Source organism: Neodiprion pinetum, chromosome 5, assembly GCF_021155775.2.
Source record: "Neodiprion pinetum isolate iyNeoPine1 chromosome 5, iyNeoPine1.2, whole genome shotgun sequence".
NCBI lineage: Eukaryota > Metazoa > Arthropoda > Insecta > Hymenoptera > Diprionidae > Neodiprion > Neodiprion pinetum.
In genome coordinates, this window is record NC_060236.1 from 10,370,207 (window position 1) to 10,442,295 (window position 72,089).

The 72,089-nt window shown below is 39.2% G+C and overlaps 5 protein-coding genes across 5 annotated transcripts; 3 read left to right on the forward strand and 2 right to left on the reverse strand.

Moving 5' to 3' along the window:
- The first annotated feature begins 875 nt into the window (after positions 1–875).
- Positions 876–2,187, forward strand: LOC124220050 (uncharacterized). Its single transcript, XM_069136135.1, has 2 exons — positions 876–2,018; positions 2,182–2,187. The coding sequence occupies exons 1-2, from the start codon at positions 876–878 to the stop codon at positions 2,185–2,187; spliced, it is 1,149 nt and encodes a 382-aa protein (XP_068992236.1).
- A 10,193-nt stretch (positions 2,188–12,380) lies between these two features.
- On the reverse strand, positions 12,381–14,544 carry LOC124218694 (uncharacterized). The gene is made up of 2 exons (XM_046625382.2): positions 13,966–14,544; positions 12,381–13,840 (listed from the first exon to the last, which is right to left on the reverse strand). The coding sequence occupies exons 1-2, from the start codon at positions 14,447–14,449 to the stop codon at positions 12,513–12,515; spliced, it is 1,812 nt and encodes a 603-aa protein (XP_046481338.1). The 5' UTR covers positions 14,450–14,544; the 3' UTR covers positions 12,381–12,512.
- Positions 14,545–15,857: 1,313 nt separating this feature from the next.
- Positions 15,858–18,056, forward strand: LOC138190978 (zinc finger protein 862-like). The gene has a single exon (XM_069136136.1). It carries the CDS (start codon positions 15,858–15,860, stop codon positions 18,054–18,056), a length of 2,199 nt encoding a protein of 732 aa, XP_068992237.1.
- A 6,236-nt stretch (positions 18,057–24,292) lies between these two features.
- LOC124220074 (zinc finger BED domain-containing protein 4-like) lies at positions 24,293–25,441 on the forward strand. The gene has a single exon (XM_046628484.1). The coding sequence runs from the start codon at positions 24,293–24,295 to the stop codon at positions 25,439–25,441; it is 1,149 nt and encodes a 382-aa protein (XP_046484440.1).
- Positions 25,442–31,315: 5,874 nt separating this feature from the next.
- On the reverse strand, positions 31,316–32,294 carry LOC124218684 (uncharacterized). The gene is made up of 2 exons (XM_046625353.2): positions 31,886–32,294; positions 31,316–31,799 (listed from the first exon to the last, which is right to left on the reverse strand). Exons 1-2 carry the CDS (start codon positions 32,260–32,262, stop codon positions 31,769–31,771), a joined length of 408 nt encoding a protein of 135 aa, XP_046481309.1. The 5' UTR covers positions 32,263–32,294; the 3' UTR covers positions 31,316–31,768.
- Between the last annotated feature and the right edge of the window lie 39,795 nt (positions 32,295–72,089).

Genomic DNA, 72,089 nt, shown 5'->3' on the forward strand with positions numbered 1-72,089 from the left:
ATAAGGTCAACAGTGGAGTAAAAACCAAGACAGTCTCTGATATTAATTCATCCGTGGTACTTGGTAAGTCATAAATATTATATTTCAATCAATATAATTAATTATACACCTAATTATTATCAATCTATTAATATCTATTATATTAATACAGTGTTATAGTTTGATTGAAAAATACATATATAAATGTACTTAGTTTGTTATATAATGTATTAATTGATGATATGTTTCAGGAGCTATCCATTCAGGTGTAGGAAACACCAGTTTAAATAAGATTCTAGCTTGTGCAAATTTACCTCAAATTAGAAATCAACTATATAAAAGATATGAGGTTATAGTTGGCAAAGCTATTGAATCAGAAGCAAAGGATAGTTGTAAGCGAGCTGCATCAGAAGAAAAAGAATTGGTCATTAAAAATGTAAAGAAATTATGCGATACATTGTAAGCATTTATTTCGATTTATTTAAAATATTGAAAGAGCTCATGCTGATAAAATAATGATTATAAATCATTTTTCAAAAATTTTTGTTGCATGTTGTACATTTGATATTGAATTGAATAAATAAATAAAATAAAAATAAAAACATGATTAGAAATTAAATGAAATTTTTTCTTCCAATTTCAGGCCTCCGGAAATCGCCAAAGATATTTTTCCTCAACTTGACATCCTCAACATCTATTCACAGAATAATCATTATTTATTTGATAATGCTTTTGGTGAAATAATAAATATAATAGTATCATTTGATATGGGTTGGACAAAACGTGGTAATGGACGTAGCTATGACAGCTTGAACGGTTATAGTACAATTATTGGATTTTTATCGGGAAAAATTTTGGATTACACGACGAAAAATCGAAAATGCCGGAAATGCGATATGGGTCGTAAAAAAGAAGACCATGACTGTCGATTAAATTTTTACGGTAGTGCTAAAGCGATGGAGGCTGCGGCAGGAGTTGAACTTGTCAATCACAGCAGCATCTTAAAGGAAGCTGGTCTTCAAGTACGAGCCATCATAGGAGACGAAGACAGTTCTATGATTGCTGCTGTACGAGCAGACAATCCAACTCAAGAATTTCATAAATTATGTGATAAAAATCACTTGACCAAGAATTTTGGGACAGCATTGTGGAAAATGCAATCGAGTTATAAAGAATTGGCTAGACAGGGTGTTTCTCCTCACATTAAAAAATGCTTCTCATATGCTGTGTCTCAAAATAAGGGGAAATCTGAACAGTTGGCTTTAAATTTGAAGCAAATACCTGATCACTTATTCAGTAGACACGAAAATTGCGGTAATTGGTGCAATCCTAATAAAAAGCATACACTCAATCTATCAGATGAAACTTTATACGGTGCATTAGTTAACTTATTTGAAGTATATGCCGCTAACTCACATAAATTCTCTGTAGCGGCTTCAAGCCAAGGCAATGAGAGTTTTAATAATGTTGTAGCTCATAAAGCTCATAAAAATAAATGTTTGAGCACAAGTGCTGCTTGTGATATCAGAGTTGCATCTGCTGTTTGTGTTAAAAATGATGGTGATGCGAGTATTTTGAATATTCAAAAAAAGTTAAATCTTCCTAATGGACTTCAAACAGTTAAATACGTTCGTCAAATGGATGTACACCGAGAGAAGATAACGATATTTAACCAGACAAAGGGTAAAAAAATTCGTCGATTAGAATTGAAGAGAAAGAGAGAGCTTTTGAGGAAAAATGATGAAAAAAGTGAGGGTATTATTTATGAAAGTAATTGCGGGATTAATAGATTAAATGATTATGTTCGTGATAGCAAAAAGAGTAACATTATTGATGAACATGAAACAATTGTCGTTTACTTCGACATTGAAACTACTGGATTTGCAGCTAATGCTCATATTCTACAAATAGCTGCTATCTGTGATACAGAAGTTTTTAATGTTTACATTCACACCAAAACTATCATCTCCGCGTCAGCGAGTGCCGTTACTAAACTTCACCATGATCATGGGAAAAATTTATTTCATGATAAGAAGAAGGTACAAACTCTAAAGATTTCTGATGCATTAGAATCTTTCAGGCAATTTTTAAAAAAATTGTCTAAGGGTAGAAAGAAATGTTTGTTAGTAGCGCATAATGCCCGGTTTGATGTTCCTCGCCTTTTACGTGCAATAAGTAATGTAAATGCTTCGACTATTCTAGATTTAATTATAGGTTTTGGGGATACTTTAACAACGTTTCGATCAGTATTAAGTGATAGAAAAGGTCCTGGTAAATTTAAATTAGAGAGTCTTAGTCAAGATTTTTTAACTAATTCAGATGATGAGCCGCAATCATTTCACGATGCTGCTTATGATGTTTTAATTTTACAGAATTTAGTCGAAATACTCGACGTAAAAAAAAAGTTGTTGGCTTCTTACAAGAAATATCAAGTTTACTTGCAAGAATTATCAAATGCAAAGAAAACAAAAGTCAATTTAAAAGTATTATGCGAGTTAAAAGATATTATTTCCTTGAACATGTGTAAAAAATTAGCTATAAATGACATTTCAGTTGATTATTTGAAAGCAATTTTTAAGCAAGAAGGTGATGACGGCGTGGTACGATTGTTTACTGCAAAAATTGATGATAAAGTAAGGATAACCAAAAAAAAAGATATTATAGAAAATGTTTTAAAATTTTTAAGAAATGAAAACGTGCCAAACCTAGTGATTAATGAACCAAAAAAAATATTTGTAAGAAAGAAAGAGTTTCAAAAAAATGTAAAATATTAGTAGCATTTAACATTTTTCTAAAGTTGTAAATAAATGCCTTTGTTACAGACTTTATCGAAAACTGTAATTTTAAGTAAATAAATATTTAATATATTTGTAGTGTAGTTATTTATGATTTATCCACTTAATTATTAAAAATATTAACTATTTTAATTTTTTCTGTACCGTAACCTATATCCGCAAAAGTTCTGACATTTATTTCAATTCGTTGGGCCTTTATGGCATTTTAAACTTCCCGCGTAGGGCAACGTTGCCAAGTCACGATTTCTCACGGGTCAGGTTATGAGAGAAAGTTTGAAAATCATTAAAAGCAACAAACTTTAAGAATTATTTACAAAAAAATGAATACTGCTTGTTTATGTTTTTTTTTGAGAAAAATTACTTGTTATATTCTCAATTAATAATTCTCAGTTTTGAAAAAAAATTCTAAGAAAAGTATGGCTGTTATTAAATAAAATGCTCACTCTAACTACGGTCGGGATAGGGAATACATGTAAATTGTACGACTTTTGATCGCTAATATTGCAAAATTTAGTACCGCAAGGACTATTAAAAAAAATTCCTACGTATAAAGGACACTTCAAATTATGTATATTCAGAAATTGAAAGATATTGTAAGAAAAGTGATTTATCACGGTACTACCTTAATTGGTTACATACGACTGATTCAAAGTATGATGGAATATCAACTGAAAAACAAACGATCCCACAACCATCAGAGGATTGATGGCTTCATGAGTTTGGTAAAAACTTGTAGGCGAAACAAACACCGTGCTTCCGGATGTAGAAAGAATCATTGAGCCATGGCAGGGATTAATTTCGCGGTAAAGGTTTTACCCGAACGCACCCCGTCACCGATTGGCCGACGCATCGATCCGCGTCGGTGATCACGGGTATATAACGAGGAGTGCCGACCCCGGAGAGTCATTCGACGACTTCCAGTCACAGCAGTAACTGCAGCAGTAACATGGAATCGTTCGGCTTTTTGTTGCTCGCCATGGGCGCCAGCGCTCCAGACCTGGACTTTGTCGCCGACCTTCCCCCGGAGGTTTCGCAAAGGATATTCGGATACCTGGACGCCGGTTCCCTGGTCAAGGCCTCGCGCGTCTCTCGGAGATGGGTGGAAGTCTGCCGGGGTGACCCGAACCTACGGAGACGCGCTCGCCGCCACTTTCGCAGGGCGCTACAGGGGGAAATTCGCCCCGCACCTCGACGACTCCCCAAACAACCGGGGAGAATCGGCGATACTCGTCACCCTAGCTTCAAGCTTGTCCAAACTCCCATCATGGCTAATAGTAAGCGTACTGTTGTAAGTAGGGTTAACCGGACTCCAAAAGCGGGCTCGACTACTAGGAATAGATTAAGAATTTAGGTTATAATTGTAAAATTAAATATGACTAAATTTGATAACGTGTAACTTGATTAGAAGAATTATATTAATTTTGATAATACTCTTATGTAAGACTTACGAATATTTTCGAATGATATTAGCAAATAAACCTCATATATATTGGATAAACTTTGACCTTCACTGAATTGCTATTCTAAAACCCTGATCGTCTTTGATTTATACGAACTTTTTCCAGCTCGTATTTAATATCCTCTGCTTAAAAAATGAGAAATCTGTTCTACCAGTCCTTGCTGTTTCTACTTGTCCGAAACTTTTTTATTGTACGGTGGCCATTGAATACTCATCGAGCTAGTTTACCCGAAGCTTAGTGTACCTAGTTAGGTGCCTCGTTTTAGAATTGTGACGCGGATGTTTACCCACTCCCATTCCGATCTTCGTTATTTCAATTTGTCTCAAATACTGTAATTATCAGCAAGGATAGATTATTACCAACATTTGAAATTTGAGTTCTCCATATTTTGATTTTTCATTCAGAAACGAAGCAGTAAAAAAAATCTCTCCAGTAATTTTCACCACCACGAACACACTAATACGTATAAATATACGATAATAAGAGTTTCGTCTGGCAAATCCTTACCAGAGAAGACAAGAAAAATGCTTTCGTTTCATACGTGAATATACCGAGCGATGGAAAGTACTGTAGAAATAAAAATTCCATGTGATTTTCCATTCTCATAATTATACGTTTACTACCGATGATATTATCAGCCGGCGTACTATGACTTTTATATTTGAGCCGCTACCTCCCGGACTATTAGCCCTCGCTGTAATTATTTTAAGTTTATTTCTAAGTTCTTCAGTGTACGTCAAGAAACATCAAGAAGCCACAGATATGTACAAGATTAATTGTAGAACTACTCAGTAGACTTCCCCGCTTTCTTAGTTTCTGTATATATCTACGATTGGATTGTAGCATATTGAGAGCCCGTACTTTTAGTATATAGATTTTAAGGTGATGTTATCAATATCGATCAGGTGTTCAGCATCAAAGGGGGTGATTGTAACGGGTTTTGCTTCTCCTTGAGCCTATGGCGTGGATGTATGCCTGAGTGCGGTGCGCGGTGACGCGAGTTTCTCGATCATCGATGTATGTGTGCCGTTCCTGCGGGTGGCTGACAATTGAACGTCATCCCAGATAACAGAGCTAGGCAAACCGGCCTCAGTGTCGGATCATTAATTCCTAGTCACCTTGTTTTATAATTTTACTTTCGTATACCTGTTGGTTACTGAGCTTTATCATTTTATTTTCGTATACCTGTTGGTTACTGTGTTTATGATTTTATCTCCATATGCCTGTTGGCTGAGGTGTTATAATTTTATCTACGTAGACCTGTCGGTTCCTGTGTTTTATTCTTTTATCTTTATATACCTGTCGTTTACTACAATTTTTATCATTTTATCGTTATATACCTGTTAGTTACTTTATTTTATTTTTATAATTTTATTTTTATATACCTTTTGGTTCCTGTTTGTCTCCAATTTCATTTTTATATACCTGTAGATTACTGTCGTTATACAATTAGTGAATCCTGTTTCTTTTTATATACAATCAGACCGCCTGCCAATGCACATTCGTTAAATGAATATCATAATGCATTTTGGACTCTTATTTATTTATAACGTTTCTCCTTTTGCTATCCCGTACCTGATTATTCCGTGCTCATTCGTTTAATCGTGTTTTTAAGCAAATAAATACCAAAAAGAAACAAAAAGAATTTAAAAAAAAGCATTACAAGTAATATCATCGAGATATGCGAAGGCATATGGATCCATATCTGGTCCGATTAGGCGATCTAACAATCTTTGAAACGTGGCCGGTACTCCGGTTAATCCATACGGTATTCTAGTGAAGTGAAAAAGATAATCTTTTAAATCATAATAGATATACGATATGTTTGCTCTAATCTACAATAGATAATAACTTTCAATATTATTTTATCCATAGAGGGGTTTGATTGAGGGCGCTGCCATATACAGTCGTGTTCTGTGTTACACTGTGAATTCGGTAAATTAACATACACAAAGTCAGCCACTAAATTGATTGTGTTCTTTCAAAGTGTGCTAAAAATTCTTGCGATTTCATCAAGATAATAAGTTCCGCAATAGCTACTCTGTGCGCTTTTTATTCAATCTGCAACTGTGGCCTCGCAGCTTTTAAGGTTAGAGCACATGTCCCTCTACTATTATGTCCAACGGACCCGCCGACACAGAAGAGAGCGAACTCATCCAGCGAGTTTCTGAGGTACCTAAAACCTTCGCCTTCAACCCGCTAGAGGACAGCTCTGACCCGTCGTCCAATGAGAATAACAACCAGCAAGCTGACAAACAGGCTACCAAAAAAACGAGCAGAGGTCATCGCCCTAAAGCACAACTGCTCAAAGTCCAGAGACCCAGCTCCCTGGGAAACATCACAGACTATCTCCAGAAGAGCAGCTTAAAGAGAACCAGAGAAGAAAATACGACGTCTCGCACGCAGAAAGACCTGACATCACCACCAAGTAAAGTGTCTCGATCTGCATCATCACCGCCTCCTATAAACCGCTCTAGACCTTCAGCGACAGCTACTTTGTCTAGTGACTCCTCCAACATGGGCAACAACAATGCCTCACAGGAATCCGCTACATCTCAGCCGTCAACTATCCAGGATCTCTTTGCCCAGATACAGAACTGGAGAATGGATGATCGCACCTACCTAAACAAAATGAAAGAGGAAATCTCAGTTAAAATAGCTGACTCCAGTGAAAAATGTATCGAGGACATCTCCAAGCTGAAAAGAGAACTGCTTGTCGAAAATAATGCCGTAAGAAAAGAGCTAGAAGCTGTTAAAATTAGAGTTGCGGATCTTGAAGCAAACACGATGCCAGCTGACGGGAACAGAACCACCGCGCGAGCGCTGGAAAAACGTATGGCAACCGCTAGTATCAATGCGGTTGAAAAGCACCCGCGCAGAAACAATATTATTATACGCGGTCTTTCATGTAATGATGCCAATGTGAACAGAGTCGTAAATGAATTCCTAAGTAAACACTTCGAAATTAATGGTGGAATAATTGAGGTTTCAATCCCAAACAAAGCTAAAGGCTCAATCAAAGTTACCATGAAAGATCACGAAACCAAACTCAAGATTCTAAAAAGTAAAAAAAATTTTAAAATCCCAGTTTACATTGATTAAGATTTGACCCCAGAAGAGGGTTTCATAGCAAAAAAACTAAGAGACGAGAGCAAAAAACTCAAAGCAGAGGGTGCCAAGGTAAAACATGGCCTCCAAAAATTGTTTGTCAATGGCGCTCCTATGACTTGGAACTCGGACTCCAACTCGCTTGTTCCCTGCCTCAATCTTAACAACTCAGCATCTCTACCAGCACCGTCTCCGGCCGGTCCAAGCCTCACACGGTCAAATGATAGTAACAGTCAAGTCAATATTTCTCATCAGTCACCAACTATATAGCAACGAACCAGCCAATCTCAATACAAGTCTTCCAACGATTCAGCCAAAATCACGTTCTGGAATGCGCACGGTCACCAAAATATCCCCGAGTTTCTTGCCGCCTCTGAGTCATTCTTTACTGCCATCTCCGAAACCTGGGCTGTGCAAAACATTTCTCTTCCATCCTCGCACGCCAGCAATGCTTTCATCACAGTACCTGCCACCAAGCCATTGAAGCAAGGAAGACCAAGCGGAGGATTAATGGTGCTCTCCAGTACAACTCTCTTGCCAATAGTCAAATCTGACCACTGGATTTTCTCTAAGGCAACTCTCCATAATATTTCGATAATTATCGCACTAGTTTACTTCAAGCCTAATCTCACTCTAGATGATATTCTGTTGGATCTCCAACAGACAATGGTGAACATCCAACAAGAACACTACTATGACCTATTTCTAATAGGAGGTGATTTTATCGCACGGGTGGGCCTCTCTGGCCAGATACCCGAGGAAGCTGTCGCACACTCTTTCTTTACCAACGTCAGATCTGCACAGGACATTATTTGCAACGCTCAAGGAAAAATTATCATGAATTTCATGACAGCCAATGGAATTATTCTACTTAACGGTAGATCTTCGAGTGATGCCCGTGGTGCCTTCACTTTTTGCAGTCACTTGGGTCTCAGCACCATTGATCTTATTTGGTCGGATCTTGCCGGCTTACATCTTATAGCTGACTTGGCCGTGGACAGCACAGTTACAAACTCCGATCACTTTCCAGTCACAGTAACTCTTTTGCCCCTTCCTGGCACCCAGGATGCAACTGTTATGCATGATATGTCACAAGTTGCTTGCCTAAAGTGGAGGAAGGATTGTGCTGAGCACTACACCTCGAATATCGCCTGGTTTCCACTGATCGGAATAGATGTGAGCAACTCTTCAGTTGACGACTTCAATACTGGCATTACAATTGCTATATACAACACAGCAAGTGCCGTCAACATGATGCGTACCAAAAAAAACAGACCACGCTTGAAAATTAATAAACCCCGATTTGACACGAACTGTGAATCTCGCAAAACGGCGATGAAATTACTCCGAACTCAATGCAAACAAGCTGGTAATGACAATAAGATATGGGCCTTCTACTGTGATCAAAAGAAGGTATACTACAAATTCTTGAAAGGAAATAACTAGAGTACTACAAACTCATCCAGAACAAATTCGCCAATGCCCGTGACTCCAAAGAGTTCTGGGAGGTTGTAAGATTCGCTCGTCAACGCACTTTCATTCCGCCAAAAGTATCGCTGGCTGTCTGGGAATCCTTCTTTCAAGAGATATACCCGAGGCGTTTCAATGCAAGCTACGACTTCCCTGCTCAAACACATCTACTGCTAGACTCTGAAATCACCCTGGAAGAGCTACAGGGTAGCTTAAAAAGATGCAAAGTTAACAAAGCAGCCGGCTCAGACGGCATAAATAATGAATTTTTTAAACACCTGCCGGAGAATTGGCTTCTCTTTATACTCGCGTTTTTCAATAAGATCATGGCTACGGAATGTATACCGCTGGACTGGTCTTGCATTATCACAACGATGTTGTTCAAGAAAGGCGATCCATGCTTACCGGAGAACTACCGTAGCATTGCTCTCGACAACTGTATTACCAAGATATTTACTCAAATAATGTGTAGCAGAGTTCAGAGATGGGCAGAAGAAGCTAAACTCATCCCGGAGGACCAAGCCGGATTCCAGCCAGGGAAAGGGTGCGACGATAACATCTTTACCTTACTTTCTCTCTTACAAATGCAATTACGATTCGACGGTGCCTTAGTATACATCCTTTTTATCGATTTTAAAAGGGTTTTTGATTCTGTCTCCCACCTTAAGCTGTGGTGCAAGCTGGCTAAGCTAGGTCTCAGCTCGAAGATTATCAAGTTACTAAAAACTCTATATGACAGCGCAAAAATGAGGATCAGAGTTAACGGTCAACTGTCCAGTGCAAACGATGTCTCACAAGGTGTATTACAAGGCGAAGTTTTAAGTCCGTTGCTGTTTGTACTATACCTATCAGATCTCACCGCATTCTTTGAGGACCACCACTTGGAAGGCATCAGCCTGCGATACGCTAGATCAGTACTCTTTCTATTATATGCCGACGACATTGCGATGCTTCTGCGTACTGCTGGTCACTTACAAAAAGGTCTGAGGCTGCTAGAGGAGTACTGTAACTTGAATAACCTCCAAGACTAAAGTGCTGAGAGTCAGTGCAAGTGGTAAATGCCGAAAGAAATGCCCAGAATTCAAATTCAAAGGCGAGCTTATTGAAATGGTAAAAACATTTTCATACCTTGGAGTAGTATTCACTTCAAGTGTTGTGGGCCTTGGTTCCGTTAATCATGCAATCAATCGTAGCAAAATTCCCTCGGGCACTGTTCTTGCCACCCTAGTCAAGATAAAAGCTGATTCCTGGAGTGAAAGAATCAAACTTTATAACAGTCTAATACGTAGCACGCTACTCTATCAAGCCCATCTCTGGTGCATCAGATGCAACTACATTGAGATGCTGGAATCTGCTCATTCGGACTTCTTCAAAAAGCTACTGTCACTCCCTAAATGTACATCAGGCTACGCCATCAAAATCGAGCTGAACATTGAACACTCCGCAGTCACTCTACTACAAGCATCTATAAAGTGGATCAACAAAGTTCTAAAATTAGATGACCATCGTTTTCCTAAAATATGCCTTCTCCAACTCGTCCAAAGACATAAAACAGCATCCAAGACAAAAATGTTCAACTGGATTCACCAACTATATGATACTCTCAATCTCATCGACGAGGAATATCTACTAAACAACCTGGACCCAATCGTGTGGGAGGGCCGCAGAGAAACAATCCTCAAGAAATACCGTCGTCACCTTGCTCTTGCTGATCGTGAACGCTACTTCCGCTCCAAGGCTTGCCAAGTAACTCTGCCTACTCCACTATTTGAAACCATGCCTGAGCTTTTCACGAGGATACCACAGCATCTAATAAAGCCAATTGTTCTGCTTAGACTGGCCTCAATTTACTCCAGCAAAATTTCTATTGGTAACGACACAATCATCTTATCTCCGCTCAAAATTTGCATGTTCTGTGGATCCGGGAGCAATGAGACGATTCTGCATTTCCTGGTCCAATGCCAATTCTACGCAAGCCTGAGAGATGTCTACTGGAAAAATAAATGCGCAAGCTGCTCTGATTATGAAACTCTGGGAAAAATGCTAGGTGTCTCTGATAAACCTGATATCAGAACCCTACATGACTTCCTTCAAAGCTGCCACAATCTCAGGAAATCATTCTTCTGAGCAATACTCGCCTGCATAACTATTTATCGTTGAGTCACCATACGGAGCCTCCCAACCTGCCAGCACACATCCTGCCTCGCATACATTGAGAATGATAACTAAGCTTTGCAACGCGAAACATGAAAATCTCTCTATTACTTAAAATTACTTCAATAATGAATCACCTCAGTAAAGTCAACTATTACCAAATATACACTGAATTACTACTGTCAAATATCTATTTATTTACTTCAGCTTATCTTATTTAATTACTTGGTACCATTTGTAACTACCTAGCTTCGTTCTATATTATGTATTACTAAATATTATGTATTATGTTAATTATTATGTATTACTTTCAATCAACCTCTGTACATAGGATTACATCCTTTTGGTGCAATAAACTGCATTGAATTGAATTGAATTATATCCATAGAAGTTTATGTCTTACTGAGAAAATTTATGTTCTTGACAGTGAAATAAAAAATTGATCGTTCTGAGGAGGGCCCCTATCCGGGCCAAAAGGTTAACGAAAATACACGTTTACTTTCATTGACCGTTCACCAAGATTTACCAATACGAGATAACTTTCATTTCTTCAATGGTATACAAGCCATTCCATTTTAACTTTCCGATTTCTTTCAATGTTTTGGAAAAAATAATAATCAAAGTACTAAATGTTTACAGCATTAGCCATGTTGATTCCAAAATTCTAAGCTCGAAATCGATTCCAGTAACCTCACAAACTAGTAAAATACTGGCCTCCGGAAGATTTCACGATCGTATAAGAAACTATGCCAGAAACCGTTCGGCAATTTGTGGGAGTGGTTTTTGTTACAAATGCTACCGAAATTTATCGGAACGAAGAAGCTCCTAATTTGTTGCTTAGAAAGAGCTTTGTAAAGTTAAATAAGACGAATTGAAGCGAAATAGTGCGACTCTAATGGGAATTCGGCTGCGCGTGTATAAGGGTAGTTCACCTCCTAAATAGCGTTATTTCGAAAAACGCAAAAATACGTATCCCTTACTTTTCTCTGCTGTTTCAAATGCAATTAATTTCATGAAAATCCGAATAACAGTTTTTTAGTTATAAAAATTTATTAACTTCCAGCCCCTGTAATTTTCGACTATTCAACCCCGTCGTAACTGGCCAAAATGCATTTTTTATTATTCGTCATAGGAATTATTCTCCAATTGAGCCTATGGGTCAAATAACGGCTTAAGTCGACTTAAGTTTTGGCATAAAAAAGGCAAGTAAAGATTCAACAGTCGATATTTCAATTTTGACAAGGCATTTTACAAGGAACTTTTATTTTTTTACATAGGTGGGGTACCCAAAAATGATATACAAACGTAATAACAATTATTAAATATTGTCCAATACAGTGCTATCACGGAAATTCGGAGTAAGACTTGAGTCGTTTTTTTGTAGAACGACTTTTAATCTGTACAAACACGTTTTTGGATTAAAATAATATGATGACGATAATAGTCAAACCAGTTTCTACTGTAATGGGTGTTTCATGGTCGCGGTGAACACATATAAAAAAAGCTAAACTAGGAATTGACATTTAAAAAACGGCATGTATCAGGTTCAATCAGAGTCCATTTCGTCTGTTTCAGCCGAATCATTGTCGTTGCAGGTACCCCGCAGCACATTTTTATACCATTCCCTATTAACCGGTTTTACAAAAGGCATTAAAGATAGCACGTCATTTTTTTTAGCTGTCTTAATTCCAACAGGAGCCGGGTTTGCTAATGCTAGTTCGGTATCTTTACTTACAAAAGCGTTTAATTTGAACAGGTTGAAATTTTGCGGAGCGCCATTATAGTCCGCGTAAACGGACATGGTGCCTGTTGGCTTGTATGATAACTTCACATACTTTTGGATCGTGAATTTCTTTCCCTTAGCTTTTGGAACCTTTAGAAAAAATGAATCCAAAGTTTTATCCCATTCTTTTAATAAGTGGGCACTCATCTCTGCTTCGAAAGCTTTTGGTTTGTGCCTTACGGTCCTCATTATTTCGAGATACTCGATAGGATTTTCGACGGTCTCTACTTTTTTTAAAACAGTTCCGTAAACACCGAAATTTCTATCGCATTGGCAGTATGAATGACCTCGCACCGGAAAGATGTGATTTATTTCAACTCCCATTTTGACCGACAACCAAGCACAATATCGTACGAGAGTCTTGTTTTTATTTTGCCCCCCACAGGAGTCAGACAAAAGAACTACTTTTTTTAATTCTGGATTTTCAGTCAATTTTTTTACCAGAAAATCGTTCAAAAAACTACACACAGAGTTACCGTTCTTGCCACCATCACATTCTAAGAAGCAAAAAAATTTGCTGTCACCGTCATTAAAACAGTGTGTGTTGAAAACATACAGCCACAATAATCGCTTGTAAAATTGTGCGCTAACGTTCAGTTTTGGAAGCGGAAGATTTTGTGCGTAGTCGAACTCAACAGTTAGAGTATCATCGTTAATATTCTTTGTGCACTGTTGCCGCAAAACCTTGTATTCCGCAACTTTTACTTCATGTAGACGGAACGATTCCTTACACGGATCTGATGAATTTGCCGATAGTTTGATTTTACATTCGGTGCAAAAATCACAGACGTCTGTTTTACGTTGCCTAAACGAGTAATCACTATTTTCCCGAAAATATCTATGGTACGTTGGGTACTTTAGTGAGAGCTGCTTCCCTGTTTTATCAAAGTAATATTCTTGGAATGCGTGAAACATTTTTTTTACGTTTAAGTCTGGATTCTCGAAGTACTTTCTTTCAGTTTTGGAGCTTCCATAATGCGATTTTTTGTTCGGGAAAGTCGACCAATGCTCCTTCACTAAACTCCATACCACGTTCGAAATTTTGGCAGGGTTGGGTTGCTTACCCCTTTTTTCTGTAGCAACTGTCGTACCTGAAACAATCAGTATTTTCATATTTTAATCCAGACCTGACTTGTTTTGTTATAAGACGCCAATAAACGAGTCAAGCATTCGTAAATATTGATTTATTTAGAAAGAAAATAATATAAACATTTACCTGATTTACAAAATCGGAGCACCGTTTTCATTCTGGATTCAGTTATTTGGAGAAGAGACAGAAAAAATCCTTTACAGACAGTTTTATCCTGGCCATCTACTTTGAAAGAATATTTCCAAGACCAAGATCTGTTCTTCCGTTTTGTTACGGTTTTGACGTATTTGATTTCTTCACGTTGTATACAACTGATTAAAAAAGTGTCCTGACTCGGTTTCTCAGCCATTGCCCAGAAAGTCTTGAAAATTTCACGCTGACGTTTATAATCGAAAGAAGACGAACAGTTTTTCTTGCAGCAGTCGGTAGTGTGCCTGAATTTTTTTCGAGGTATTTTATTCCCACTTTGAGAAGCGTAACTTTTACCACTGTTACGCTTAAGCTTCTTTCTATTTTGTTCCCATCTATCTTGTCGAATTTTTCTCTTTTTCCCCGTAACTGTAGCAGTAGGGCTAGTCGATGCTGTTGTAGTTGTTGTAGATTCGTTCATTATTTCGCGCAGAAAATATTGCAGCTTTACACGAAATCTAACAGACAGGCAGATAAACACGTGCGTCTGTTTAGCGGAGGCGCGTGGATTAGCCTACTTCGCTTCGCTGCTACTGCCGGTTAACTCAATGGCGGTGCGCGCACCGCTTGTTATGGTTACTACAGCATTAAAAGTTGACGAAAACATCCAAGATTCACAGGGTTTATAGCGAAGATTATACAGAACACCGAGATCAGCTTCTTTGAAAAAGTGACTTAAGTCGACTTAAGTCGTTATTTGACCCATAGGCTCAATTGGTTTCATTCAAATATTTCAATTGGAAGTATGCGAAACTATGAAAAAACCACTGAGGATTCCCAACTTTGGGGGCTGATTTCACCCCTTTAAACCGGTTTTCCGCCGATAAAAAAAATACATGTCGCTTAGATTTCGATGAAGAATAATATATCCGCAAATGGTCGGCATAGGGGAGAGGGGGGGGGGGGGCACCTCAGGCAGTTTCCTTGTCAGCCTGCACGCAGCCAATGGCTTGGCAACGCTCGTTGACACGCCGATTTATAATAAAACGTCACCATCACTGCTTAATACCCGCCGCCTGAGTACCGCTGTGCGGAATCACCCAACAGCCCGCATACAGACAGCCAAATCTACGACACTGACATACGCTGGACCAGGGATGTCAGACGTACCAACTTCTTGGTAAACATACTAGTTTTTAGCGTCACGTACCATGTACCAAGACTACTCGGTCCTTGTACGCAAAAATACCAAGACTGGCCGTTAACCGACAAACACACACCGATAATTAACTAAAAATGATGTATTGTCAACTTTTCTTTCTGAACACGAAATTAAATATAATACGGACAGAAAATCGCAGTCAGCAGTTAGCTGTCAGTTTTTTGTCACTGTACGGTTGGTGAAACTGCTTGGCTTGGCTATGGCTAGTCGATTACTGCGCCATCTTTGCATCGTATTTCTTGTTTACCTTTTTATACACTTCGCGACTTCGCTGTCTCGCGCTCGCCCTTGGCTTACGTACGATTTTGAACCACGAAGAAAAAGGGCGACTTCCAGTTTTTTCCTGAGTAAACTTCGAATGTCCGGATTCGTATTGTGTCAATTGTGTGCTTCGCTGTGCGTTTTTATTTAGAAAGAGGTAAGCATGATATTTATCGACGACGACGATCTACAGAACACAATGAAACCTGAAAATTTGCACTTTTATACTGATGAGTGGATTATCTCGTTTCTTTTTCTTTTCCATTCATTGCACGATGAAATATTTATATATTTTTACACATTTTTTTTGCATGCATTGTGACATATTTTTGCGTTTCCACGATTGCAATAACCGTGGTGATGGTGATGGTGGTGGTCAACTTAATAAATTTCGATTCAGGTAACTATGTCATCTGCAAGTGAGACCGAGAATGACGAGAATGACTCTGGATACGGGCCGTCTACGCCAAAAAAACTACGATTGGCTCGTGGAGATGCGAAGCTCAAAAAACAAGGACATCGAACTCAAAAATATCGAGTCGAATGGGAACGAGATCCGCAATGTTCGCCCTGGCTCGGGCCGGATCCAGCTTCAAAGACAAAAGCGAGGTGTAAATGGTGCAACGTTCGTCTCATCGCCGATATAAGCTTGATCAAAACCCACGGAAAAACCAAAAAACACGAAAAAAACGCGACAGCTTACGAGTGCAGCTCGTCAAAACTTTTGAGCAAATTTTTTAAACCTCAAGCTACGTTGAACACTCGGGACAGAAATATAACGAATGCGGAGATCAAGATTTGCGGTTTTTTGGCAGCTCACAACATTCCTTATGCCGTGGTCAATGATCTTATTCCATGCATGAAGTCGGCACTCCCAGACTCGAAAATCTTAGACGGAATATCCATGAAAAGGCAGAAGGCAACAAAAATCGTCACCAACGTCATCGGTGCTTCTCATAAAGAGGAAATCGCCAACCATCTACAGAAACAGAAGTTTTCTATTCTAACCGATGACTCCACGGATTGTTCCAGCGTCAAGACCGCGTGTATCGTCGTTCGGTTCTACAACGAAGACCTTGGACGAATCACCAGCGTGTTTTGGGAGTTGTCTAGTATTTTTCCTGAAGACGACGCTAGGGCAGCTCAGGAAGGAGCTAGTGGTCGACACCTGTATAATTTGATCATTAGGTCGTTTGAAGAAAAATTCATTCCCTTAACGAATGTATTGGGGTTTGGTTGTGACGGCGCAAGCGTCAACATCGGTGCGCGAAACTCGATTGCAAGTCGCCTAAAAGAATCATGCCCTGGTATAATTATCATGAGGTGTATATGCCATTCTCTTCATTTAGCAGCCAGCAAAGCATGTGAACAGAACATCCCTCGGAGCTGTGAAGACCTCGCCAGGAATGTTCACAACTACGTACAGCACAGTGCGAAGCGCATTGCGAGTCTCGCTGTATTTCAAAAATTTTTGAATGTCGCTGTCCACAAAATTCTTCATCCAGCACAAACGCGCTGGCTTTCGCTGCTCTCGGTTGTGGATCGCATGTTGGAGCAATGGGAGCCACTCCGTCTATATTTCATGGAACGACATATGGAAGAACGAACACTGGCGGCAGAATCGATTTTCATGTGGCTGAGAGACCCGTTCGTGAAGCTCTATTATCATTTTCTCGCGTGGGTTTTACCCAAAGTTGTCACGATGAATGCCTACTTTCAATCGGAATCGGTGGTCATCACATCTCTCGCTGAGAAAATGGAGTTTGCGTTTAAAGAACTTCTTACGACGTATATGGCCCAAAAGTACGTAGCAACGACACCACTCAGCAAGGTCAATACGGAGACTAAAGACGAATTTATTCCACTCGAGAACATATACCTGGGTATGCAAGTGCTGGAAGAGTTGAAAAAACCGGAAGTATTGATAAGACCGGACTTGGTAGCAGATTTTCGGGCAAGATGTCGTAATTTTCTGATGAAACTCTGCAAGGAGATTCAAGAGCGATTCGATTTCGATGATCCTCTATTAAGAATGCTCCCTTTGCTGCATCCATCGAAAGCTACGTCGAGAAATGAGCGAAACAAACGTCAGTCGCTCGTCGAGCTTTGGAGCATCGTTCCCAGAGCCAAGCCCGAGAACTTGGAAGCTCTTCAGCGCTTGGATGATGAATGGCGTCGTATTCCGCTCGACGAAATTCCCGAAGACGTAGTCAAGGAAAAAGAACCGGACATTTTTTGGCACAAAATTGCTCAACTGACCGATTCTGAGGGCTGCAAAAGATACGTAGAACTACCATCTTTCGCATTGGCAGTTCTCTGTACTCCTCACGCAAATGCTGACTGTGAAAGAGTTTTTAGCAAATACAATTTGGTGAAAACCAAAAGTAGAAACAGGCTGACGGTACAAAATATTGAAGGCGCTATGCTGGCTTCACAAGCAGTTAAAGTAAACGCCAAGTGTTGTGCCGCGTTTGAGCCGACGAAGAGCATGCATAGTCGAATGACGTCTGCAATTTTGTACGATGCTCCGAACGAATCAACGGCGGATGCAGAAGAGGATCACCGGACTATCAACGATTTGGACGTGATATTAGAAGAGATTTAAATCAGGCGACACTGCGAAGAACACAGCATCGGCAGTAAAGAGTGGAGATATATAATTGTTCGAAACAAAGTCATAGATTTATTCAGTGTTTTTTCAATAATATTTTAATAATCTGTTATAAAATTTGATAAGAAATAAAAATAACATTGTTGAACCCTCTTTTCCGATAAAAAATCATAGTTATGAATTATTTCTTCATTTTTCTCAATATATTTTACATTATATGTCTGGAATGCAAAAAAAAGGTTTAAAGTGGTATTTTTTCAATGCATTCAATAATTACTGCCCTCTATTAACGGTACATGAAATTGAAATATAAAATTTTTTCACTAGGATGCGATTTCCGACATAGTTTATATACCAGTGTTGGCAGCGCCGCAGCGGAGCACAGGCGTACTAGTTTTTCGTTTTCAATACCAGCTTTCAGACAGCTCGGCACAAGGATTTCTGAGTGGCCGTCTAACATCCCTGCGCTGGACCAACGACGGGACTAGTGAAGGTCTTCGCCGACAGATGCTTTAGTATCGCTACGACTCTCATTTACACTTCGGAACACCAAGGGATTTATGTAGCCTGATTCGGCATTGAGGCAGCAGATCTGCGGTACCTACCCGTCCATCTCATTTCAAAGATCTGTGAGCATCACGAGAGATTCCCGGTTACTCTTGTCAAAATCCAAGGCGGGATACAAGTGGGACCTAATCGACTCACACATTAGCGAAGTTATACGAATCGATTGAGACTACAAGAGAAAGAGCAGCCTTCTAAACACGTATTATCAGATTAGATACACCGTAAATTACATTACTTGGTGTTTTTTCTACTTATAATCTTACAATAAGTAGGAGCAGGATCGAAGAATCCTTGCACATTTTTAGTTTCTTGTAGTAGCATAACGTAGAGTAGGAATATAGGTAGAAAAAGATGATATAATAATAAGTTCTAGCTGTAAAAGCCAATATTTGATTAATTACTATTAATAAAAGAATTCATCAACTCATATGCAAATTCAATTTAAGCTTTAATTCAAAAACAACAAACGTCTCCATTTATTCTCACAGTTACGGAAGAGAAATGGAGCAATGGGGAAACCTTAACCGGTGGACACCAGAAATACAGTGAAGGGTGAAACTGGATCCTGATAGCGTAGGATAATAACACTACATAGGAACTCAGGACAACGTGCAAAATCCTAGTCCTATGAGATCAATACGCATTTTTAATAAAAAGATTTAGATAGGAGGTAAAACGCTCATGCGCTGCACCTTAACTCGCTGGAAAGTGTAAAGTCCGGAACTGCGAGAGCTAGGGATTTTATAATCCAGCAATCCCTTTAACAGCGGATATTTGGAGTTTTTTAATTATCACTATTCGACAATTTATCTATTGTAGCGAGGACAGACACTCACCGGTGCATCAGCTGACAGTGCATTCTGCACTGCCATCTTGGCAAACGTTACAGTACGTGAGGTACTCGGCAACTAGTTCGTTTTCGCCTTGTGTACGTTTTCGGATCTCTTCGCATAACGCGAACTGCAAATTTGGATCGCTAAACCTGTAACACCAAACGTGTTTGAATTCTTGAAAGCTACTTCACTGAAATCGTTTACTGCGGAGCCAGTAAAGCGCTACTCCTGAAAGAAAGAACGGAAGGCTATTCAAAATATCGGTATCGCGCAAGTTTTGCCCTCTTCTATTCGAGTAAGGAAAGCTTCAGAATCCTCGTTATGCGTACCTGAAAATTTTAAGTTCCATTTCCGTATGATCTCGTATGCGGCGAGTATATTTGGGGTGTTATTGTTCGAGCGCGCGATTGAGTTGTCGGGAGCGCGTTGAACTGGTGACGCGGCGTGGTACGATGGCTGAATGGTAGGGATGGGCGATATGCATCGATGTTTCAACTATCGATTGTTTTCGGGGGAAACATCGATATTTTTAGTCGATATTTTTTCTAGGTCGAAATATCGATAGTCGATGGAATAATTTGAACTATCGACATCGTCGAGTGATTTACCTGCAGAGGGTATACTCCTTGAGAGTGTGAATTATAATTTCTTTTTTTATTATTATTATAATTTTTATCGATGCGACCAAACTAAAAACGCGGCAAACACATTGTTAAACTATCTTATTAGTATAAATTAAATACTTATTTCTTTTATTATTTTGTGAATTTATATATTATTATTATTGACATGGCTGCTAATAACATTAACGTCGTTCAAGTACCTCGTAAGTACATTTTTTTTTATAATATAAATTATGATATCACTAAATCTAACCTTCATTTTTTTTTACTTTGAAATTGATGTAGTTTAATTAATAACTTATTTGTACTTTGGGTTTGTTTAGATAATGCTGGGGCTAGACGATACAATTTATATATCCAAATCGATCAAGAACCTTTGTTTTTGATTCAAAATTTAGATTTTCACACCTATTTACGAATTAAAAGTACGTATAACCTATAAAAATTAAATTTATAGTAATGTTAATAATTAATTATTAAAATATTTTTTTTTTCTGTAGCTAATGACCAAGAAGCTTACAACTTTATCCAAAACTTAATTGCTACTGGCCAGTATCCAGTTCAAAACCCAGCGTGGACAGTGCTGTACAGAAGTTTGGACGCAATTGATTTCTCTCCAGTTAATTAAAGTTGTGTTCTCTTATAAAAATAATTTATTACTATAAATTAAAAATAATTTAATGATATAATAATAAAAATAATTATCCACTAATTAATACTTGTATTTATTTTTTTTTCTACATAAATTTATCATTTATCATATATCTATTTAAATTTAACCGCGGATTTTTAATTATTCTGCTAAGTTCGTTGGTGTCGCTGCTGAAGCGCATAATAATAATTGAAACATCAACCAATAGGATTGATTGCATGAAAATTTTAAATCTTAACGGTTTTTTCACAAACTCACAGCAAGCTGTGTAATGTAAACACTCGAGTGTTAATTTTAATTTTTAATTAACTCTGATAAGTTTATTAAATACTTGTAGCTCTTATAATTCAACTGAGGCTTTAAATTTAAGACGATGGAGATGGATGACTCTGACGACTGTCAACGTATGTACTTTTGTATAACCTAAAATATCTTGTGTTTATTTTCTTTATTTTTTATACGAATTTTATAAAATTTTTACGTCGTATTATTTTTTTTTCTAGAATCTGAAGATACTAGATCATTTCATATGTGGCTTAAAATTAATGATCAAAATTCAGAATCGTGGTTGATTTCCGATCTCAAGACATCAGAATATGTAAGATTGAAACGTACGTATACAGTGGTTATAATTTATACTAATAATAGATTTTTAATAATATTTTTTACATTTACAGATAATGATAAATATGCGTACGAATTTATCATGGAAATCTTGAATAAAGGCAGACCATTAGTTAAAGATAATTTTCCCGAATACATCTAGAAATCGATTGACCATGTAGATTAGTAAGTGAATTTCAATACTCTTTAAAAACATTTTTCCGTCATTTCATACTCATGTACCTGATGTAACTAATCATTATTTTTCCTATTTTCTTTTTTAAGTACTCTTCTCAATTGTCCTGAATTGAATCCTAATGACAAAGGCGACAAAAGTAATGAAACAGTGTTAATTTCTGACAATTTAAATCAGCCTGTCCATCCCAAACTTAATAACCCATCCAGCAAGCCTCTACTATTGAATAATTCTATACCAGTTTCCCAAAAAACAATTTCTAATGACAGTGGTAAATGTTTTTCTCTATCTTTATGCATTTTAATTCATCATGAAGAGTTAATTAAAAAGTCTTTTTGTTTATTATCCTTTCCTAGTTAATGGTTCGTTGAATTGTAATCCTGATAATACATCCAAGTACGTTATATTTTTATTTATATTTTATCCAACATCAATTTTATTCTTATCTATTATTTTAGAGTAAAAAATATAATTATGTACACACTAATATATTTTTGCTTTTTACAGTGTTAAAAGTAAAAGTAAATTTTGGGAATATTTTACGCCAATAGACTCAACTTCGGCACGATGTAAATTTTGTCAAACTGTTATTAAAACGTCGGGAAATACATCAAATCTTCGAGCTCATCTGAATTCTAAACACAAAATGTTTATACCAGTAGAATTACAAATAAATACGAAAAAACGTCCTTCTGTTGTGATTGAAGAGGATTCTGATGATTCCAGGGGGCTTGAATGTAAAAAACCGAAAATTCCGACAAAAGTTCAGCATGTTTGTATAAAATATTGTACTCTAAATTAATTAATAAGACGAAATAACTTAACATTTATTTAAAAACTTTTTTTCAGAGCAATCCCGTTCTTGATTTATTTAAGGGAGCTTTCTAGTGTGACAGCCCGAAAAATCGCTGTTTTTCGCGATTTTTTTTTTTAAAGAAAAAATAATCTAATCGGTCTGGTTTTTTTTTTGTATAGTAATTGGGCATTGAAGAATACAAAAAAATTTTTTAAAGATCGATTTATTTATTAATTAATGTCTATAAAAATGATGAAACAATTGTTGCAGAAAATGCACTTGGATGTGGTGTCCACGTTGGGGGTCACAATTTTGATCTGAAACAAAAAACACAAAAAGATTATTGATCGGTATATAATTGGCTTTCGTGCTATGGAGGCTTTTTTCTTTTTTTTTTTTTTTTGCAAAAATGGCGCCGGTTTGAAAAAAAAGTATCGATTTTAGCATTTTTTTTGGCAGTTTTTTTTACAAAAAAATAGGAAGATGTCAAAAAAAAAAAAAAAGCTTCCATAGCACGATAAACAATGACGTTAAGTATATTGTGTAAAAAATTCAACTCGATAGCTTTAAAACTCTGCCCTCCAAGTTGGACACCGTTTTGAAAAATGCTGTTTCGAGAAAAACGCGTTCAAAGTTTCAAGTGCGGAAATTTTAGGTAAATCGTTTACTTACGGTCAATCAGCGATGCCAGGTCCATACGATATCCCTTCTGCTTCTTTGAAAAGATCGTGCTCAATGGATTGTTCAGTCCGACGAGCTGTCCTCGCCTCTTTGCTATCCAGGGACGCCCGGCGGTTTGCTTGGGTGATGCGCGCATTCTTGTACTTAGCGGCGAAATCTGCGGCGCTCGGCCCTATCGTGCATCCCATCGTCTCCAAAATTTTTAAAATTGGGTCGTAACCTTCATTGAAGGTGCACACAGCACACTGCGTAGCGATTTCTACTATCTGCTTGCCGCAGAATACGTGCTTTGGGGCTAGTTGCCATACACAGTGATTGAAGCTCTCGTTATTGTTTTGAATGTTCGCGCCCGTACACCGCTTTTTTTTTGAAAATCGAGTGCGACAAAAAAATAAGTCGCGCGACTAATTTACGGCTAATTAACGGCAAATTATGCAATAGTCCGAATTCACATTTTCGACAATTGGCGAACCAAGTTCATGTACGTGCAGGTAGGAACGAGACAATAGAAATGACGGTCGCACGGGCAGACGGCCGACGCGGCAGCTGTAGCGCTCCGTTACCTTCTTCCAAGAAATGCTGTACAGTAACCGAAATAATCTGAATTTCGGCATGAAAATTTCAGGGAATATTCGGAAGAGTGTATACTATTCGATAAAGCAAAAAAAAAAAATCGATTTTTTGAAAATTTCACACTGGAAAGCTCCCTTAAGCGAGCAAATTCTTACGCAGGTTAGATTTATATTTTTGCTATTATTATTACTATTATTATATATACTGCAAGTGTTTATTCATACTGATTGTATAATTTTATTATGCAGAAGGTGGTCTTGAAGCTGAAAAATTAACAAACTCTCTACTATATATGATAGTAGTTGATCACATGCCTCTCCGTAGTGTGGAAAAAAAAGGTCTCAAGCAGTTCATAAAGACAGCTAGACCTCAGTACTCTATACCCAGTCGTAGAACTTTAACAAAGTTAATTAATGATAAATATGACGTTTTGAAACTTAAAATAATTCAGGACTTAAATGAATCTGCGTTTTATTCTATCACTTGTGATATCTGGACGGATGTGTCTCAGAAAAGTTATTTAGGAACAACTGTCCATTATTTACCGTCCGATAACTTAAAAATTTTAAGCACACATCTTTGTGTTAAACCATTAGCTTCTGAGCATAATGCAACTTATATATCAACATGTTTATTAGAAATTTTTAATAATTTTAGTTTACTTAAAGTTAAAATAACAGCTATTATAAGTGATAGCGCTGCGAACATGATAAAAGCTATTGATAATGTGTTTGATTCTGACGTAGATAATTTGAGCAACGGAAACATTGATCAAAGTAAAAAGAACAACAATAAAAGGCTGCCCTGCTTTGCCCATCGAGCATCTCACATAGTTCCGAAAGCTATTGCAAAAATGCCACATATACAACTTGTGATTGATAAAGTTAAAAGAATTGTCATGATGACAAGAAAAAGTGTTCCGGCTGCGGATGAACTAAGAAGACTGCAAGAACGTGACGGAAAATCGGAAGGAACCATACTTAAGTTCATTCAAAGCGTTGACACCCGCTGGACTTCAACCTATGACATGCTGGAAAGGTTTTTATTATTGGAAGATTACGTTTATCCAGTGACTTCGAAGTGTGCGAATCCACCACCGATGTTAAGCCATGAAGTGATTTTGAAAGATATCGTGAATTTAATAAAACCTGTCATGATAATCATAACCGAATTGAGCGGGGATTCCTATTTAACTTGCAGTATTATAATTCCTGCTGTTGCGGTTATGAAAAATGAAATAATGCTCTCGAAACCAAAAACTGAGGATGGAGTTCAATTCAAAAACCATTTACTAAATTCTCTAGATAATCAATTTTATGATATTGAGTCGTATCCAACATTAGCAATTGCAACTATTCTGGATCCTCGCTTCAAGACACTTCATTTTCAAAGAGCTATGCATGCCGCAGATGCGGTTGAGCACATTCGTAAACGAATGAACTCTAGTATTACTCAGACTTCTACATCTATATCAGTTTCATCTACTGTAAATTTTGAAGCCCAATTAAATAAAAATAATATTTGGCGTCATCATGATCAGCTTGTTGCCAAAACAAGTGCAGCAACTTATTCACTGGATGGTGTGGCATTTGAGCTGAAACAATACCTTACGCAGCCTGTCATTCCAAGAAATGAAGACCCTTTGAAATATTGGCAACTTTTGAAACCTTCCTTCCCAAGTCTTTTCCAAATTGCGATGAAGTATTTTTGTGTAGTAGGAACGTCAGTTCCTTGTGAACGACTTTTCTCTGAAGCTGGAAATATAAAAACTGATGACCGAAATCGTCTTACTGGGAAGAATTTAGATAAGTTACTTTTTTTGAGTAGTTTAACTTCAGAAGATTGGGGATATTGATCTACACTAAGGTACTGAATTATTATCATTAATTTATTATTATATATTTGTCTATTATATAATTAATCATCAGTCATTATCTTAAGAATTCTATTGTGATAGTAGATATAAAAAAATTTTAGTCACTAAATAGTTTAATCACTAAAGTGATTACAAATCAAATTATAATTGTTAATTTAATTATAAATTTGTGTTGTTTTATAAATAAAATGTTTTTAACTCCATCTATGATAAAATTACTTATGTTATAGTATAAATGCTTTTAATTATTTGAATAAGAAATAAATTGAAAATTAGAATTATTATTTTTGTATGTTTATTTTAGAGATAATTATAATTTTTTTAAATTTTCGCGCTCATTTTCAATATCGATATCGACAATCGATGTTTCGATGTTTTTCTAAGAATATCGATGGTTCGATAGCGAAAATTGAAAAAATATCGATAGTTCGATGTTGATGTTTTTTACTGATATCGCCCATCCCTAATGAATGGCAGAGATGAGTAGGGAGATCTCCAACGCTCGGCCTTTCGTGATAATCGTGATACCAGCTAGGTTGGAGCGTCGACGTGACACCTAGGCGGCCTCGCACCGAAGGTGGCCCATTTCCGACCTGACACCTAGGCGGCCATGCACCGAAGGTGGCCCACAATCGTGCATATATAGATATACTCGGTCGCTCGAGCAAGTGGTTGCCAATCGCATCCTTGTCCCCGCTCGCACAGATGTTTCCAGGAATGCAAGAATTGGGATTTTTTTGTTTCAATTATGAATTTCAGCGAATAAAAGTATCTCCAGATTTGATAAATTTTGGATTCAATTAGTGGATGCTGTACCAAAATAATTAACCATTCCCAGTCCGAATACTTTTTTTTTTTTTTTAATAAACATTATTTTTTTATTGATATGAAAATATGTGACGCCTGGTGTTCTCGAATATTTGTACACGCAGTCTGTGGAAAAATATACGAAGCCAGCTCGATAACATTTATGCAAAATGTGCAATGGGCAAGTGGTTGGAGGAAATTTTTTTTTTCTCGAACTGAATCTTCCAGAGAACCATCAGCGAATTCCAAGCAAGCTCCATAAACATACCGAGCAAATGCGCGATCACGGACGTAGCTGTGGTGTGGCTGAGTGGATACCGCATGAGGATGAATTTTCAATTACAGGTTTTTGCGCGAAGTTTTCCTGTATTTAAGTTAATTACTGCTGCCTTTGCTATAATACTGCATTCAAGTCTTAAACAAAACACTAAAAAACAAGTTAAGGGGTAACGCCACTGTAACGGTCCAAAAAAAAGGTTTTTTCACGAATTTTTTGCTTCCAAAATTGAAGGTAATTGAAAAAAAACTTTTAAGGGTGTTATCGGGCATACATTAAACTTTATTATCAAATTTTTTTAATGCAAAAAAAAAACAAAATGGCGGTTCCACAGCTATCTTCCCGGGGCATGTTTTGCTTGTAGGGCTCCGCGGCACGCAGCACCACTGGTGCACTTTTGAATCTAGAACAAAAAAAAAAAAAAAACCATCAATCTAGAGGGTTATAGCTAGAGAATGTCGATCGGATTTTAAAAATTATCAATTTTTGTGGATTTGGCGTGCGTTTGAAAAAAAAATTGATTTTTGACGAAAAAACGGCTAGTTTTTTGTTAATAAAAAATCAATAAATAAAGTTATTGAAAATCCCGATCGACATTCTCAAGATAATGTTAATGTTCACATCTGGTCAAAATTTCAAGTAAAAGAAATGAAAATTGTTCGAGTGATGCTGCGTGCCATTTTGAAAAACCGTGTTTCGAGAAAAACGCGTTTAAAGTTTTGCGAATAGTTTTTTATTGGAAAAAATAAAAAAAAGAAGGTAAAAAAAAATTTTACCGTTAGTCTGCAATCCCAGCACCATACATTTGTCCTTCGATGGCCAAATTTTCGTCTCCTTCGTCTTTCGTGGTGGATTTTTGGAGCGCGTGCGCACTTTTTGCCGCGTCGCTCAGAGATGTCTCCGCGTGCGTAATGCGTTTGGCGTCGGCTTCGATGCAGAAATTATATAACTGTACACCAATTTCCACCTCCAACATCTTGAATATTTGCAAGACGTTGGTAAGGCCGCCATTGAATGTGCAAACAGCGATATCCGTCGCGATATCTAGGACAGTTTTTCCGCTTGAAGATGATTTGGGGGCCAAACAAAAATTTTCTCGCACGGGACCTTTTTTTCCTTATTCTAGAGGGTTTAAACTATTTTTGAAGCCAATAAAAAAAAAATCGATTTTTCGAAAAATTTACAGTGGCCATACCCCTTAACCACTTAATGTAAAACAAAATGTTAGATTGAGCTTAAAATTTAAGCCGGAGTTACATAAACTAAGATAATTACAAGTGCAATATTGTAAATATTGAACATTTATTGTTCATCTAAATAAATATGGTTTCCTCCTCAAAAAAAAAAAAAAACATGAGGATGGAGTGATGCGGGACACGGGTTCGATCGCAGTTCACTCGTTTTTTTTTTTTTAATTCAATCCCGGCTTTTTTTTGTATTTTCGGAGAGAAAAAACAAATCAAAGAAAAAAAATTTCGAGAGCCGGTCGATTTTTTCCTTCTTTCCTTTTGCTTTTTCTTTTACTGAACCCACCTTTTTTGTAGTGGGGGTAACCCGGAAGAGAACAAATAATTGAAACAATAAAATTCCGACAGCGAATCGATTTGTTCCCTGTTTTTGGCGCCTCTTTTTTGATATGGAAAAGTTTTGACAGTAATGGAAAATAGAGATTACTAAACGCAAATATATTGTTTTTTAATAACACCGGCCCACAAAAAAAAAAAAGTGGCCTGTACTTTTGACCGGACCTACCTATCTTTATGTATTTTGACGCGCTGAATCCGAATCTGAAGTCAGTTTTGCCCGTACACCCTCAAAATTTTGAGTAAATTGCAAAAAACCATAAAAATCGCCAAAAATTAGCATTTTTGGTAAGAAAAAAATTTATGGAACTATAGACCAAGTATGATTTTTATGCATTTTGGTCCGCTAAACCCAAATCTGAAGTTTATTCAACCATAAGCCTTTTAAAATTTAATTGGGCCGGTGTTATTAAAAAACAATACATTTGTTTTTAGTAATCTCTATTTTCCATTACTGTCAGAACTTTTCCTTATTAAAAAAAAAAACGCCCATCTTATATTAGTCTTGACGAGCATTTCTTAAGAAGTTCGGTGGATTAGCGGGTGATCGTCCGATACAGGGCGATCCTGGGAATTGGGTAGGAGAAAAATATGCTTGTTTTGTTACTAATATTATTAGACATTTTTATGGAATCCAAAGCTTTAATGAAGTTCAAGTGAAGATAACAGTGAAAATGCGGGACGAGGAAGCAACCGTTACAGAATGTTCTTAACCTAAATGTTCACACTCATTCGATTATTCACTTTTCGGTGGTTTCGCTACAACTCCGAACAACGGCTCACACACACAATGGCTTCACACTCACATATGATTAACACTGCACGTCTCTGCGAGTTCGTGGCACAAATTGCAACACTTGATATCTAGCTTCTGAAGACTAATATCACGACGCAAGATGCTTTGGCAAACCGCGTATAGAATTAGAGGAATTAGCTCTATTCGTCGGTGACGCGAAAAGACTGATAAACTCTTCACGCCATAGCTTCTGAAGGAGCCTGGTTCCGTAGATCTTGGGTTTATTCTGTCTCTAACGGGACTGACTTCGCTCGCTCGTACGACATCCCTTGGAGCGTCGGACGGCGAGCAAGGTCTCTGTCAACGTTGCAAATTTGAAACAAAGGCTTGCCTTGCGAAGATCATCCTTGAACCGCGTTGTCTCGCGCTCGCCTCATCCCGGTGTTGATTACACCCGGGATCCAGCGAGCGCGGGAACGCTGACATTGCAATGGTGAACTGGGCCGCTGCGCTTTTCTCGTGCCATGAACAGAAATATAAGGGATTTGTATTATATGTTGTAACGTGGCATTTTTACTGCGCGTTCCACACGGCTCCCCGAACTCTAGACGGACCATAAACTTAGGGAGCACGCGGAGCAGACCGCGGCTCATTTCGAAAAAGAGCGCCGGGACAACAGTCACGCATCCGAGACTCTAAGAGGGGACCATCGCCGGTTTAGCGAATAAGACTTTTCAGGATTTTTGTTTATTTTTTTTGGGTGGCGAGTAAATGCGGCTTCAGACAGGGGATCGGCAGCAAATCCGAACGACGTTACTGGATGGCAATCGCGGCGGATCGCGACGAAAGGAGGGCCTCGCACGAGGCTACGGAGAGAGCGTCAACGGAGAGCTCTGCCGCGAGGGAATCCAAGGCGGACGAGATTCCCGTTGGTGGCCGGCGAGCCGTAGCCCCCCCCCCCCCCCCTCCGTCGCCCAACTGACGACAGGTACCCTCGCGAAGTCGTCACCACGCCACTGCCAAGCTACGGGGTACCCGAGACTGGCCAGCCAATCAACACCCCGCGACAGCGGAATTCAACGATAGCGATACGCTAGATTGTAAGAATTGCGTAACGAGAACCCCAATTCGATCGGGAAAATTTTGACTATGGATGGCGCCTATGTTCGGGGCATGTTCGAATTGCGGCTCCGATTTGCAGGACTCGTCACTTGAGTCCTGGCGACATTTCGCGACAGTCGAGTACGGTAGAAATTCAGACAAAAAAAAAAAAAATCTCTTTGAAGTGTGTGTGCCATGGCCGAAACAGGAGTTGGCGAGTTCTTGGTGTGGTTGCGAAGCGGTAAGCGCTATTAATTCTTTGCGAACGCATTTCGAGTGCAAGTAGATCGGCGCACCGGCACCCGGTTGGCCTAGCCCTTGTTGAATTAGAGTAGTACTCGAAATTCGTTTGCCGATCTCCTTGATGATGACCGTAGCCTGACTTTTCGCGATAACGCGTAGAGTCAAGTGGATCCCTGTAAAGTCTCGCGTAGAGTCACGGTTTCGAGTGGGGAACAATTTCGGTTCGAAATTGAGTGCGGCCAAATTCCGTTGCACGGGGTCTCGTCGAGTCTGCGTACGTAAAAAGGGTCACCTCTCGGGGGGGGGGGGGGGGGGGGGGGTCGCGTGTTACCGTGCGTAGATGCTTGATTTAGCGGAAAGGGTTGTGAACTTTGGGGAAATAGGGACTACGACTGGAGCTCGGATGCGTCATAATACGCTACACACTCGCACGATCAGAAAACCTTCCTAGAGTTATTAATTTGGTCGCGATTAGCGCGTCGAGTCACGTCTTTTTGAGTTAGTTTACGAATTCTGGTGCAGCAGTAAGGTGGCGACTAGCGCCCGTAGAAATAAGATATCAGCTAGATTTAATCACGATTGCGATTAGCGCGTCGAGTATGATCTAGATCACGTTTTTGTTTAGCGGTTTATAATTAAGTGACGAGTAGCGTCGTAGTCGAGGACGATCGCGGGCAGCGCATCGAGTCCGATTTTGTTTTTTGTTTTTGCGAGTTAGGGTATTATTAAGACGGCGACTAGCGCACGTAGGCCGTAGAGGTCTCCTAGATTTATTCACCTTTTTTTTTATTTGGTTTGTTTCTCCCTTTCTTACTTCTTTTGGATTAAATTTAAACCTTTGTATTTGGAATCGCGAAGGACGACTTGCGCAGTCGTATTATTATTTTTATTCTTATTTTTTTTTGTAATATCGCTGACGAGAAATATATTATTGGAATTTTATAGTGATTTGGCCAAACCACGCGTTGGCTTACTTGTGTTACATCTCTCTCTACCCAAAAATTACCCCTCCCCTCTTCGCGGTACTGAGCTATCGAGTATATGGTCACGGTATTTCGCATTACCGATTTCGAGGCGTGTTAATCACGCCAGGCGCCCAACAAATTTCGCGATATTGTTTTAGGTCCAGGGTACATCGTGGACGCCGATTTATTGTGCACGAGGTAAGTTCTCGGTCATTTTCTCCGAGTGACCGAAGAGCGGGAAAAATCCACGTCATAATGTATAAAATAGTTATAAGAGAATGTTTCCTTAAAAACATATGAGCATACAAATCAGAACGATTTGTACTTCCATGCATTTCCCGCTACATAACTCCTAGAAATAAGGTTTATGCTTTCTCGTCAGCATTAAAAGTAAACATTCATCAAGTAATGATATATTCATATATATGTATACAGGCGGCGTAAGTGACAAAGTTCTACTCTAACTTTGTGAAGCTAAATTCGAGAGTGCCCGCAGCTCGGCGCTTTGCCAGACAACTGGTGCCTGCCCTCCGTGGTCCTCCAATTTATACTCTCCCGGAGCTCTCGTCAGATTACCTTGTCGACGTCCTTCCCCTATTTGTGTGTCCTGTTATGGGTCATCGTCCTGGTATGCATCGGTCAACGTCGACCGTCTTTGTTTATTATTTTGAAATTATGTATGTGATGGTTATAGTTGGTATCGGCGCCCACCTTAGCCAGCTGACCGTTACGGTATATTCCTTCGCATCTACCACGGCATCCATCATGACCGGACTCTCCGCCTGGGTCCCGACCTCGCACTGCGCGAGCCCGTTTCCGGCCTGCGTACCCTGAGTATGGTCGTCCGGGTGTTGGTGGAGAATGGCCGATTGTCTCCGAGCCCTATACCTCTCGGCTCGGTCCTCCTGAACCTCCATGGCGGCGGTGATTTTGTCCAACCATAGGTCGGGGTAGCGGCATTGTAGTTGGCCCAACAGCAGTAGATGTCGAGTCAGCCTGGCCCAGCCCCTGGGCTTCTCGGCGTCCACATCCTCGACGTTGGGTTCTTCGACCAGCTCCACCTCAGTGTCGCTAGAGTGGGTACTCATGGTTTGTAGCGGTATTGCATTACGGTACGGTTTGCGATATCTACGAAATTGAAGCCTAATTGTTACGATATGGTTTTAAATGTCCAATATCAATTTTCCCAATCACCTTGTAACTAACTACGTCGGTAAGTTCCACGATGATAGGAGATATGGTTCTGGTAATGCTATACGGTACGTGAAATTTCTTAGCTAGCTTGGCGCTGTAATTTTGCGCAGCCGAAGGTAGCGTATGTTGCCAGGTTTTCGGTAACCCATTCCTGTAATAATTGAAGGCGTTCCATACGTTCCTTCTAGAGCTCGGGACTCTGTCGTTCCACTTGTACATTCTCGTTGACTTCCCGTCGAAGGGAGTTTGTAAGAACTGGTGTCCGGCCGAGATTTAAAAAAGCTCGGGTTAGACCGAAAGGCATCCCAGTGAAATGACACAATACTTTTCCGGGAACTATAAATGCGGTAATTTCACGGCTGTCTTCTGTTAGCGGAATTTGATAGTAACCTTGGCTGAGGTCGATAGTGGAAATATAGCGAGCTGAACGAAGCTTGTCTAGGATGTGACGGCTTAGTAGAGAGCCGTGGTAAGAGTCAGTCGGTCACCCGCCGGTCCAGGAATAAGACGTATAAGCTTGGTAACGCAACATTGTCTGATTTAATGTATATCGTCGTGTATCCCTTCGAACGAGCATATTTTACGTTTACGATAAAAGCGACGAACCCTGTGAGGGAAGCACCAAGTATAAAGGAACCCGGGGCCGACTCAACAATGTAAAACGACAAATAAAGAAAGAAAGAAAGATAAGTTCAGGAGTATTTATTTTATAGTAACAAATGGATCTGTTACAAATGGCGCCCGAACAATAGACGTGATAGAAAACTTAGGTTTTCTATTTAGAAGAACCTTGATGTAATTGTGGAATATTAATTGTTTTATATAAATTGTATTATTATATGTCACTAAATCAAAACACACCAATTACCAGGTTGAGGTCAGGAGTGATACCTAAGAGGCTATCCATAACAAATAGTACAGAAAAGGAGAAAAATAAGAGACAAAAGAGATCAGCGACCATGGAGAAGGAATTACAGGAGTTGAGGGCACAACTTCAAAACATGGCGGATTTACAAAGGCAGATTGAAGAGCTCAGAAGTAATCAAAACAAAGAGAAAGAGCTAAGTACTGAAGTTAGACAGTTGAGGTCAATCAGTGAACAACAAACTAGAGAAATAGAACAATTAAGAAATTTACCTGCGATAGATAATGGTAATTTGTTGGTGCAAGGATTGATGAGTAGTTTTCAACAAGTAAAAATTGATATTAAATTAGAATCTTTTTCCAATGAGGAACAATCAAATCCAGTTGAATTTATCGAAAATATGGAAAGTTATTTTGAGTTAAAAAATGTGTCTGAAGCGCATAAATTGATCGTTGTAAAAAGTGCATTGGAGTCGAGAGCAAAAATATGGATGGAAGTCAATTCACATTTAGTAAGAAATTACACAGATTTTAAACAGGCATTTTTAGCTGAATTTTATTCTATACCAATACAAGTAAAGTTGAAAAGCAAATGGAGTTTGCGTCGGTACAAGAATCAGGATGATAATTTGATAACGTATTTTATGGAACAATCAAAGCAACCGAGATATTTTATCCCAAAATTAGAACAATTTGAAATTAATTACGCAATAATACAACAAATGCCTTGGCGTGTCAGAGATGCGCTTGCTGCGGTTGATTTTTCAGATACAAAAAGAGTTATACAAGCACTAAGTCATTTGGATTTAGGGCATGAAGAACGTGAGAAGGAAAAACGTAGAATGTTCAATCAAAATAGCCAAACGAGCAACGTTAGAAACATGACTTTACAAAATCACAATCAAGGGACCAGTTGTGGAGAATCAGGATACAGGCGTCGCCAAACAAATTTTAGGATACCAGATTTCAGACAACCACCCCCAAACCATAGTACTCTAAATCAAGGGTCTAATGCATGTCGCAATAACCAGCCAAATTTAAACTATCTAGCAACACGATGAAAAAAGGTCCAACATCGGGTTGCCAATTTTATGATTATACTGAGGACCTCTCTTGGGATGTACTAAAGGGACCGGAAGATGAAAGAATAAATCCAACAAAATCGAACCATTATAGTCCGCATCTTTTAGCCTTCATTCTTGATCATAGAACTTCAGTATTGATTGATACAGGCAGTCAGGTAACGGGTATTTCAGAAAAATTGTACCTGCAACTAGGGAGTTCACACAGGTTAAATGAGCTACCAGTAAGCAATGTAAAAATCTTATGCGCGATTGGAAGAAGAACTACGCCTGTAAAACGGCAAATTTTAATCGACGTCGTTATTGGGGATCAAGTAATTCGTACTGCATTTTTGGTTATCCCTAATTTGATTAATGATGTAATTTTCGGTAATGATTGGCTCATGTACAATAAAGTAATGATAGATTACAACAAGCAGTCTATTAGTATTAATAAAGTATTAGTCGATTCGTCGAAAGTTTCGTACGAATGTGATTCTGTGGAAAAATTGCGATCTGTTACCGTGGATGACGATATGTATATAAGGATAGTACAATGTAATCGAAGTGAAATGGATTGAAAGCCAGATATGAACATATGTGTAGAAAAAGATAAAATTGATGATCAGGAAGTAATAATTGACAATAATGTGAAAGACAATATTGATATGTTAATAAAGAGTGCGCGAGAAGCATTATGTGATGATGTAACTTTGAATAAGAATGAAATTGATGATGATTTAAAATTGATGAATGTTGAAGATAAATGCAGTTATGTAGAAATCCATTATGATCCAATTTTTTTTAAAAAATCGTTTGACAATGTACAAAATATGACATTGGCATGCCAGAAAGTCGATGAAAATCTAACAAAAAATGTGAGAAGCGCAGTGAGAAAGCTAGAACAAGATAGCGATCACAATTTTTTCAAGGAAGCACAGACGATCGTGGCTAGCCTTACGAGATTAAACGATGAAGAGAAGAGATTACTGTTTACTTTGCTGATAAAACATCAAAATTTGTTTTCTGATACGGCCAGTTGTACCACCGTATATGAACATAAAATTAAACTTATTAGGAATAAAACATATGTTAGAAGATCGTATCCAATACCACTGAAGTTGAGAGATGCTGTAGACATAGAGATCAAGAAAATGCTCGAAGCAGGAATAATAGAGAGATCAGTGAGTCCTTATTGCAATCCGGTAAGAGTAGTAACAAAATGAAATGGCCAAATGAGGATATGTTTAGATGCACGTTACCTTAACCAAATTGTAGAATCCGATAATGAAATGCCCCCACCTATAGAAGAATTATTACGAAAATTCGATGGCGTAAATCATATGACCACGACCGATTTAACTCAAGGATATTGGCAGATACCACTAGAAAAGTCTTCAAGATAGTTCACAGCCTTTTTACACAATAGCAACCTGTATCAATTTCGAAGAGTACCATTTGGGCAGTGGTTTCATTAGAGCGCTGAATATGACACTGGGTAATGATTTTGAGGAATTTTTAACTTGTTATGTTGACCACTTACTGATAGCTTCGTCTACCTTTGAACATCATATACACCATTTGGATCTAGTATTTGATCGTCTGAATCAATATAATTGTAAACTCAGATTAAGCAAATCACTTTTTTGCAAGGAGTCAGTATCTTTTCTTGGTTTTATTCTTTCATCAGCGGGGGTAAAACCAAATCCTGAAAAAATATCAGCCATATGTAATTTTCCACCACCAACAAATCGTACAACCTTGCAGCGATTTTTGGGTATTTGTAATTTTTATAGACAGTTCAGCCGAAAACACTCAAATTACGTTCAACCATTTAGAGAACTACTTGAAAAAGATAGTGCATGGAAATGGCAGGAAAGACATCAAATAGCGTTCAAAAATTTAAAGGAAAACTTTGTAAATTGCGTGACATTAAAACATCACAAGAAAAATGAGACGTTTAGAGTACAAACAGATGCGAGCGATGCAGGTATCAGTGGAATATTATACCAAATAGATGAAAAACGGCATCAGTACATTATATCACTGGTGAGTCGTTGTTTATCGAAAGCGGAACTAAACTATTGTACTACAGAAAAAGAACTGTTGGTAATAGTATATGCGGTGACCAAATTCCGAATTTATCTGTATGGAAGTCATTTTCAAATTATAACTGACCATCAAGCACTAACATTTCTACAAACTACACCTTTTCTGAACTCACGTCTAATGAGATGGAGTTTATTATTACAGCAATACGCGTTTGACATAAAACATTGCAAGGGAATAGATAATTTAGTAGCTGACTTTTTCAGTAGAAATCATGAGGACCAACAAAATAACGTAAAATCAAATGAATTACTGGTGTCATGTTTAAGTAATCAAATTGGCATTGACCCAGAGAATATTACCAGTGAGTATGTTATCGCAGCTATAGCAGTGGATGGGACATATAAGAAAGAAATGAAACAATTAGGACAACTGCAATATCAAGATGGCAGATTAAAGTTAATAATTGAATTGATAAGAAGTAAAGGAGACAACGCCCAGTTCAAATTATTTCATGACATACTATTTTCCCTGAGCAGAACAAGTAATCGGTGGACTATCGAAGTACCAGAAAAATTGGAATTAGTAATAACCAGTACGACTCATGAGAAGTTAGGCCATGCGGGAACGTACAAAACTACACAATATATTCGAACTTTTTTTAATTGGCCAAAGATGAGAAGGTGCATAAAGAAATATATTAGGGAATGTGATGTATGTCAGCGTGTTAAACCAATATCATATAGTATGCAAGGAGTGTATAAATTAGTTTATGCAAAAAAAACCAAATGACTTAGTGACAATAGATTTTTATGGACCGTTGCCACGATCTATAGGAGGCGTACAGTACTTATTAGTTGTCACCGACGCATTTTCAAAGTATGTCAAGTTGTATCCATTGAAGAAAGATACAACGCAAGCTAGTTTAAATAAAATCTTAGATCATTATATCATCAATGTTGGAAAACCTAAAGCGATTCTGTCCGATCATGGAACACAATTTACAGCTAATAAATGGAAAGTTAATTTAGAAAAAGATGGAGTTCAAGTAAAGTTTTCTTCAATTCGTCATCCTCAATCGAATCCAACTGAACGTGTTATGAGGGAAATAGGAAGATTATTTAGAACATTTTGCTCTAGTCAACACAGAGCATGGGCAAGACACGTCAAGACAATTGAAAGGTTATTGAATATTACAACACATCATTCGACATCTTTCACACCATACGAACTGCAATTTAATAAGAAACCTCATGATGAAATTCAAGACTTAGTTAAATTCCCAACCACAGTAGATACAACCATGGAAACGAAAACAGCTTTAGCAAAAAACCAAATCCGAAAGAATTTTGAGCGATGCAAGCGCAATCAGAGAGGAATTTCAACCGTGAAGTTGAGTTTAGGAGACCTGGTTTTATTAAAAGTTCCTTATCCATCTTCCGCAATTGATAAAGTGACTCATAAATTCTTTGAACTCTATCAAGGTCCCTACCAAATAGATCGGGTTATAAATGAAAATGCTTATAGATTGATAGATATAAAGCAAAATAACAAAATCATCGGAACATATAACCGTTGTAGTTTAAAAAAATACCATCAATCTACCCGCTAATGAATAATCATAATGATAACAAAAGCCATGATAAAATTTGAAATGTTAAATACTGTAATTCCATCTACCATAAAGCGATCTTTTGAATAACAAAAATGCATGACTAGAATAAGGTGTGACGAATGGTATGAAATATTGACAGCAACAATTTTGTGAAGATTAATGTATCGACGGGGGTATCAAGTGCCCAAAATTATGTAAAAAAAAAACAAAATAGTTGTAAGGAATGGATGATTATAAATGAAAGATGGGTGAATGAATTAATTTGAGAACTATGTCAATAATGATTTTGAATTTGGATAATTATTAAATAAGTTATCTGTATCAAAATCAAAGAGGGGCAATGTGACGGCCTAGTAGAGAGCCGTGGTAAGAGTCAGTCGGTCACCCGCCGGTCCAGGAATAAGACGTATAAGCTTGGTAACGCAACATTGTCTGATTTAATGTATATCGTCGTGTATCCCTTCGAACGAGCATATTTTACGTTTACGATAAAAGCGACGAACCCTGTGAGGGAAGCACCAAGTATAAAGGAACCCGGGGCCGACTCAACAATGTAAAACGACAAATAAAGAAAGAAAGATAAGTTCAGGAGTATTTATTTTACAGTAACAAATGGATCTGTTACACTATCCATTCTAGAGAATGGACGTGTCTTTATTAGAAACTTGGTTGACCTTGCGAAAATCTATACAAAAGCAATAAGACCCATTCGGGACTAGCGCATGTGTTACGAGATGACTTGATGATGTCGACTGCTAGCATTTTGTCTACCTCTTCGTCTATGGCTTCCTGTATTTTAGGAGATACGCGGTAAGATCTTTGGCGGATCGCAGGAGAGTTTTTATACGCTAGTGTGACGGTTTTGCGAATAATGTTGATGGCTGGCGTGGTTGGTATTTAGGACAGGATGAAAGGAGGGAGGGGAGGAGAAGAAAAAGGTGCGGGGGGGGAGGGGTTAGGATACCGCGCTAGGTGCGCGGCTTGGGAGGTGAAGGAAGGAGGATGGTGCGACGAGGTGAAGGGATGGGAGGTGAGGTGCGGGGAAGACGAGGAAGGGGTTGAGGAGGGGGGATGGAAGGTTGTGGGCGCTGGCGGGGTCCCACGATTTGCGACGGGGGTCCCGCGTAGAGGTTACGCGGGATGGGTCGTGTAGGTTTCCGTCTAGTGCAAGCCTCGATGAGGCTGTGTTCGCACGGACTTCGGGCGCGTGGGCCCGGCGAAGGGGTGACGAAAAGGGGGGGGGGGGGGGGGGGATAGTGGCGGTGGGGAGGGAGAAAAGAAAAAAAAAGGAATAGAGGCAGGGAGAGAGAGAAAGAAAGGTTTAAGGGGAGAAGGGGGGCGAGTCAGGAAGAGAGAAAGGAGGATAGGAAGAGGAAGAAAAAAAGAAAAAGAATCCTGAAAAGGACTGGTGGGTTCGTTTGCGATTGTCTTTTTTATTGCGGTTGGAGCCGAGGGTGTGGTGTTGCCGACGGTTTGACTGCTCAGCGTGTCTGCCGGAGTGTTGCCAGAGTGTCTTCGCCCGGCCGGCAGCCGTAACCTTATAGGCCGGCGCGGACCATGGAGAGAGGCTGGCCGGCCGAGTTGGCTGCGCGGAGCGGCGGCGTGGGCGTTTGCGCTGTGCATAGGGCTGTGCGCGTTTTGCATAAGATTGCGTGTAAAATTGCCCGCGCCTGGCACGTGAGCGTCGAGCCGAGGGTTGCGAGTAACAGAGTTCCCTACGTCGATTCGATGAGAAGCGAGATTAGTTATTCCGATGTGCTCAGGTATAGGCGGTATTTCAGATTGCAGAAAGGCATCCAACTCGAGGTTTTGTTCGGATAGGGTGAATAAACCGTTGCAGGAAGGATTAGGAGTTACGCGGGGGTCATTACTGAATCCGAAAATATAATCAGGTTTGTCCTGGAAATACCATTTTGATGTGGCAAAATCCACTATGATCCCGAATATTCAATTTAAATCACTACTGATTATATTTTATTGCCACATATATAATTCGCACTTGTACGAAAATAAAACACGTGTTGTGACTCGAGACTTAATGAATTCGGTTGAGTGGGCAACTTTATCCTGTTAATTTTGTGTTACAGTGATGCGCGCGCATCTTGTTTTGAGACTTAATGAATTCGGTTGAGTGGGCAACTTCATCCTGTTAATTTTGTGTTACAATTTTGTGTTACAGTGATGCGCGCGCATCTTGAAATTTCACTCTCATCAGTTTTTCATAACGCGCCTAAAGAAGTATAACTTCAAAAAACAAACAGCTTTGAAACGATTTCACAACATTTATTTTATCCGTATTACGCTTAGTAAACGTATAATTTTGAGAATGGAAAATCACATAAAATTTTTATTTTTACAGTACTTTCCATCGCTCGGTATATTGACGTATAAAACGAAAGCATTTTTCTTGTCTTCTCTGGTAAGGATTTGCCAGACGAAACTCTTATTATCGTATATTTATACGTATTAGTGTGTTCGTGGTGGTGAAAATTACTGGAGAGATTTTTTTTACTGCTTCGTTTCGGAATGAAAAATCAAAATATGGAGAACTCAAATTTCAAATGTTGGTAATAATCTATCCTTGCTGATAATTACAGTATTTGAGACAAATTGAAATAACGAAGATCCGAATGGGAGTGGGTAAACATCCGCGTCACAATTCTAAAACGAGGCACCTAACTAGGTACACTAAGCTTCGGGTAAACTAGCTCGATAAGTATTCAATGGTCACCGTACAATAAAAAAGTTTCGGACAAGTAGAAACAGCAAGGACTGGTAGAACAGATTTTTCATTTTTTAAGCAGAGGATATTAAATACGAGCTGGAAAAAGTTCGTATAAATCAAAGACGATCAGGGTTTTAGAATAGCAATTCAGTGAAGGTCAAAGTTTATCCAATAGATATGAGGTTTATTTGCTAATATCATTCGAAAATATTCGTAAGTCTTACATAAGAGTATTATCAAAATTAATATAATTATTCTAATCAAGTTACACGTTATCAAATTTAGTCATATTTAATTTTACAATTATAACCTAAATTCTTAATCTATTCCTAGTAGTCGAGCCCGCTTTTGGAGTCCGGTTGACCCTACTTACAACAGTACGCTTACTGTTAGCCATGATGGGAGCTTGGACAAGCTTGAAGCTAGGGTGACGAGTATCGCCGATTCTCCCCGGTTGTTTGGGGAGTCGTCGAGATGCGGGGCGAATTTCCCCCTGTAGCGCCCTGCGAAAGTGGCGGCGAGCGCGTCTCCGTAGGTTCGGGTCACCCCGGCAGACTTCCACCCATCTCCGAGAGACGCGCGAGGCCTTGACCAGGGAACCGGCGTCCAGGTATCCGAATATCCTTTGCGAAACCTCCGGGGGAAGGTCGGCGACAAAGTCCAGGTCTGGAGCGCTGGCGCCCATGGCGAGCAACAAAAAGCCGAACGATTCCATGTTACTGCTGCAGTTACTGCTGTGACTGGAAGTCGTCGAATGACTCTCCGGGGTCGGCACTCCTCGTTATATACCCGTGATCACCGACGCGAATCGATGCGTCGGCCAATCGGTGACGGGGTGCGTTCGGGTAAAACCTTTACCGCGAAATTAATCCCTGCCATGGCTCAATGATTCTTTCTACATCCGGAAGCACGGTGTTTGTTTCGCCTACAAGTTTTTACCAAACTCATGAAGCCATCAATCCTCTGATGGTTGTGGGATCGTTTGTTTTTCAGTTGATATTCCATCATACTTTGAATCAGTCGTATGTAACCAATTAATGGGCCCCTACTGAAATTATGAGCTTTCTCTGAAAGTGGTGATAGCGAGATTTATTTTATTTTGAAACCTGTGGAGCGTGCGTAAGGTGCCCCATTTCTGAACAATGCGGTAAAACGACGTTGGCGCAGCGCGCAACTCAAATGCTCGGTTTTACATACCGGGGGTTCCTCTGACGCAAGTACACTTTCGAATAACCCAATTTCACGCACTGCGTCATTGTTTATAACTCGTCTAACTACAATTACATCCCAAACCGAAATCTTTACCTCAATATCAAACTTTCCAAAATATGATTTCACGTCAAATTTAATTAGGTGGAAATGTCCTCGCACGATCATAAAAATAACTCTTCTAACTTCTGAGCTGCCGAATCATCGTCCCAGAATCGTAATTTCACAAAATAAAAAAAGAAAATTTAGTAAATATCGACAGCCCAACTCGAAATTTCGTGAAAAATTCGCAAAACAAATTGGAAACTTGTCTTAATTTTTTCTGAATTTCAAAACGGATCGAGTGAACTTTTCAATTTTTTGCAGCGGCAGAAGGGCAATGGGCAGGGAAGGGTGGGGGGGGATATTTATTTATTTATTCATTTATTTATTTATTTATAACTATCAACGGAAATAATTTAATATTCCCAAAATACATAACATTAATATAGAATATAAAAAAAAAAAACAATATTGTTACGAAGGGTGAAATCACCCGTTTTGCCCCCTCTTTAATGATCTGGTAGTCAGCATAGATAAAAGACGTTTATAAACCTCTTATGTCTTTAAAAAGAATAAGGTTGCTGCGCCAACCGACATTATTGTAAAAACAGTCTTGTTTCAGACTTTAAACGAGAAACACATATTACGTATTAAAAGCATTTTCACGATATTTTATTCACGCTCTTGATTTCTTTGACTTAATAAGTAAACTCACGGATCCATATTTTATTAACGTAACGTCCAAAACGTTACATTTGGTGTCAGAAGCGGGATCTTGAGTTTCTTTTTAATTGGGTCGATTCAGTGCGTGTAATAAACAATGAGCAACGGTCGTTTGACACGCTCTCGTCGTCGGGAAAGTGGCGGAGAAGAACATTCCATCACCGAAAATCCGCGAGTTCCCGAGACAATTTGTGCACCTTCAGTGGACTCTTTACCTGTCCCTACGATGGTCTCAGTCTCACAAATCGACCTACTAGAGATTATGAGACATCAACAAGAAGCTGCTGCTCAACAACAACAACAACTAATCCAGCTGCTTCAAGAACAACAAGAACAACGGAGGCGAGAAGGGGAGGCTCGAGAGCGTTCAGAAACTAATCTTCAAGACCTTCTTCGGACGACTGTGGTGGCCCTTCAATCCGTTCATCAAATGAGTGGCACTGGAGGACAGGCTGTTACACCACAAGGTTCTAGAGTTGCTACTCCTGTTCCCTCTCCTGTTCCCTCGCCTGTTCCTGTTCCCGTTGTTCAGGAGGTCCAACATCCAGGACGATCCCAGGATGTTCCTGAATCAAGGTCTGTGCCTTTTATTAGGGAGTAGATGAATCTCCAATTAGTAGAACAAGAGTAAATAATGAGGTTGATTTTTCCGAGTCTCTGACTCAGGTTCGGCCTCGATATTCTCATTTTAATCAATTAAATAATTCAAGATTTCCTGAGGTTGCTTCTCAGATTAATGAGAAACCTTTTCATCCTTTAAAACCGCCAATTTTTGATGGAAAGATTCCATGGGCAGATTATGAACGTCAGTTTAATACGATTGCTAAACATAACCAGTGGGACTCCGCCATGAGGGCCCACAGTCTTGCCTCTTGTCTTCGAACGCCGGCTTTGAATGTTTTAACGGCATTGTCTGAGGAAGAAATTTCCGATTATGAGAACCTTAGTTCTGCACTCAAATTGAGATATGGAAATGACCACTTGACGAAACTGTACACGGCACAATTACAGACAAGAAGACAAGGACGACACGAAGACCTCGCGTCTCTTAGTCAAGATATTGAACGGCTTTCTCGTATAACTTTGCCAGATCACGAGCCGTCTCGTAATTTATTAGCAACACAAGCTTTCTTAAATGCAATCAATGATCCAGAAATTAAAATGGCCGTTGGAACATCGGGCCTCACTTCTCTGCGGGAGGCAACGGCCAAAGCCCTCGAGGTGGAGGCAATGAGGAAACAATATTTTGGGTTGAGCAAGCTTCGTCGGATTGAGGTGTCTGAAAACACCTCAGAAAGACGAAGTTTTGAACACTCGGAGGAATCAAAACCTCAAGATTATAGAAATAAAAATAACAATAGTAATTTTAAACTAAGAAATCGAGGTTCTTTTCAAAACCAGCAAAACAAGCGTGTAAATGAGAACGCGGTCATGACAAGTCAAACCGGCTTGACTTGTATGTTTTGTAAAAAAACAGGCCACGACGCCAATCATTGTTTTCTAATTAAAAAAATTAGTGGAAAACCGATGCAAGGCTCGAATCCAAACTCTTATAATTGGCGTAAGAAAAATATGGAAATAGGGGAAGCAAATCCTCAATCGAGTTCTTCAACAGGAACTCACCCAAAAAACTAATTTCAGATGATTTGTCAGGGCGAAAATCATCGCAGATTGTTAGAAGTGAAAGCCCTCTTAGAAAACAGTTTTTAATTAGAAGTCTACGACAGTCTGGTCTTTACGCGCGTGGTACTGTTAATGGCGTCGATTGTCTATGGGTAATAGACACGGGCGCGGAAGTAACGGTAGTTCGATCGGATCTCTTTAAATCTGATGACCAGATTGTTCCCTCTTTTTCTCTGCGAACAGCCACTGGAGAGACGACCCCGGTTTTGAGACAGGTTACTGTCCAAATTAACCTTTTTGGGTGTATCGACTCTCCACATAAGGTTTTTATGGCAGATATAGAGGATGAAGGTATTTTGGGAATAGACTTTCTTACAGCTCATAACTGTGTTATCTCGACTAAGAGAAATTCACTAGCTTCAAACAATCGCGAAATAACTCTTTGTACAAATAGAAATGGAATTTACTGGACTCCTCCTAGAATTCGGGAAATAGAACTTTCAAAGGATGATTGCCAACAACATTTCCCTTCACATTTACAGAGCCTTGTTGAGAAATCTTCGATTTCGTTAAATTCAGCTCAGGTAGAATCGTTTAAATCTCTTTTGCTAGAATTTATAGATTCTTTCGCCAAAGATAGTGGTGATAAGGGCCGATGTACTTCTGTCAAGCACAAGATCGATGTCGGAGAGAGTTCACCAATTAAACAAGCTCCTCGAAGACTCGTTCTCAACGCCCGAGAAGAGGTGAAGAAGCTTGTGGAAGACATGCTAAAGAACGATGTGATTGAACCATCGTCTAGTCCCTGGGCCTCACCAATCGTCCTTGTTAACAAAAAAGACGGATCCAAACGATTTTGTATCGATTACAGGAAGCTGAACGATATAACGAAGAAAGATTCTTACCCTCTACCCAGAATCGACGAGACACTCGACCTGATAGCTGGTGCAACTTGGTTCAGCACCATAGATCTTCAGAGCGGACACTGGCAGGTCGAAATGGATCCTCTAGATAAAGAAAAAACAGCTTTTGTTACGGGCTTAGGAGGATTATGGCAGTTCAAGGTTATGCCGTTTGGTTTGAGTAATGCCCCGGCTACCTTTGAACGAATGATGGAGGCTGTTCTCCATGGGCTCACTGGCAAAATATGCCTCGGTTATTTAGACGATATAATCGTTTTTGGCAAGAACTTTGAAGAAGAAGTTCAAAATCTCAGACAAGTTTTCGCTAGGCTGAAGCAAGCAGGTCTGAAAATGAGCCCGAAAAAATGCCATCTGTTCCAGAAAGAAGTAGGCTTCCTCGGACATATCGTTTCAGCACAAGGTGTGAAGACCGACCCATCCAAAATAGAGAAGGTTTCTTCTTGGCTGACACCTAAGAATAAGGAACAAATTCAAAGCTTTTTAGGCCTTTGTACGTATTACAGAAGATTTGTAAAAGGTTTCGCTAGTATAGCTAAACCTCTCCATCATTTGACCGGAATCAAGATTCCTTTTGACTGGACCCCGGAATGCGAAGAGGCTTTCAAGAAATTAAAAGAAAATCTGATTTCTTCGCCGATCTTAGCTTATCCTGAGGTCGAAATTCCTTTTATTTTAGGTACTGATGCCTCTATTTCAGGAATAGGCGGGGTTCTGTCACAAATTCAGGGAGGTCAAGAGAGAGTGATAAGCTATTTCAGCAGAGTTTTGAGTAAAACCGAGAGGAATTATTGTGTCACTCGTAGAGAGCTTTTAGCTGTTGTTAAGACCGTAGTACATTTTCACCATTATCTGTACGGTAGGAAATTTTTGATACGTACAGATCATGCTTCTCTCAGGTGGCTACTTTCGTTGAAATCTCCCGAAGGTCAGGTAGCTAGATGGTTAGAAAGGCTCGGTCAGTACGATTTTGATATTCGTCATCGAGCAGGAATTCATCATGGAAACGCCGACGCTCTCTCTCGAAGACCCTGCGAGGAAATGCCAGAGTGTAAACAGTGTGCACGATTAGAGAAAAATCGTGACCCCTCTCTTATAATACGGAAGATTTCTTTCGAAAATAACCAGGAGGAATGGAGAAAATCGCAACAAGAGGACGACACTTTGAATTAAGTGAAGTCTTGGAAAGAAGCAGAAACTCGCCCAGACTGGCAGGATATATCTTTAGACGAGCCAGATTTGAAAATTTATTGGGCTCAATGGGACTCTATTCTTTTAATTGATGGAATTTTATACCGAAAATGGGAATCTGCAGACTTGAAAGAAATCAGGTGGCAACTTTTGGTTCCCAGGTCACGAGTTCCAGAGATTCTTGCTCTTTATCATGATTCTCCTGCAGGCGGACACTTCGCGTCAAATAAAACTCTGGGCAGAATTCGCAACTTCTACTTTTGGCCCCGTTGCCGGATGGACGTCGAAGATTGGTGTCGAAGATGTCGAATCTGCACGGCAAAGAAAGGACCTCGAGCGAAGGGACAAAGCTCTCTTCAAATTTACAACGTGGGAGCTCCATTTGAAAGAATAGCGATGGACATTCTCGGACCTCTTCCGATAACCCATTCTGGAAATAAATATGTTTTGGTTATTGCTGATTATTTTACTAAGTGGCCTGAAGTGGTTCCTCTCGCTGATCAAGAAGCCTCCACTGTAGCACAGACATTCGTTAAAGAGTTTATTTGTAGACACGGAGTTCCTCTAGAACTTCATACTGATCAAGGCCGAAATTTTGAGTCAACCTTAATGAAAGAGGTTACTCAGATTTTAGGGGTTAGAAAAACTCGTACAACTCCTTTGCATCCGCAATCTGACGGCATGATAGAGCGTCTGAATCAAACTTTGCTACAATATTTGTCGTCCTTCGTAGAACAGAATCAGAGAGACTGGGACTCCTGGATCCCTTTCTTCCTCTTATCTTACAGATCTGCGATTCATGAGACGACGAAGCAGACGCCAGCCCTCATGCTTACTGGAAGAAATCTTCGACTTCCGTCAGATTTAGAGAAAGGCCCTGTTCCTGTGCAAAGACAGCATCAAACAGATTATGCCTTTTTATTACAACAACGTTTAGAAGAAATTCATCACTTTGCTAGGAATAGAATTTCTATGGCTTCAGATAAATTAACAACTCGTTATGATATTCGAGCCAGAGATTTAAAATTTAATCCTGGAGATTCTGTTTGGCTCTTTCAACCTCGAAGACAGAAAGGACGATGTCCAAAGCTACAACGAAATTGGGAAGGCCCTTACTTAGTGGTTAACCGGATAAATGATGTTGTTTATAGAATCCGAAGATCTCCTCATTCGCGTCAGAAAGTGGTTCACTTGGATCGTCTTGCTCCTTTTGAAGAAGATCAACCTGGAACAGTCTCTCCAAGACCAGGAACATCCTTCGAGGTTAGATCTTCAAACGAGCACCCTTGACGACTGTGATCGATTTGGCCTTCTTTACAGTCGGTCATCGATTGAGAGAAGAATTTACCTTCCGGAATTCATTTGAGTAAAACTCGACCGCTTACGATTCTTATTGAAGGAAATATCGGATGCGGAAAAACAACTTTCACCAAGAGGTTTTTAGCAGATCGCCAGGTCTGTACACTTTTAGAACCTCTTGAGGAATATCGAGATGTAGCTGGAATTAATCTTTTAGATTTGATGTATCAAGACCCAGATCGTTATTGCTATTATTTTCAGCATTTCGCTCAAATGGTTATGTTAGATAGACATCTGCAGACGACTTCATTGCCTGTAAAGGTGATGGAAAGATCGATATTCAGTAGCAATTGTTTTGTAGAAGCTCGTCGAAGGTTAGGTAATTTTCGCGACTTCGAATCTCATTTATTGACAAAAAATGTTGATCTTCTCATTCGCTCGTCTGAGCTCAGAGTAGATTTGATTGTTTATTTGCGAGTTTCCCCAGAAACTTCTTTTGCTCGAGTTAGTTCCCGTTCTCGTGAGGAAGAATCGAGTATTTCTTTAGAGCTACTCAGAACTATCCATGAGGTTCATGAAGATTGGCTAGTAAAATAAACTTTTTCTTATTTATCGGCTCCTGTCTTGGTTATAAATGCAGAAGCTACAGCCGATCAAGTTTTTAAAGATTTTTGTACGTCTATGATGTGCGGGGGTTAATTCAGATACGAATAATGAAGAAGTATTCTTAATTAAGAGAAAAACGAAAAACAAAGTTTAATTTTCTTTATTAAAACAAGATAAAAAAAGAACGAATGGTGAAAACGAGAGGTTACATATATATATAAAAAAAAAAAATTGAGTTTCAAAAATTTGTTCCGCTATAATCTTTAGAGCGGACTTGACTTCTGCGCAATCGTTGCAACCTTCGGTGGAGTTTGTTGCGAATAATTTCTTCCGGCATTCGCGGCAAGCTTTGCTTTCTCCCGCGAAGGTAAGATGAGTTTGCTTGAGCTCATAGAAGTTCTTCATGTCCGCGCTGAAATAAATCAGACACGGGGAACTTATATATTTTTTGTAACTAAAAATTTGCGTGAGAACTTACCGAGTAACCCAACAGTTTGAGCATATTAGCCCCATTTTGTGTTTTTCTCTTATGGTCTCACCCCGACCACATTTTAGGGTCCTCCATTGATTTTCGAAATAGATCTTGAATTCTTGTTGTGTCATATTTTTTATGTTCTCCCACGAATAACTTGAGGTGATTACACCCGCATTGATGAAGGCGGAAACGGGTGGAGTCTTTATGATTGACATTTTTCTTTTTTTAAACTAATTGAGTCTGTCTTCGATGAGGACTTTTCTTATAATGATTTGTTATTTCTGCGTTGCTAATCAATTTGAGATTTGTTTTCTTCGGTTGTTTCTTTCTAGAAACTTCTTCTCTGGAATCGAGTTTTGTATCGGACAGGCTTTGGTTTCTTTTATTAATGTGAAAAGAGCCACGATTATTTTTCGAGGTCGATGAGCGATTGCTTGATTTTCACATTTTATTAACCTAAAGTGTCAGTTTTTTTTTTTTTTTGTGAGCACTTTTTCAGGTTATTTGACACAGCCTTTTCCTTCCAATCTTCCCCGATTCCTGAGGATGACTGGTGGCCTTATTTTGAAGAAATACACGGAAATGATTCAGATAAGATCGTTTCTTTTCTTTTGAATACATATTCAATTTATTTTATTCGTGCATTCTCTCAAATTCACTTAGTGAATTTGAATTGTTATACCACCACTCACATTTGTCCTCCAAACTCTAGGGTGTGCTGTCTCAGAAGAAACTTTGGATTCAGTCACCCATTCCTTTTCCCTGTTTCCTGTGCCGGTTCTCAGAGGGAATCAGCTTTTATGTAGCCTAGGACCCAGAGTTCTTCCATGTATCGTTTCCCGCCTCGTCGTACATCTGTGTTTGTTTCACCGCACTATTTTCCCTGATGAGGAATGGATTTTCTTTTCGACGGCGATCCGGAAGATTTGTTGTCTTCAAATTCATGAAGCCACATGACACTAAATAACACTTACCTTTATAAAACAAGGCACATAAATTTTTGGAATTATTTAACGCTCAACTATCTGCTCAAGGTTTTCTGTGGTTTACCTTGAGACTGTGGGCAAATGCCAGATAGTAAAAAAGGGAGTTCTTAAACTTTTAGAGCCACAGCTCCAACTCACCTTTGAGCACTGACTACTAGACTACTTTTATAATTGTTTTATCTTTCCCGAGTCGGGACGACTCTTTTCCTCGGGGGGGAGTAGTGTTACAAAGGGTGAAATCACCCGTTTTGCCCCCTCTTTAATGATCTAGTAGTCAGCATAGATAAAAGACGTTTATAAACCTCTTATGTCTTTAAAAAGAATAAGGTTGCTGCGCCAACCGACATTATTGTAAAAACAGTCTTGTTTCAGACTTTAAACGAGAAACACATATTACGCATTAAAAGCATTTTCACGATATTTTATTCACGCTCTTGATTTCTTTGACTTAATAAGTAAACTCACGGATCCATATTTTATTAACGTAACGTCCAAAACGTTACAATATATTATATGAAAATTTAACAAAGTATGAAACTAGAGGGGTGTACTTCCGTTTAGAACATACCTCCGATCAATGCGAAATTTGGTATACTTATGTATTTTGATGCGCTGATCAAGAATATCATACTCAAAACACCCGCAAATTCGATTTTCAAGGTCAAATCGACAAAAAATCGATTTTTTAAATGTTTTTCACATTTATTGTAATAAATATAAGGAAAAACCCAAACCCAAATCTAAACAAACCCACACATACACACACACACACACACATAGAAAAAAAATTGATTTGACCTTGAAAATCGAATTTGCGGGTATTTTGAGTTTGATATTCTTGATCAGCGCATCAAAATACATGAGTATACCAAATACACACACATACACATACAAAAAAAAAAAAGTGATTTGACCTTGAAAATCGAATTTGCAGGTATTTTGAGTTTGATATTCTTGATCAGCGCATCAGAATACATGAGTATACCAAATTTCGCATTGATCGGAGGTATGTTCTAAACGGAAGTTTATCCAAAAAAATCGTACCGCAATTGAAAATAATCATGTTTTTTATATTTTTTATCGCAAAGTATATTTAGGTACAGAAGTTTTCAAGAAAAAAAAAAAAAAAAATCATCATGCCAATTTTTCATAAAGTTGTGAATATAAAAAAAAAATTTGAATTCATATTTCAGGAACCTATGAACAAAAAGAAATCGAAAAATGTCCTTAAAGCTTATCATGTTAGGTGTGATCACCCATAGAAATTTCGATGGAATCAAAAACTCGAATTATTATTCATGGACGATTTGACAGGGAATGCCCCATACATAAAACGAAAACATAATCGTCGTCGTCGTCGTCGATGCAATCATTTTTCGGCCTTTCGCAGTTTAAAAGTAAATATGGGATGGCCAGCCTGCGAAAAACAGACGAAGAACGTGAGTGGTGCCGAGTCGGCGGTGACCGAGTGTTAACTTTCAAGATATTCTCTTGGTATATCGAAAAACAATACAGTCAACAAAAGAACTGACATACAAAACCTGAGTCACCTCTATTCGGATATCGTCTAAACTGGCAATAGAATTTGGCATAGACTGTAGTGCAAACATTTAGGCCAGTACACAAATAAATATGTAAACAGGTACTTAACTTTCAAATATTGTTGTTAAATTGACTATTAAGAGAGCACTTCAGGCAGTATATTAAAGATGGAATTCACTTCCCGGGAAAAAATGATTTTGCCTAATCATATATGATTATATATAATAACTTATATATAATTAGATCTGAAAATTGGCCAGGTCTCATTATATGTAATCATATGTAAGTTATACATGATTATATATGATTCGACCTAACCTATTTTCAGATCTAATTATATATAAGTTATTATATATAATCATATATAATCATATTGTATATTCATGTAATAATTCACAAAATTTTAAAAGAGAAATGAAAATTATTTTTTATTATAATAGTATTACATATTCAAAGAGCTATTTAAAAATTACACTTCAGTTTATGTGATAAGAATGCCTGAAGATGAGCTCTAGGAGCTTGTCCAGTCAGTGTAGCATCTAAATAGCCATCTGGCTTAAAAACTCCTGGAATCATTCTTCGAACGACGTGAGAAGCTTGACTGCACTGTGTCTTGCATATTTTGTGCTCTGTCTGTTTACGGTAAATTTTGTCTATCAACTTAACCATCTATCATAGAAAAATAATCATTAGAAATAAATATAACTAGTACCAGAACAGAAAATATCACTATAACATTATTTCTTTATATAATAATAAAATACTACAGTATAATTAAAAAAAACATACCTTTTCTCCAGGTCAATCTCTACCGTAAAGATCAGAGTCGTTGCAATCATCGTCATCATCTGTTACACCCACTGGAATTTTATCATTGTGACCTGACTTTTTGAAAGATCTAGAAGTCGAAGGATCATTTTCCTTGTCGTTATCATCAGCGCATGATTCTTTCAAATTCTCAAAACTCTTATCGCTTTCACTACTGTCCCGCCTATCATCCAACAAGTCTTTTAGTGAGCTATCAACATCAGTCGAGTCACTTTCTGTGACAGAATCTTTTTGGTTATCATTTTTACGATATGGTTTTTGTGTAAACGTGTAAGAAGAAGATGCAAACTGGTCGTCCAATGGTTCTATTGTTATAAAATGGAAAAAAAACTGTTAATATTTTCCTCTTAAATTGCCAAGATTGTTTTGAATTATAATCAAAACTGTGATGATATATATATTTTGATCGACGAAAGTAAGAACCGAAGTTCGGACGGATCAGCAAATTAGGAGGCCTACGACTTTAGAAGAAGAGAGTTGCGTATGGAGGTGTCAGGAAATCATAAAGTGTGAAATTAACTCAAATCCTGATCAGGCAACGAATTCAATAAATAACGACGAACTGAAACAAGAAAGAAAGTCACACCGTTCTAAAATTATAAATACGACACATCAAACACTCTCCCTTCACATACTTCGAATAATTGTTCCGCTCGATTTTATCTATATACACTTTTACCGTCCGTTTTAATGTTATTGTTGCTATTTTGTTTTATTCTTACTCGACTATTGTCTCCTATATCTTTTAACTTATACACCTGTGCCGTCCACTTGTATTTATTTTAAACTATCAAACCAAGTTTGTCGGGTTGCGACGTGCAGGGACTATAAATTAGGGATTCTGTACTATTAAATTACCGTTGATTTTTAAACCAAAATGACCTAAATACATGCATAATTTTCGCTGTGATCGTCAACAACTATTTCCCGTAATTGTTTATTTATTTCCCTTTCTTTTATATTTGACTTATAATCAATAAACTAAAATGCATTACAAAACCGAAAAAAGTTTTTTAACAAAAAATATCATACCCGCGGATTTTTTCATCTTTCCTTCCAATTAAGCTAATCGCCTCTTTAACTCGTCTTTGGTAGGGCTTACTTTGTCTTTAGATTTAATAGTTTTACTTTCAGAGATATTTTTTTCAATAAGTGATTGCATCATTTTGTCACTTTTTTTTTTGTTATCTTCCTTGACTTTCTGTAAAATTTTAAAGTTGTAGTATAGCTATTTAATAACTTATATACATTTCATTTCATCAAATGTTATAACTCTTTTAGTAAAATTTTTTTATTGAATGAAATTAGTTACATAACATCCTGTTAGTTTTACAAAGCAAAGTTATAATTTTCAAAAAATTAATTTTATGTTTATTTGATATTTAATAACAATCTGTAAACTATTTTAGAGAACACTTAAGATGCTCGGGGGATTTTCGAGAAATAATTACTATAACTATACCTGTTTTGGAACAGGAACTTTTTTAGGTTACTTCAAAACTTCTAAGTTCTCATACGACTCTGAAGTATACTTTGAATTCGGTTTCCTTGGTCTTTTTAAAGGAACTTGTGATTCATCCGTCCTTTCAGGAGACATGCTTGGCGTACGGGGTCTTTTTCGCAAGCTTTTCTTTATTTGGTCAAATTTCGTATTTATTTTTTTAATGTTATCTAAAAAATGTATACTCAAATATAGTATTTCATTAAAACTCTGATAAATATAAGTAAATTTTTGTACTGAACTCAACAAGCACATATTCAGGGTTTATTAATCTCACACATATAATTTACACGAAAGCGACAAAATAAATACGGCATTAATATTTAGCTTGTGTATTAACAGATTTTTACTTACCAGACATCATAATTATTTCACCAAGTTCCTCTTTCCCATTCCACTGAAATTTAATGGTTTCACCTTGATTTGGCGGGCGATCTTCACTAAAGATAACCTCATTGTCATCAACTTTACAAAAAAAATGATCTCTTGTGCATTTTAGAATAAACATCGTGTCTTTATTTTTGTAAGTTTATTTTTATTATCAGATTTAAATAAAATTACTTAAATCAATAATTAAATATTACCAAGTAGCATTTAAGAAAATAAAACAGAAGCCGACACGTGCAATCAAAACGGTTACGACTTTTATTTGTGATTTGTGTATGCAAGTGTGTGCGAAAGTTATGTGTAGTATTGTTTAGTTACCAGTGCAGAGGCGCCATGGCGCTCTGGTGATAAATTGCTATCTAATGGCATTGAATTAGAAAATATATCTATCTATGCACGTATCAAAATAAAAATGAAATTTATACATTAGAAATTTATAAAATGACCAAAACGAGTAGTCACACTGTGCAGATAGATTTTGGTGAATCTTTAATTAATGGATCAATTAAATATATTTTTGAGTTTCAAGAGAATTTGTATATCATTGTAAACCAATTCACTGTTGAACATACTAAACTCTTCTATCACATGAAAACCAGAAGTATTATTGAACATGTTATTCCTATAACAGAAATGAATGATACAGTGCTAATCATGTATTCTAATGTTACAGAAGTCACACAACTTATAAGAGTCGGGAATTGTGTCTGCAAAAAACCAAATACTTTAAAAACTATTTGGTGAAAATGCTATTGACAAAGTGTATTCTATTGAAAGACTTAAAGATATGATGTAAAATTTAGAAAACATTTTATATAACTGCATGATAATAAATGCCTTATTTTTATATATAAATCAATTGCATTATTAATTTAGTATAGATTTACAAGTAATAATAATGACTATATAAATTGGAGTATAAGTCAATAAATTATTAACTATATAATTCATATATTAGCTCTACATCTGTAAGTATTAATATAAAAAATCTGGTACATAAACATATATACTTAAATCGTTTATTAATGAATTTATAATTTGTATTCGATTAGATATGATTATATATATTTATATGTATGTCTACATATAATCATATAATTATATATAGAAGCATATATAATTATATATACGCTATACATAATCATATATAACTTTATGTAATTAGGCAAATTCATTTTTTCCCGGGTTCCTCGTTATACAGACCATGCAATAAACATCGTAAACGTCAAGGAATGTCCAATTCATGTAAGTGTCAATAAATTAATCTTCCATAGTAGTTTAAACAATAAGGTAAAAATATGAAACGTTGGCATTAACGTACACTATGAAATACGAAAACACTTAAAAATATATAGATGCAATAGGGATGAAAAAAATTGCCTTGTTGCGTAATGTTCTTAACGTGGCAATTAGTCAGCAAGTTCAAGTCATATAACAAATGGTTATTACTTGTATTGAAGTAGACGTGTGACGAATTAAGAGTAATTAGAGAATTCCGCCAAAGTGTGAACGATAACTCCTCATTTTAGGGTATCGGAAAACAGCGTTACCATATATGGCATAGTATATATGTACTGAAACGAACTAGAGTAGTAGAATACCCACACAGTTCCAAGGTATACGCAGACGACGAAGGACGGACAGACTCAAACTTACCAACGGATCACCCCGCCCACCTGAAAAACCAGAGTACACGCGGAGCGTCTCCTATTCGCCAGAATCCGGTTAAAACCAGATCCTTCCAAACGCGCAGCTAGAGCACGAGCAGCAGTGTTCAAGCAGAGAGCTGACCTGACTCATGTGGTTTTCGGAAAGCAAACAAGACAGAGCGCCCGGTTGACTCGGCGAAATCGGAGTAAATTCACGAGACTCAAATAATTTTGACTGAGTTATTTAAATTCAAAATTAGAAACGGAAAACGATGTTACAGGATAATTCGAGTTGAAGCAATCGTATATTGAAACATTTAAATATCAAGAACATAATTCCCAAAGCGAGAGTTAATGGTGTAATGATTTTCTAAGCATGAAAAGGGACGAGGCAGGAGAGGAAATTGTAAAGACAAATTTCAAAGAAAAATTTAAAACAAAATAGCATATACGTATAATATTCGGTAGTTTTAATGCGATATACTGGATGGCATCGAGATCTTGATCTCGTGATTCTCGTTTGGCAGAGTGCGGGAGGATTGAGAGATGGTAAATAGCCCACTCACCCGAAATTTCGGCTGTTGTTGCTCCTCGTGTTTGGAAGCTGTTCTAACGACTTTGATCACGATTCACTGATGAGATTTGACTCGAGATATGACAGACAACAAGCTCGGCGAAGCCTTGCCGAACGACAGCTGAGAGTGTTCTGAGGCGACAATAAGACGTATCGATCTGTGTGTGTAATAGGCTATCCTGTACAATGGATAATCAATAAAAAGAAACAGAGAATCGAGCATATAAATTACGGAAGACAAATAGTGTGGAGAATATTAATAGAGGAAAACTCGCTTCGAGATAATTTAATATTAGTTTATTTTTTCTTGTGAAACCATCTTTATTTCCAAATATTTCCGCTGCATCATTTTTTCGGAACATTAATGATTATAAAATATATCATTGGATGCATCTTACGCATTCTATCGCGTGCAAAGGGATTGTTTTCTTACCTGAACAGGCGGTTAATTATCTTGTGGATTCCGAGTTCGATGGGCAGAAACGGCTGATATTCCTGATCTGCAGTGAGTGAACGATTCGAATATCAAAGCAATCGTAGGCCGGTAGGCTCAATGTCTGATCCTAGCTCTGCAGGAGAAACACGGCAACGGTATTCGTATCAGAGTCCGTACGATGGAAATGAGCAGCGAACAATAAGAATTGTTGCAATTGAAATATGCGCCTCGATCCATCATCGATTGCAGTCTTTAGCTCTCGCAAAAATACTTCGATATTCATGGTTCTCCGCGAAATTATCGCCAGATCGCGAGGTATTTAGCGACGTTAACGAACGACATTCACACGACAAAATGTGACTGTGGCGAACGAGCCTTCGCACGTTGCTCGTGGTGTGCTGAATTTTTATTTTTTGAATGCTTTTATGATAGATATCACCCTGAGGAATGCACTGGTTTTCTGAAAGTATGAAAATAAAATAAAAGCAATAATTGAAATACCAGAATTTATGATGGTAAAATCTATTTTTAATAAGATTGGCCATGCTTACTTATTTTTTTGATAATTTCATTGTATTTCACAATGTCACAAAAAATATTGATGTCGTATACTTCCGCGATGAAAGAAGATAAAAGCGAGAGGGGAAGAAAGTGGACAAAAAAATCTGCATGATCTGAAAGCTGTGACCGGAATCGGCAGCTTCCGTCAAATTTGAACAAAAACCCTGCTTCGTCTCAAATTCGGTTGCAATGAGATTAGGCCGATTCTTTAAACACCTAGAAGGAATTCATAGATTTACGAGAAACTAGATTTCCCTAGTTCTTGACGGAATTGAGACTTGCTATGATTCAAGAGTCAGAAATTCAACGTTGAATTCAGAGGATTCTGTTTGGATGTTTTAACCACTAAGGCAGAGAGGGCGATCTTCAAACTGTCAAAGTAACCGAAGGAGCCCTCATTTGGTGGTTAACCGGATCAATGACGTCGTTTACAGGATCCGAAGGACCACTCACTGGCGCCAGAAAGTCGTTTACCTTCACCAGCTAGCTACGTTTGAAAGAGTAGGAAATTCCAAGAGCGTAAAGCATCTTTTCAGGTGAAATCGACTTTACTGTCAACTTCTGACGAAGCTCACCCAGCCCCCCACACTTATCATCGATTGGAGACGTAATCTCCCTTCTGGAATCTACGAGTCAAGACCTCTGACGATCATCATTGAAGGGAACATCGACTGCGGCAAGACGACGTTCGCGAAACAATTTTTGACTGATCACCGAGTTTGTACGCTAATAGAACCCCTCAAGGAGTATCGATACAGCGAGTATTCCAATTTCAGCCATATGCTCAAATGGTTACGCTCGATAGACCTCTACCGGCGCCCTCCTTACTTGTTGAAGTGATGGAGAGATCGAGATATAGCACGCGATTGTTTCATAAAAGCTCGTCGGAGGTTAGGGAATTCTCGAGACTTCGAGTCGAATTTGCTTGGGAAAAATTCTGCTTTTCTCGTTCAGGTATTGAAGCTTAGATTAGACTTGATTGATTACTTGCGAGTTTCCCCAAAAACCTCTTTCACCCGGGTCTTTTTCCGTTCGCGTGAAAACCAATCAAGAATTATCTGAGAATTACTCAGTGCTATTCATGAGGTTCATGAAGATTGGCTTGTTAGACGGACGTTTTTTTCCTTACCCGCCCTCGTTTTGATTTTGAATGCCGAGTCCTTTAGTGACATGGTTTATTCTGGTTTTTGCAACGCTTTTTCTCTACAAGGAATAGAGCTTGGATACGAAATAAATTTGCCGCCAAAAAACTCAACTCATCCATATTTCGTTTTACGAATTCATTGAAACCAAACAAGATGCGAACAAAAAGTTTATGATTTAATGATAAATTGAGGAAAGGAAAAAATGTCTTTGTTGATGTATTTTAGGGTTGTTTTGACTTCCTCGCATTGATCGCACCCCTCTGTTGATTGGATACCTACAATAGACTTTTTGCAGCGCTGACACTTCTCTCCGGTCTCGGTAATACTATTGTAGATTTCCAGCGTATTTTTGAAGGCTTCGATACTCGAAATAAGAAGGAACGAGTGGATGATTGTTTAATAGTTGTTCTTCTCCTTCTTCTTTTCATAAAGGAAGGGTATTGGAAGAAAAAGAACTTACTGGATTGTGAAACACTTTCTACACAGGAATCCCGCCTTGCTCCACTCCACGATTCCAAAGTCTTTTCCGCATCTTGCAAGCGCTCATTTCTCTTCGAACCGTTGTTCAAAGGCGGGGCGTGATATGGGCGAAGCGTTTTCCCAATTGAATCGGAAGGCGAGAGCTTCTGCGCTTGTGTAAGTTGGTTGAACCGATGATATTTTTAGTGAAATAGCTCTTCGTCAAAGGTTTGCTATTTTTGATCGGTAACGGGGTCAATTTCAATTTTGTTTCTCCCCTTGAATTTGTTTATTTCTAGAAGTTTTTTCTTCAGGAGCGAGTTTTGGGGCGATTAAGCTTTGATTTTGAATAATCAGAGCAGAGCCGTGATTATTTTCCAGAGCCGACGAGCGATCGATTGATCTTTTTTTTCGATCCATCGGTTTTTCGCAAGTTTTCCAGGTTATCCCGCTGTCAGAACTCTGTCTTTTCTTTTTCTGTTCCGAGGATGACTAGTGGTCTCCGAGTCTGGTTAGGATATGGATAAGTTTCGGATGAGACTGTTTCTTTTCTTTTTCTAAAACGAACAACCTGATGTGAATTGTCCTTGCTGTCTCCAAATTCGGACTTGGATTACACCACTACCACTAACATTTGTCCTCTCTGAATGTGAGGTGTGTTGCTTCTGGAAGAAGTCCTGGGTCCAGTCCACCTTCCCTTTACGTGTTCCCAAAGATTTTTTTACTCCTGGTGGAAATCCCCCGACCAAGCTATCATTCTCCGTCCCGTCTTTTACTTCGAAAGGACTGTTGGTATCCGCCGTTCCGGACTTCCCCGGTCCAAAGATCTTCTGGCTCCAGAAACATCTTTCACACGAATACGTTTAGAAATATCTTCCATTATGAAGATTTACACGAAGAATTGCACCCGAGCATTTTCTTTACACTTATTTTTGTAATAACACTAATTTTTGGCATTGAATTTGGAATGATCGGTTATGCGCTCAAGGTTTTTTCGTTTTACCTTGAGACTGCAGGCAAATTCCAGGTAGTACAAAAGGGAGTCTTCCGATTTATAGAGCCATAGGTCCGACCCACCTTAGAGCACCGACTGCTGAATCGCTGATGCAATTGCTAAAACTTATCCTTTCCTCGGGTGTGTGTGTTGATATAACAAAAGGAAAAATCATTTGTTATGGCCCCTCTTTTAATGATGTTAGTAGTTATCATAAGTAAAAGACACGTTTCAGGATGCCGTAAGCGTCGAACAGTATACCCTGCAAGCGTCGCTCTTGAGCTTCGGCTTAGTCGTCGCTCGGCAAAGTGAACGGTATCGCCATGATCGTATGTTATTCGATGAAGGAAATCAAGAAATTTTCTAAAGAGAACCGTATAGTTCACAGTTATTGCAATCGCCTAGTTTTTCCAACACTTCGAATACAACGAACTGCGATCTAGATGCAGATTTCGATTTTATTTATATCGGTTCGTCGGAATTCCGTGGATTTCATTATCTTCTTCTTTTTTCTTCTTAATTACTTTTCATTATCTCTTCTGATTGTGTTCTTTCAACTTCCCTCATCAAAATGTCGCGGGTTATTTACGTAACTGTTCAAAATCACTGGGGTTTCGCTTCGAGAAATTCACTGCTCCAAATATTGTAACGGGTACGGCTTATTGATGTAAGAGCCTATGAGATAAACCCGTTACCGTGTGTTCTTTGTCGAATGTCGATGAAATAATAGATAAATAAGAAACCCCGTCTAAAAGGTAAAAGCAGGTTAAGCTTGTCAAACCCAAAAAACGCCGGGCAGTCTAACTACGCGGACTTGGGTATCACCAAAGCCGCCTTGATATGTGAACAGGCACCTCCGCCCGTTGCTCCCTTCAGTAAGACAAGGGCTCGAGAGCCGTTGCTTCACAGCTGGAAACAAGTGAGAGAGGCGTATGTCACCTATTCGGAGATACAGGCTAACCAGCACTCCCTTCTAATCGCGAACTCGGAGTAAACAGAGTCGCCTGTCTGTTTCTGTTGTGGGTTACTGACCCAAAACACCGCCAACCTTCCAGACCAGGGAATACCTTGGGTGGCTGTTAGTTTATTCCCTTCCCTTTATCGAAGTGAAACTTTACGTTCGAGGAATAGGTTTGATAACGAGACAGACGAGAGCATATTTAGATAGCAAATAAGTTTCAATAGCGATAAATTCCAATACAATGGTCATTGTCAGTAGATGATGATATGAGTTTACAAAATTAACCGTGGAGAACAAAAGATGAAAATAAAATTAGAGAAATGATGATACGATCAGAATTCTTCGGTTCTGCTCCTAAATTTCACTACAGCTCAAACGTTTAATACTCGGCTCTATTCAATCCTTCTTTTAGCGGTCCCGGGCTATCGTGGACCCTAAATTTTACACTCATTTCTAATTTCGGACTAAGCTCTTTTCTTGAAATTCCCCTCTAAATATCGTTAGGCAAAATTCGATAATGTTCTCTAGACAAGAAACGTTTCGTACAAGAATGACGCAGCTCTGCGCTTTGCTGGAGAACTGGTAATCGCTCTTCATGGTCCTCCAGTTCCATACTCTCCCACAAACGTCGTTGGATTATCCTGTCGACGTCATTTCCCTATTTCTGTGTCCTGTTGTGGGTCGTCTTCCTGGTATGCGTTGGTCAGCGTCCGTCGTCTTTGTTTATTATTTCGGATGTATGCAGGTCTGGGTCGATGTTGATGGTGATCTCGATCAGCAGTCCGTTACAGTAGTTGTCATGATTTGTGTATGTCACGAGCATCGTCGTGTTGATGCGATTTTGAACAGCTGTCTGTGCGGAGCGGTCTCGCACGCGACGACTTAACCCTCTAGGTATTCGTCGAGGTTTATATTTATTTTTATGTGGGTTAGGAGGTGAACGTCCTCTACAGGGCGTTCCCGGGAATAGGTTTGGAGGATTTCAATGATAATAATGTGCCAAAATGTTGATGGAAATGATGGAAAGCCAAATGTTTAATGAAATCAAAATGAAGTAAAAGCAAGAGAAAATTCGAGACAAGGAAGCTTACAATAGGTTCTTAATCTAGTTGTTTCCACTCATTCAACTACTCACTTTACGGTAGTTACAGTCCGAATGGCTCACGCTCTCGCACGATTATACTCAATAGCAACACTCACACACGCTTATCACTACACTCCTCTAAGGAGTTCGTGGCTCGAGGTTCAACACTTATTACCAGCTTCAAAGACTGACGCCGCGACGCGAGATGCTTTGGAGTACCGCTTGTAGAATTAGAGGTGTTCTCGCTCTAATCGTCGTTGATTCTAAGTCTGATACTCTTCACACAGCAGCTCTGAAGGAGCCCGGGTTCCGTAGATGTCGTTCTTAGCTGTCTCTAACGGGGACTGACTTTGCTCGCTCGTCCGACACCCCTTGGAAAGTCGGGCGGCGAGCGAGGTTTTTGCTGAGTTTGCAATTTTGAGACAAAGGCTCGCCTCGCAACGGTCATCCTCGAAGCGCGTGATCTCGCGATTGCCTTATCCCGGTGTTGATTACACCCGGGATCTGGCGGGCGCGAAGACGCTGACGTTGCTGGCCGTCAACTACGCCGTTGCGCTTTGCTTGTTCCACGAACTGTTTTATAATAAATATTTGATATGGATTAACTAATGAATTTAAAGCTATGCTTCCTTGTCTCTAAAGATATTAATAACTGACATGATTTATGACATATACAGTGTAAATATGCGGCGCTCGTGACAATAATATCGACGTTTCGATCTCGCGTAAGGTGGTCGGTAACAGCTCTCATTTGTGATGAAGTGAATTGGACTGCTGCGTCAAGCAACATTATTTTAAAAATAGTCTTGTGACCGACTTTAAACAGTAAGCACGCATTTCGCCAATCAAGCATTTCACTCCAAACAGTAGTTATATAGGGGGATTTCCGGCTCAAACTGACTTACCAACCTCAGCGGGAGCTGCAGCACGCGCCTCGACTGCATTCGGTTTGTTACCGACCACGCGTCGGTCTGTTGCCGACCTAAGCTAGCCCGACCCAACCTCACCCAACCAATGTAAACAACAAGATGTCTGACTAATCTGCAAAATGGCGGACTAGCCTGCAAGATGGCGGAGGAGCTGACGGAGCATGTAGTTGGTGCGTTACTGGCCTGAGCTAACCTGACCCAACCTCACCTAACGCAGCCCAGCCTAATGCATGTGAACAACAACATGGCGGACATGATTGCAAAGCACGATGACGATGCAGGATGACCGGGCGGTATCGCAAAATAACTAGTGGAATACACCGTTTCAAAAATAATATTTTCGGCATACTTCATATACATTCTTTTGTACTAACTGACCAGATGGCGACACCGCAATAAGATGGCCTGGGAATGTCGATGATGATGATGATCCGTAAACTTTAATGCGCAAGAATAAATTGTGGGGTAAGGTGTGGTTGGTATACATATGGATCGCGAGCCTATTCAACACGTTGAATTGTTCTTACAGTTTTCCTATCGCGAACTTCAGTATCCATAGTACGTGAAACTTATAAAATCTACATCAAACGTGGTGGATCTAAGTGAAATCAACCTCGTCTGTTGCCTGGAAACGCTGCCCACTAACAGAATGTTGGATCTGGAGGTTTGGTAGGAGTACAACGTGACGGGGGTAAGACGCGTACGGCTCGAGTATTCTGCTCGCGCTGAATGAGCAATTCGAAATACCTCTGTCTCCTCGAATCGTAAGTCTCATGAAACATGATGTGGTGCAGTTCAACGAAATGCAGAAGACGATAATCGAGAGCATTCTACGAATGAAATATCATGGGGGCGAATACAACAAATTTGAATTTTTGTGTGACGGATGAGCATAGTCAGCAAAAGCACAGAAAAAGATATCCCAAGAATAGTATGCTCTCTCGGGGAAATATCAGCTGTTAGTCGGTGTCGCTGATGGCTTGGAAATTTGTTTCCCCCCACATTGGGTTTGAGTCGCATCCTCTTCGAACCACCGCACACTTGGACAGATCTGCCGGCTGGACACAAAGCTACGGAGGCTTGGCTAACACACAATTTTCATGGGATACCATGGAATGCGGGACTCGAACCTTATGCTGAGGTGCAGAAAGTTGTAACAAAGGCTGTTAAATATGCATGCTACGTATATGTCAAAGGTCAGGAGAAGAAACGGTGGCTGACGAAGATCGTTGACGGTGCAAAACAAGTAATAAACATGGAAGATTCACACATTTCACCACCATCACTGGAAAAACTGAAACATATGGAAGAGGCGGGTTGGTGCGATGATTATCATGGAAATGTTTCAACGGGATACAACTGTGCCTTCGAAAATGTTCAGCGGTTGAAGAAGTGGTCTGTAAAGGAGTGCACGGGGTCTCTCGCGAAATCGTTCTGTCTATTCAACGAATTGGGCGGTTTGAAGAAAATAAGGACTGAAAACATCGCCAATTTGCCAAGGGAATTGATCCTTACGTTCGCATCAAATTCAATCGACGCGGTGTGGGATAAGCTGCCAGAGAATATGCAAATGGACGCCAACATCGCCAGCCACCGCACATTTTCCCTACATTATAAGTCAACTGATTCCGGTAGTCATGCGTTCAATAGTTCAACTTCCATTGTTAAAGATTGTCTGCAATGCTGCTATACGACAAAATGTTAATGTTACGCGTGGAAAAAAGAGATATGAATAGAATTTATTGTGGTTATGTATATATGAGACGTGTATATGTCTATGGGGTTTTGGAGATAGAATATAAATATATACCTTACATAGTATATCCATTGGCAATTATTATTATTTTAATCTTTCATGTATAATGTCCATCGTTTAGACTGGTAAATTTTTCTATTTTTCCCCGCAATTATAATACTCTCAAATGTATACAATATATCAGATTCTTCGAATAGATACGATTCATAATTTATGTAGCAACTACACATGAAATAACTAGATCAAAATATCGAGACCCCCTGCTTTCCACATATACATAATACCTGAAAACTAAACGCACGTGTAAAATTACACCCATGCAAGCGGTACAACAGGACCGACAACACGAAGCTTACGCTACAAAAAAGGAGAGCGTTAAGTATATCTACCTCATTAAATTCTCATTGAAATTTTATAATGTTCATATTAGATAGATTCCGATATGACAAGTTTATTACGTCGAGTCTATACTACAATTTCTAAGATAGAAAAAGTAAAAACAAACAAATTATTTATTGCACACGAGTACCTACTTCAATAAATTCTTCCTTTACAATAATTTTTAGTTTAATCTCTCCCAGTTCGTAACGTACGCTGTACACGTATGATGTACGAAGCTTATTTTTATCTGGTGACATACATGTATACTTGTATAATAATGATTCGCAATGACAGTGGAGGTGATGATAATAATGATAATGATAATAATAATTTTATATTAATATATATATTAAATTTCTTACCATCTAAGGAATTGGGTTAATACATTGCAAAATGATGAGTTAAATGTGTAATAAAAACCACCCGTAGATTGTCCACAATTAAGCAATTGCAAACGGTTAAGGTAATGCTTCGACGACGTGTGTACATATACATATATATATATATGTACACGTCTCAAAAGTACTTTGGGAATAAATTCCATGTACATACATCACATCATAATCCGAAGAAGATAACATTTCGGACAATTTCGAAAGCCCCTTATCATAGCTATGCTTAGCATCGTCTGGGGATGAGAAACGCGTAGTCGCGTTCTCGGTGTGTCCCATTGCCCGCTCACCAAAATCGAGCGATGACATCAGTTTATCTACGATGTCAGCGATACCGCTGTTACCGAGATCGACGTAAAGATCGTCGTTGGGAAAACGTTTTTCTCGACCGACAATCCGCGCGGTGGGTAAGTCTCGAAGAGACTGCATTACACGGTCACGTTCGCTCTTGACCGTGAAACTAATTCTGCGGTTAGCAGAAACGAAATCGAGAAGCACACCCGCGCTAACGAAACTGTGACGCGCGATGAGAGCGTGAGAGAAATCCCACGGTTCGTAGTGAGCGACCATTCTACTTATAGTTCGACGCGTGTTAATTGATAGATTTGCGTCCTGACTAATTCGTTCGAAACATCGATTAATTTCAGATCTATCGCTGGAACTAGTCTGATGTTGTTGGGAACTAGGGCCCGCGACGTCAGCAGGTTCAATCGCGATGTTTTGTTGTGGTGTGGGTGAAACGCGTGGAATATCAGGTACGCGCCTAGGTGAAACAGTAGTCGCGATATTTTGTTGTGGCGTAAGTGAAATGCGTGGAATATCAGGTACGCGCCTAGGTGAGACAGTCGTCGGTAACATACGACGTGGTTCAATGAATTCGACTACAGCAGTTGGTCGTGATATAACGCGCGGATTGACGGCTATAAGTTTGGGTGATCCAGTGAGAGACGAAATTAAGCGAAATTACACGCACACTTGAGTGCGTCTTTACGACGAATCCTTGTTTCGTATCACTCGGCACCGTGATAAACGCACGAACAAGAACAACAACATTCAACAATTTATATCCATAACCTTCATCCACGATGACACTTGTTCGGGTATGAAAAACGAAACTTCACCTGCACCCTGCACGTTTATACGCGTACGTTATCATACGCGTGTTTTGTCACTTCACTTAACAAGTGCGTACGCGAACGGATGTATGTTTGAGGCACCGTTGCTTCCTCAAACCGTAACGCACCTGACACTCGTTTGGGTGACATGCGGTGACGTAGTCATCGTAGTCGCGTCGTCGTCGTCGTCGTCGTCCTCGTAGTAACCTAGTCGTTGTCGTCGTCGTCGTCAGACTCGATCGTCAGCGCGTAAAACGTCGTTGAGCGGCGTCGGCGGTACCACTACGAATGTTACTTTGGCTACGCGAGACGAACCAACCAACGAACGAACGAACGAACGAACGACCGAACAAACAAAGCGAACGGCCGGCCGAGTTCTCCTCCTCGGGTTGGCGCGCTCCCTGTGTCGTATACGCACGTATGTATTGTAACGTGGCAGTTCGGCTAGGCCTGCCCATTACAAGACACTCCCTGAACTCTGGGCGAGATCCCGGAATCAGGGTCTAGAAAATCGAGTCGCGGAATAATCTCAGAGAGCGCCAGAACTGGAGTCACGCACCCGAGCTTCGACAGGGACGAAATAGAGCATTGCGACCCAGATATTTCAGGCTTTTGTTTTTATTTTTTTTTCGAGTGCACCGGCTACCCTCCAGTGACCAACTCCGACACCGAACATCTTTCGAGGCAAGGCGAAACCACGACGATCTCGCGGGAAGGACACCGAGGCTGCGGAGGGGGAGGCAACGCAGATCCCTGCAGCGAGGGAATCCAAGGCGGACGCGATTCCCGCTGGCGGCCGGCGCGCCGCAGCCTCCCCGCTCACCCCGCTTACGCCCAACCAAGGCAACCGCGAGGCACCAGCTAGCGACGAGGGAGCACCACCCCGCCCAACCCCAGGACTACGGACAGCTGCGCGGGAGACGACATCGCGATCTAGCCTCAAGTTCTGCGCCACGTAGAGACGACAGGTGCGCGGCAAGTTGCGCAATCCCCAAAATCGATGAATGATCGATTGTTGCGCATTCTTAGGGTGATGACGTCACGAAAAATTAGCGCGACGAGATCGGCGTTGCGACCATCCGAGATCACTCTAGTTCTGGCGAGGAAACGAGACAGTCGTTTTCTTTTCTTTTGCGTTAGAGTTACTTGGTGCCCGTTGAGAAATTTTTTTTTTTTTGTTCGTTGCGAGGAAGAAGAATGAGCCGTCACGAGGGAGTCGGCCAATTTGTACAGTGGATGTGGAGCGGTAAGCGTTGTTAACATTCTCGCGATCGAATTTCGAGGGTAATTGAGTAAAGGCTGATCCGATAACGGGTAGCCGTTGTCTTTTTTTTAGTTTGCGTGTCGAAAAGTACTCGAAATTCGTTTGCCGATTCTTTTGCTTGGTGACCGTAGCCTGAGTTGCGCGTAAGAGAGTAACGTTAATTTCGGGGGATCCAGAAAATCAAGTCGAGCCACGGGTTGAGCCGAGACGTTATTGTCTCGAGTTGGAGTGTGACCGAAGTCCGTTACACGGGGTCATTTCACGTCATCCGGCACATCCTCGATTCTCGTGTAGGTCGCGAGCAATCACGGGGAGCATTCGAATTCGCGACTGCGTCCCGCCGTCGCCGAGGAAGTGAAGCTCGGGTGCGTGCTGATAAGAGTATGCGTTTTTAGAGGAGGATCGCGGGTGTCGCGACGAGCCTCGCATCAATGTAGTTATTTAATATTTTTTTTTTTTTTTCTTTCTTCTTCTTTTTTTTTTGTTTGCATTATCAGTTAGTATTAAGTTGGCGATCAGCGCCATTTTGTAAAGGACGTTCGCGGGCAGCGCATCGAGTCCGATTTTGTTTTTGGTTTTTATGAAGTAGGGTATTGTTAAGACGGCGACTAGCGCACGTAGGCCGTAGAGGTCTCCTAGATTTATTCACCTTTTTTTTTTTTGTTATTATTTTTTTATTTTTATTTTATTTGGAGTATTTCTACCTTTCTTATTTAGTTTAGATAAAAGTAACATTGTATTTGGAATCGCGAAAGACGACTTGCGTGGTCGTATTATCATTCTTTTTATTTCTTTTATTATTTTTATTTCTTTTTGTTTTTGTATTATCGCTGATGAAAAATATACCATTGGAATTTTATAGAAATTTAGTCACATCACGCGTTGGCGTACTTGTGTTGCAATTCTCTCGACCCAAAAATTTACCCCTCCCCTCTCCGCGGTACTGAGCTACCGAGCATATGGTTGCGGTGTGTCGTATTACCGATTTCGAGGCGTGTTGATCACGCCAGGCGCCCAACAAACTTCGCGATATTGTTTCAGGCTCAGGATACCTCGCGGACGCCAAATTATTGTGCACGCGGTAAGTTCCCGGTTATTTGCTCCGAGTGACCGAGGTGCAGAAAAATCCACGTCACAGTATACGTATATCGCCTACCCCAGCTGAGATGAGATAGGACGCAAGTCTGTGTCTCTACACCTATGCAGCAGTAGCTACGTGTAGGTGCGTGACACTCTCGCCTTGTAAAAAACAACAATAACGTCGAACGGCGTTGCGCGTTAAGCGTTGCGCGTTGCGCCTAGCGGGCGCAAAACCCACGTGTGCAAAATGTCAAAAACCTTTCGATTTCACTGTATCAACGGTGTGTCGTCTGTACGTATGTACACGTGTACGCGAGCATGTACAAATTATATGCGCGCAATACGTTACAGTTGGCATTGTCAGTCGTACGGAAATTAATTATACGCACACAAGGACGGACGCACGTATACGTGTATTTTAAATACAATACCGATTATTAGTGACCGAATCACAGTTTTTATGCACATACACACGTTTAATCTTTAAACAGGCGAGACAAATATATTACGGGCATATTATCTTTGCAATCTTATCTCTTTTCGTTATTATATATTCATTTACGCACGTACGAAAGATGGATTACGTGTAGTCACCCACAATTTAGTTAGCCTTCTCTCGTTATTACATGATATTCTATTTTTATCATATTTTTTTTTATTTTTTTTTTGTTACTTTTACACACGTAAGAAACCGATACTGCAATCATTCGCGAATACGTTATAACCCCGATAAGAGACGAGAATTAAACTTCACTCTTTATTAATGTTTTTTTTTTTTTTTCTTGGTTTCGCTTTTATTTGTACGTCACGTGGTACATGTTCACCTTGACAGGGTACCGTGTTCGATTTCCAAGGAAAACATAGGGATTAGAGGTGTGTTCAAAAAGTAAGGTGACTTTTCTAATTTCGCGGGCTATGTCCGTTCGATCTTCGATTTTTTTTTATGTTATGTTGGTACACTTGTCCCGAACATCTGTACACAGTTTCAAGTGTATAGCATGTTTAGTTTGTTTTTGACAGATACAAAGGTGAGACGTATTTTGGTGTGCTCGGCGATTTTTTGCTATCAAGAAAAATGGATCAAAGAATTTGCATCAAATTTTGTGTAAAAAATGGAATTAAGTGCTCTAAAACACTTGAAATGTTGACAGTGGCATACGGTGAGTCTACTCTTAGTAAAAAAAACGTTTATAAGTGGTACAAGCTCTTCCAAGATGGCCGAGAAGATGCCAATGACGAACCTCGCTCTGGACGCCCCAGCACGTCAACAACAGATGAAAACGTTGAAGCAGTGAAGAAAATTGTTTTGGAAAATCGTCGAATCACTATCAGAGAAGTTGCTGAGGATGTTGGCATATCGGTTGGCTCGTGCCATGAAATTTTTTCGGATGTTTTGGGTATGAGACGTGTGTCAGCGAAGTTTGTTCCGAAACTGCTTAATTTTCACCAGAAGAATCGTCGCATGAGCATCGCTCAGGAGCTGTTGAATGACGTCAATGATGATCCTGATTTACTCAAAAGGGTCATAACTGGTGACGAATCATGGGTATATGGTTATGACATCGAAACCAAAGTCCAATCGTCCCAGTGGAAGAGCCCAGGAGAGCCAAGACCGAAAAACGCACGCCAAGTTCGATCAAATGTCAAGGTTTTGCTCACTGTTTTCTTCGATTACCGTGGCGTAGTGTATCAGGAGTTCTTACCAAAAGGTCGTACGGTCAATAAAGAGTATTACCTTGAAGTTATGCGCCGTTTGCGAGAAGCAATACGAAGGAAACGTCCGGAATTGTGGAAAAACAATTCGTGGCTTTTGCATCACGATAATGCACCTGCTCACTCATCGTTGCTTGTGAGAGGTTTTTTGACCAAAAACAACACCACAATCATGCCTCAGCCACCATATTCACCGGATTTGGCCCCATGCGACTTTTTCCTGTTCCCAAAACTGAAGAGACCTAAGGTAAAAGTCCCTATTATGAGACATTGTCCCTATTTATGATACATAACGTAAGTATACTAATTTATAAAAATAATACGGAATTACACTTTTAAAAAATTTAATAAGTATATTTTTTCATCAATTTTGAAAGCAATTTACAAGTCTTACTGTTGATTCTTTCCCAATAATAATAAAAAAAAAATTATAATAGTACATGGTTTGATATCTGCACCTGAAACGATGACTAAAAAGAGTTAAACTGCAATGACTAAGCAATTTTTCAGTCGGGTTAAAATAATTGTTTGTTATATTTATATACTGTGACGTGGATTTTTCTGCACCTCGGTTACTCGGAGCAAATAACCGGGAACTTACCGCGTGCACAATAATTTGGCGTCCACGATGTACCCTGGATCTAAAACAATATCGCGAAATTTGTTGGGCGCCTGGCGTGGTCAACACGCCTCGAAATCGGTCATACGATATATCGCGACCATATGCTCGGTAGCTCAGTACCGCGGAGAGGGGAGGGGTGATTTTCGGGTAGAGAGAATTGCAACACCAGTAAGCCAACACGTGCTGTGGCCAAATTACTATAACATTACGATGATATATTTTTCATCAGAGATAATACAAAAACAAAAAGAAATAAAAATAATAAAAGAAGTCAAAAGAATGATAATACGACCACGCAAGTCGTCTTTCGCGATTCCAAACACAATGTTACTATTATCTAAACTAAATAAGAAAGGTAGAAATACTCCAAATAAAAATAAAAATAGAAAAATAATAACAACAAAAAAAAAGGTGAATAAATCTAAGAGACCTCTACGGCCTACGTGCGCTAGTCGCCGTCTTAACAATATCCTACTTCCTAAAAACCAAAAACAAAATCGGGCTCGACGCGCTGCCCGCGAACGTCCTCTACACAATCGCGCTGATCGCCAACTTAATACTAACTGATAATACAAACAAAAAAAAAGAAAGAAACAAAAAGAATATCAAATAACTAAAAAGAATATTAAATAACTAAAGTGATGCGAGGCTCGTCGCGACACCCGCGATCCTCCTCTCAAAACGCATACGCTTATCAGCACGCACCCGAGCTTCACTTCCTCGGCGACGGCGGGTCGCAGTCGCGAATTCGAATGCTCCCCGTGATTGCTCGCGACCTGTACGATAATCGAAGCTGTGCCGGATGACGTGAATTAACCCCGTGTAACGGACTTCGGTCACACTCAAGCTCGAGACAATAACGTCTCGAGTCAACCCGTGGCTCGACTTGATTTTCTGGATCCCCCGAAATTAACGTTACTCTCTTACGCGCAACTCAGGCTACGGTCACCAAGCAAAAGA

Bases quoted from the DNA above. Each gene is read 5' to 3' on its own strand.
- LOC124220050 (XM_069136135.1), top strand. From the start codon at position 876: ATGGGTCGTAAAAAAGAAGACCATGACTGTCGATTAAATTTTTACGGT.
- LOC124218694 (XM_046625382.2), bottom strand. From the start codon at position 14,449: ATGAACGAATCTACAACAACTACAACAGCATCGACTAGCCCTACTGCT. The intron at 13,841-13,965 runs GTAAATGTTTAT...TGATTGTTTCAG, and splicing joins GCTCCGATTTTGTAAATCAG to GTACGACAGTTGCTACAGAA.
- LOC138190978 (XM_069136136.1), top strand. From the start codon at position 15,858: ATGTCATCTGCAAGTGAGACCGAGAATGACGAGAATGACTCTGGATAC.
- LOC124220074 (XM_046628484.1), top strand. From the start codon at position 24,293: ATGATAAAAGCTATTGATAATGTGTTTGATTCTGACGTAGATAATTTG.
- LOC124218684 (XM_046625353.2), bottom strand. From the start codon at position 32,262: ATGAGTACCCACTCTAGCGACACTGAGGTGGAGCTGGTCGAAGAACCC. The intron at 31,800-31,885 runs GTGGGCGCCGAT...GATGCATACCAG, and splicing joins GTAACGGTCAGCTGGCTAAG to GACGATGACCCATAACAGGA.